Source organism: Triturus cristatus, chromosome 12, assembly GCF_964204655.1.
Source record: "Triturus cristatus chromosome 12, aTriCri1.1, whole genome shotgun sequence".
Lineage (NCBI taxonomy): Eukaryota > Metazoa > Chordata > Amphibia > Caudata > Salamandridae > Triturus > Triturus cristatus.
The window spans coordinates 109,079,985-109,152,073 of record NC_140595.1 but is presented as its reverse complement, the minus strand read 5'-3'; positions in this window follow the sequence as shown (position 1 = coordinate 109,152,073).

The following is a 72,089-nucleotide window of genomic DNA, read 5'->3' as shown; positions in this document are numbered from 1 at the left end:
ATTCACATGTTTGCTTTCCTCCCTCTGGAGAATTCAAATGGTACTTTACCTGTCGTACAATGTAGAGACAATCTGTAGGCATATGAAACCTTTAGACCTTTCCTATTAAGATCTCACTAAGGAAATCCATGACTCTCTTGGTTTCTAGCCCACCTACAATTCCTATCTCTGCCCAACGGGAAAGGGGAAACAGGACAATTGGTCTACTAAGACCAGAAGGTATTGTTCCTCTACAATGTGAATGTCCAACAATATCCACTGCAAATATCTCCCAATGTTTATTAAGCATATCTCTGCAAGCCATGGGAGGACTTCTAACCTTACATACCTTATCACTTCTCACATAATCAAGACAATCTCTAAGCTTTCAATCAGCATATCCACCCCTGGCCACTTATAACTCTGCCTTAGTTTTGTTCATACCCTGATGTCCTTCATGTCCAAGCCTTACAAACCTTTCCCTTAGAGCCACTGGCACAACCAATCTTGTTACCTTAAAAAAAAAGCCCAGCATCACAAGACGGCTCATGTCTCACATTCCAGTGCGCATACAGTTCCAGATCTTTGAGCAGCTCAGAACCCTATCCATTTTATATTGCATCGATCACCTGCTGAAGTTCAGGATTACTGCCAGCGACATTCAACCATTCTTTCTGTGAAATGGTTCTTTAAACCTTTACCTGTTCTTCCTCCACAGTATCTTCATCCTCTACCACCAAATTGAGTCTCGATAGACAATACACAAACCTTTGTGAGAACCAGGATCATAACAAATCTCAAAACAATATTCTTGCAACCCAATAATCCACCTGCTAATCCTCATGGAAAGAAAACCAAGACCCTTCTTACTGAGTGCCTCTGCTAAAGGTTTGTGGTCTGTCAAAATGTTAAAAGCTTATCCCCACGCGACATTTCTCAATTTTCCTGTAGCCCAATAGGCAATCAAAACCTCTAATTCAATCATGGAATAATTAGCTTCAGCCCCAAGCAAAGACTTGGAAATAAGAGTGATAACCTTAAATTCCCCTTCGCTATTCTCATTTTGTAGCAATACAGCACCCAGTCCCATTGCACTGGCATCTGTCATTATGAAGCAATGTTTAGAAGGAGCAAAGCACAGCAAGTTATTCGCACACTCCAGGCTTTTCTTTACATCCACAAATTCTTTCTGACCTTCCTCTCCCCATACAAATTCCTTTCTCTTTTTGAGTAGCTGTCTCATATGAATCATTTTAGTAGCTAAATTAGGAATAAATGTGGCATGAAATTTCACCATTCCCAGGAAAGAAACCAAATATTTTTTTCGGTGGACTGCATAAACTTAAGATGTTAGAAATCAACTCTTTTGCAGGAGCAATACCTTCACAAGTGATACAGTGACCCAAATACTCAATCGCATGGCTACCAAACTTGCAGTTACTGAGGCGCTGATTAAGAGTTCGGCCGTCCTTTGGACCGCCAAACCCATGGTGGCGCTCCCTAGACCACCAGACTGTCGGTCCATCCCCAGCGTTACGATTACTATGGTGGGACCACCATAGGTCTGCTGGAATCGCTGGGGATCATGGATTCGGCGGCGGTGGTGTGGAGGTGGGATGGCCTTATATGCTGGTGTTGCTGCTACAACACTGCCGAGCATATTAGGAGTTTCCTCACTGCCACAGTTTTCACGGCAGGGAGACCGCCTTAAAAATGTGGCTGTGAGAAAACAGAGGGGGTCCTACAGTGCCCCCTGTTTCCTCATGGCCATAGGCTGCCTGGAGGGGGTTACATGCGCCCTCCTGTGTGCATTTACCCCCTTTGCTGCACGTAATGGACTGCACAGTCCATGCCATGCAGGAACGGCCTTTAGTGCTCCCATTGCGGTGCTTTCTTAATTAACGCAGCCGTGGGACTGCCAAAGTCCTGCCTGGCAGACATGAGGAAGCTCGTAATCTGGCAGGCGATGTCAGTACGGCTTTGGCAGTGTGGGAGTGGGGTGCCGGCGTGGTGGGCCGCTTCCTCACCGCCAAAGTTGTAATTAGGCCCTATGTTGGAAGATTAACCCATTCTTCCTAAGCACATTAAAAACTTGTCTACCCCTCAAATCATGTAGCTGTCGAGTTTTGCCAAAGATTAAAATACCCTCTAGGAAAAATCATAATCTGAAATTCTGAAGCATCTTTTTCTTACCATTACTGAACACAGAGGAGACACTTGTATACCCCCAATCAGTTACAAATTGAGGCAAATAAGGTCCAATACCTCAAGATAGCATCCTCCTAACAAAAGAGAAAAGGCAATAACACCCAGGAGGAGAACCCTTGGACCAGTCTTTTGTAACGAAACTCTGTTCAACATGGATTCTCTTACCTGGCATACCAGAGATATTGAATTGAAGATCAGGGAATACAGCCACAGCTCATTGCTTAAGAAAAGAAAACTGTTATTAGGAGACGACTATTGTGATTCAACCAGAAAATATACTAATATAACATGGCTAATTATGACAACCGCAGTGAACTGTTTGAAACATACGTTTTACCTGAAACGAAAATGTAAGAATGGATACTAACCATTTTAAAAGGAATCAGTGTGTATAACCCTGTACATCTACTGTCCTATATTACTCAACACTAATGGGCTCATGGCACTAACTTACCTTTGTAATAAACACAACTGAATTTCAGTTGGACTCATCCCTCTAAAATAAGCTTTTCCAACCCACTATTTCAAGGCATGACACATATCACTGACAAACAGTGCATGGATAGGTCAGATTTACCCTTTGAAAACTGGCTTACTTACATACTAACGCAAGCCATGACGTACTACCAATTAAAAATGCTTGGACTAGATTATGTTGCTAACTTGGACCTGTGTTGCCAGCACCCATGCCAGTTTCTTGTTATTTCTCTTTACCTCTCTTCTTTCTTTTCTCTCTTTTTAATCACAATATCACTACACCGTTCTCGTGCCCATTTAGACATAAAACTCATGGCACAGTAACCATAGAAAACTATCTTCACCTTTGTCACATAGCACTTGATGGTGGCTATGAGTGATCTCTTGAATATTGAATCATAGACTTCTCATTAAATCTATAGCAGTCTTGAGAAAGCCCTGGTCCAGATGACCATGTAAGGGCGAAACACTTGTCGGCTGTTTAAAGTCTCAAATGGAACCCAGTAATATCTTGAACAAATAATGAAAACTCAAAAATAAAAGCACAATACAAAAATCATCACCTGAAATTCCGAAGCATTTTGTTTTTACTAACACTGAACACGGAGGAGGAGGCAATTATATACCCCCAATCGGTTACAAATTGAGGTAAATAAGGTCCAATACCTCAAGATAGCATCCTCCTAACAGAAGAGAAAAGGCAATAATATCCAGGAGGAGAGAACCCTTGGACCTATCTTTTGTAACAAAACACTGTAATTAGGCCCCATGTTAGAGGATTAACCCATTCTTCCTAATCACATCCAAAACTTGTCTCACCCTTAAATCATTTAGCTGTAGAGTTTGTTGGACAGGCCACATGAAGGGCTTGCTCCCTCCCCGCACGACAGGGCCCAAACCCCGGACTCCCAGGTGTTACCCCCAAGGGCAACCCGCACCCCGTCTCCCTACGGAACTCCTGCCCCCGGACATCCATGTATCATGGGGCCGAACCACTACCGGCTCCCCCGGCCGGATCAGCCGCCATCTTGGACACTGCGCCACGAGGCCGCGTGGCCTCAGCCCGACCCTAACCCTGGGCCTGGCCGGCCCGACATCCCGGCACCACCATCCACCCAGGAGGTGAACGGACCACTTGGCAGGTCAATGGGAGAAAGAAGCGTCGAGGGCTCTCCCCCGCCAGGTGCCGATCACCCTCCAGCTCCCCCAGGCGCTGGCTCCACCCCCTGCTGGGTGTCTGGACTCCCTCATCCCGGACCCCCCGACCTCCAAGTGCGAGGGTCCGGACATCAAAGGGCGCCAGACTTATAACTAGGGCAGCTCCAGAGCAGGAAGGCAGTTGTATCCTGGAGTCGAGAGACACCGAGAGAACTCATCCTTGACGGACTACTGGCGCTGCCGTAGCCCTGCCTTGTGAACTATCGTCCTGCCTGCTGGCACTGCCGCGGCCTTCTGCAACATCCATCCTCGTCGGGACCTGCTGGCGCTGCCGCGGACCGTTGTAACGACCACCTTCATCGGGACCTGCTGGCGCTGCCGCGGACCGTGTAACGACCATCTTCACCGGGACCTGCTGGCGCTGCCGCGGACCGTGTAACGACCATCTTCATCGGGACCTGCTGGCGCTGCCGCGGACCGTGTAACGACCATCTTCACCGGGACCTGCTGGCGCTGCCGCGGCCCGTCCAAGCTAGAACACCGAGCTCGAGGATTGTGAGCTATCCACCATACCATCTCAGCTACCAGACTGGTAACCAGACTGTCCCGCTACCCCCTTTCCCCAAACCAAGAGACTCGAATCGAGGGGACCCCGGAGTCCAGACCTCCTTGTACCATTTCATCGTACCTTAAGAAATCACCTATAAAGAACGCTAAATCTTATCCTTGTGTGGTGTATATCTGTGGGGGGGAAGTTATTCATCTGTACGATCGCTGGAGACGGCTCTCCCCGGAGACCTCTCCCCTTGTCCTCGGCCGACCCTCCCGGTCCGTCTAACATTGGTGGCCAGCGGCGCGATCCGAATCAACGCGTAATCGTACAGAGAGTAGCTCACCCCACGACAAAACCACGATGTCAACCAAAGAGAGCGGTTCCACCGAGAAATTCCAGATGGATAAATTGGAAGAGTATAGCCATCGCGAACTTAAACAATTCTGCATGGAACTAGGCATTGCTACCACCGGCCTGAGTACCAAAGACGATTTGAAGCACGCCCTTGAGTCGTGGGCGGAAACCGGGGTCACCGGATCCCCCGACCAAAACGGTGTAGCACCAGAGGGGAACACCACAGCTCCCGAGGAGCGAGGAACGGGCCTCTCGCAGGAAGAGATCCAAGAAAGAGAAAGAACCAGATTACATGAGTTGGAAATGGCACGACTCAAGATGGACGGTGAACTAAAGTTAGCCGAGCAAAAACTAAATCTAGAACACCTGCGGCTCCGAGAAGAACGGGAAGAAAAACAGAGGCAGAGAGAGCTCGAAGAAAAAAGACTAACATTCGAACACGAGCGCAAACTGGCGGAAATAGAACTTCGGAAACAGAATAAAGAACCGGGGGTGCCTGAGCGACCGCACACCCCGGGAGCAACCGAGAAGAAAGTCCACATCCCCAAGGATGTTGTCCGAGAGTATGTCCGAGAGGACGACATACAACAGTGGTTCAAAGCCTACGAGATCGCCATGACCTCCCACCGGATCGATCGGAGTGACTGGGGAGCCGGCCTATGGGGGAGGTTCGTCAACGAAGGCCGCGATGCCCTACTGCAGCTCCCAGATCATCAGATGTCATCCTATGACCACATGAAGGCTGCCCTCCTCACCCGATATGGGCTCACACCCGAAATGTACCGCCAGAGGTTCCGAGACTGCACCCGGATCCCGGGTACAACTTGGGTGGAATACGTCAACTATTTCAGCCGAGCCTTCGAGGGTTGGATCAAGGGAAGCCACGTAACGACCTACGAGCAACTCTTTAATCTTATGGTGTGGGAGCACCTGTCTAACAACTGCTTCGTCGAGCTCAGGCAGCACCTCCTCGACAGTAAATTGACTGACCCACGGCAACTCACCACCGAAGCTGACCGGTGGGAAAGCACCCGAGTGGGCCGGAGAGGGCCACACGAGCAAAACCGAAACAACCAAGGTCAGCACCGTCCCCGGGAGGAGGGGGAGGCCAGGGGCGAGGGAGAGACACCCTCCCGGCCACTCCCGCGGCCAGCACCCCGCCCCCGGCCGGCCGGGGCAACCCCCCGATGCGCCCGGGGTTCCGAGCCAACGTCACGTGTCACCGATGTCAGCGAGTCGGCCACTACGCCAATGACCCGAGCTGCCCGCAGAACCAAACGCCAAAGCCCCGCCAGGTAGCTGCCGCCGCCCTGGGGGGAGAACAAATCTCCGAGGAACAGGAAGAATATGAGCAAGCACAACAAGAGTGGGAACCGGCCGCCATGGTTCTAGCGTGCCTAGGGGGAAAAGACATGGTCCCGCGGGCTCCCCTACCCGCCAACACCCGGAAATATGGCCAGTGGGTGAACATTAATGGGCGCCGGGCCGAAGCCCTACGTGACACAGGGGCCAGTGTGACGGCCGTCCGCTGTCACCTGGTGAAACCAGAGCAGATCCTGCCGAACATTCTCTGCCCCGTCCGCTCAGCCGACAATTCCGAAAGTCTGTGTCGGATGGCCTGCGTCCCCTTCGAATGGGGAGGGGTCTCCGGCATGTTGAAGGTGACGGTCCGGGATGATGCCCCCGTGGACTGTCTCCTGGGGAATGACCTTGAGAGTTCCCCGTGGGCCGCCGTCGAAAGAAGAGAGCACCTGGGGATGCTGGGCCTCCCGGACTGGGCCTGCGTAACCACCCGGTCCATGGCCGCACGTGCCGTCCCCCGACCAGAAGAACCAGAATGGCCAGCACCTCCTCCCCCGGTCGCTCCAGTAGAGGACAACGACTATACCGACCCCCCAGAGCCAACGCCCGAAGGGGTCGCCCAGCCCCAGGACCTTCCCGGCCTGGCTCAGTGGCGTCAAGAAGGGGGGCCCACCCAGGAACAGTTCCGCCAGGAACAGAAGACCTGCCCCTCCCTCGAGGGACTCCGCCAGCAAGCCAGCGCCCAGAGCGCAGGGGACTCCTCCGGAACCCATTGGGTCTATTGGGATAACGACCTGCTATACAGTGAACAAAGAATCGCGGAGTTAGGGGCCAGTCGAGTGCTGGTGGTGCCCCTCCGTTTCAGAGACTTCCTACTAACTTTGGCCCACGATGTTCCCCTGGCTGGACACCTGGGCCAGGACAAAACCTACAGTCGCCTGGTGACCCACTTTTTCTGGCCGAAGATGCGGAACGACGTCCTCAACCACTGCCGGTCCTGCCCCACGTACCAGGCCAGCGGGAAGAGCGGCCGTAAGCTCAAAGCCCCTCTGCAACCCTTCCCAGTGGTCACCACCCCGTTCGAGAGGGTAGGAATAGACATTGTGGGGCCCCTGGACCCCCGCACAGCACAAGGACATCGGTTCATCCTGGTACTGGTGGACCACGCCACCCGCTACCCCGAGGCTGTGCCCCTGCGAACTGTAACAGCTCCGGTGGTCGGCCGGGCCCTAATGGGGATCTTCTCCCGGGTGGGCTTCCCCCGAGAAGTCGTCAGCGACCGAGGCACAAACTTTATCTCGAAATATATGAAGTCCCTCTGGCAACAGTGCGGGGTCACCTACCGGTTCACGACCCCCTATCACCCTCAAGGGAACGGACTAGTTGAGCGATTCAACCGCACACTCAAGGGAATGATTGGGGGATTGGAAGAGCCCCTCCGTCGCCAGTGGGATGTACTACTCCCGTGCCTCCTCTTCGCCTATCGAGAAGTTCCCCAGAAGTCCCTCGGCTTTAGCCCTTTCGAACTCCTGTACGGGCACCCTGTGCGAGGGCCCCTCAGCCTAGTCAAAGAAGGTTGAGAGATGGCCCCCCTAAAGACCCCTCCAGACGTCTTCAAGTACCTCCTGGCACTACGCAATCAGACCCGGCGCTTCAGGGAAATGGCAAAAGCGAACCTCGAGGCCAGTCAGGAGGACATGAAAAAATGGTACGATCAGAATGCCTCCTCTGTCGAATTCGAACCTGGTCAACAAGTGTGGGTGATGTCCCCCACCGAACCATGTGCCTTGCAAGATAAGTGGACGGGGCCCTTCAAAGTGGTCGAACGCAAGAGCCCCGTCACCTACCTCATCGACATGGAGTCCCCCCGGAACCCCCTCCGGGTCCTCCACACCAACAGACTCAAACCCCACTTTGTGCGCTCGGAACTCAGCCTCCTGATGGCTACAGACAGTGGGGCGGAAGAAGACTCCGAGCCCCTCCCTGATCTCCTGAAGACCCAGGAGAACGACGGTTCCGTGGACGGGGTCCGGCTCTCCGATACCCTCACCCCAGGGATCACCCCTTGGTGCTTGCACGACGTGGACACCGGGGACAGTCCCCCTATCCGACACCGGGCCTACCGCGTGCCAGATCGGGTACGGGCCTGCATCCAAGAGGAAGTATCCAAGATGCTCACGCTCGGGGTCATCGAGCCCTCGGACAGCCCCTGGGCCAGCCCGGTCGTGCTGGTCCCCAAAGCCGCTGCCCCCGGAACCACTCCTGAACTCCGATTCTGCGTCGACTATCGGGGCTTGAACGCTGTCACCCGGACCGACGCTCATCCTATCCCCCGAGCGGATGAATTGATCGACCGCCTGGGGGCCGCCCGCTACCTCAGCATCTTCGACCTGACAGCGGGCTACTGGCAGATCGGTCTCACACCCCGGGCCCAGGAACGGTCCGCCTTTTCTACCCCCGATGGCCACTACCACTTCAAGGTCATGCCCTTCGGCATGAAGAATGCCCCAGCTACTTTTCAACGTCTAGTGAACCAGGTCTTGGCGGGGCTCGAAGAGTTCAGCGCCGCCTACCTGGATGATATCGCTGTGTACAGCCGCCACTGGTCCGACCACCTCCACCACCTCCAAGAGGTCCTGCAGGCCCTCCAGCGGGCCGGCCTCACGATTAAGGCCGGCAAGTGCCAAATTGGTCAAGGGTCCGTGACCTACCTCGGACACCAGGTGGGAAGCGGTCTGGTGGCCCCTCTGCAACTCAAAATTGCTGCCATCCAGTCCTGGCAACCCCCCGTCACGCAGACCGAGGTCCGAGCCTTCTTGGGACTCACCGGCTACTACCGGCGGTTCGTGAGGGACTATGGCAGCATTGTGGGGCCCCTCACGGGTCTCACGTCCAAAAACCACCCGAAGAAGATTAACTGGACCCCCGACTGTCAAGCGGCCTTCGAGAAGCTGAAGGCCGCCCTGTGCACCGCCCCTGTGCTCCAGGCCCCCGATTACAGTCGGGAATTCATTGTACAAACGGACGCCTCCGACCACGGCATCGGGGCGGTTCTTTCCCAGCTGAACCCCGAGGGTCTTGACCAGCCGGTGGCCTTCATCAGCAGACGCCTCCTGGCCCGAGAACAGCGCTGGAGCACAATCGAGAGGGAGGCCTTCGCAGTGGTGTGGGCCCTCAAAAAGCTCCGGCCCTATCTCTTCGGTACCCACTTCTGGGTGCAAACCGATCATCGACCCCTGCAGTGGCTAATGCAGATGCGGGGGGAAAACCCAAAACTATTGCGCTGGTCCATCTCCCTGCAGGGAATGGACTTCACTGTGGAACATCGACCGGGCCAAGACCACGCCAACGCAGATGGCCTGTCACGCTTTCTCCGCCTCGACGAGGAGAGTCCCCAAGAGGATGGGTGACTCTCCCCGCCTTCAGCTGGGGGGGACGCATGTTGGACAGGCCACATGAAGGGCTTGCTCCCTCCCCGCACGACAGGGCCCAAACCCCGGACTCCCAGGTGTTACCCCCAAGGGCAACCCGCACCCCGTCTCCCTACGGAACTCCTGCCCCCGGACATCCATGTATCATGGGGCCGAACCACTACCGGCTCCCCCGGCCGGATCAGCCGCCATCTTGGACACTGCGCCACGAGGCCGCGTGGCCTCAGCCCGACCCTAACCCTGGGCCTGGCCGGCCCCGACATCCCGGCACCACCATCCACCCAGGAGGTGAACGGACCACTTGGCAGGTCAATGGGAGAAAGAAGCGTCGAGGGCTCTCCCCCGCCAGGTGCCGATCACCCTCCAGCTCCCCCAGGCGCTGGCTCCACCCCCTGCTGGGTGTCTGGACTCCCTCATCCCGGACCCCCCGACCTCCAAGTGCGAGGGTCCGGACATCAAAGGGCGCCAGACCTATAACTAGGGCAGCTCCAGAGCAGGAAGGCAGTTGTATCCTGGAGTCGAGAGACACCGAGAGAACTCATCCTTGACGGACTACTGGCGCTGCCGTAGCCCTGCCTTGTGAACTATCGTCCTGCCTGCTGGCGCTGCCGCGGCCTTCTGCAACATCCATCCTCGTCGGGACCTGCTGGCGCTGCCGCGGACCGTTGTAACGACCACCTTCATCGGGACCTGCTGGCGCTGCCGCGGACCGTGTAACGACCATCTTCACCGGGACCTGCTGGCGCTGCCGCGGACCGTGTAACGACCATCTTCACCGGGACCTGCTGGCGCTGCCGCGGACCGTGTAACGACCATCTTCACCGGGACCTGCTGGCGCTGCCGCGGCCCGTCCAAGCTAGAACACCGAGCTCGAGGATTGTGAGCTATCCACCATACCATCTCAGCTACCAGACTGGTAACCAGACTGTCCCGCTACCCCCTTTCCCCAAACCAAGAGACTCGAATCGAGGGGACCCCGGAGTCCAGACCTCCTTGTACCATTTCATCGTACCTTAAGAAATCACCTATAAAGAACGCTAAATCTTATCCTTGTGTGGTGTATATCTGTGGGGGGGAAGTTATTCATCTGTACGATCGCTGGAGACGGCTCTCCCCGGAGACCTCTCCCCTTGTCCTCGGCTGACCCTCCCGGTCCGTCTAACAAGTTTTGCCATAGATTAAAATTCCCTCTTGGAAAAACTTTACTTCTTTCATGCCTCCAAACAACGTATACATCATTCCCTGGAATACGGCCACCGCTGACACAAAACCGAATGGCATACATACAAAACTGTATGTACCAAAAGGGGTTGTGAACATGGTAAGGTTTTTTTGAATCAGGATGCTACCTTATTTGGTGTTATGCGGCCGTTAAGTCCAGTAAGTGGAGAAAGATTTGGATCCATGCAACATGGATACCATCTCCGTAATGTTCGGTAAAGACAAGTGATTAATTACCACACACTTAATCAGAGCTTTCAAGTCCACTCCCAATCTAATGCCTCCTGGTTGTTTACAAGCCATGACAATGGGAGCAACGAATCCAAGCTCTTCACAGTCTCAATGATGACCTCATTACACAACTTCTTCACCTCCATTTCAACAGATTCCCTCACAGAAATTAATATAGGCCTGACTTTGTATGCCACAGGTATGGAACCCTCTATTTCTTATTTGATTGACATAACCTACTAAACCCCCACCATCTTTTCATTAAACACTTCTGAAAATTCATCAATAAACTTTGCTTTATAATCAGTTTTTGCAAATTTCAAAACTCTATACTGCACTCATTTGTATTTCTTTGCTATAATCTTTCCGTAACCAATCAATTAATTCGAAGTTCTGCTTATCACCTGTGAGGGTAGACAGGCGCTGGAGGTAGCTGCTGCTGGGCCTGGTGAATTGAGCAGCCAGGTTTTAAGCCTGCTTCTGAACTCCTGCAGAGACTTGGAGGTCTGGAGGTGGTGTAGGAGGCCGTTCCAGGTCTTGGTGGCCAGGTGGGGGAAGGAGCAGCCACCACTCCTTTGACGGAAGCAGAGAGTGTGGGCAAGGGAGAGGGATGCAGAGCACAGATGTATGGTTGGTGGAAGTTCAGTCTATGGTTAAGGTAGGATGGTCTTTCATTGGGTTGGGACTTGTAGGCGTGGGTCAGCATTTTGAACTGGCACCTTTTGTGGATGGGGAGCCAGTGGAGTGTTCTGAGATGAGGGGTGGTGTCGCTTCGCCTCGGGAGATCGAGGACAAGCCTGGCTGCTGCGTTCTGGATGGTCTGATGTCTGTTCAACAGCTGAGAGGTGACCACAATGTAGAGGATGTTGCTGATGTCCAGGAGGTTGGTGACGAGGGCCTGAGTGATGGTGCTTCTGGTGTTGATGGGGAGCCACTTGAAGATTTTCGGGAGCATGCGGTGAGTGAGGAAGCAGGCTGCGAACGCTGCGTTTATCTGATTTTTTTTCATTGTGAGCTTGGTGTCAAGTATGATACCAAAGTCCGTAGCTTGTTCTGAGGGTGTGGCAAGGGGGCTGAGCACTTCTTGCCACCAGGAGTTGTCCCACAGGGGTGTGTTGCTTCCAAAGAGGAGTACATCTGTTTTGTCAGTGTAGAGTTAGAAGCAGTTGTTTTGCATTTAGTTGACGATGCTGGTCATGCACCTGTGGAAGTTGGCTTTGGTGTTCGTGGGGGTCTGTGGATAGGAAGACAATGAGATAAGTGTCATCTACATATGCTATGATGTTCATGTGGTCAGACCTCATTAGGCTGGCCAGAGGGGCCATGTATGTGTTGAACAGGGTTGGGCTCAGTGAGGACCCTTGGGGAACGCCGCAGATGATGTTCTTTAGGCCTAAGGTATAGGGTGTGAGGCGGTAGTTCTGTGTTCTTCCGGTGAGGAAAGATGCAATCTTTGTGAGGGCATCCCCTTGGATCCCCATCTGGTGGAGTCATTTTAAGAGGGTATAGTGGGACACAGTGTCAACGGCTGCTGAGAGGTTGAGAAGGATTAGGGCTGGGGTTTCTCCCTGGTATAGGAGAGACCTGATGTCGTCCAGGCTGCGAGCAGGGCGGTTTCTGTGTTATTTGAGTGGAACCCTAATTGGGTTGGGTCCAGAATATTGTTGTTCTCAAGGTAGTCTGTGAGTTGCTGGTTGATTGCCTTTTTTTAGAACTTTTGCAGAGCAAAGTCAGGGAGATGGGCCGGTAGTTCTTGAGTTTTTCGGGCTCCGCAAACGTTTTTGGGAGGAATGGCTTGACTTTCGCATGCTTCCATTCCACTGGGAAGAATGCAAAGGTGATAGATGGATTGAGGTGAGTTGCTTGATGATGGTGCTGTTCCCTAGGCTGAACATGTGGTGGGGTTAGGGGTCAGTGGATGCTACTGAGTGGATGGAGCTCATGATAGTGATCTGCGTGGTGAGATGGTCCCACGTTGTGATCCTTAAGTTTGAGTTGGTGAGGTCAAGGAGGCTGTGGATGCTGGTAATGGGTGGTTGGGGCTCGAAGTGTTGGTAGATGGTGGAGATTTGGCTGTAAATAAGTCTGCAAGGGTGTTGCAGAGCTCCTGAGAAAGGGTGACGGTGCTCTCCGATGGTAGGAGATGAGAGAACTCTTTAATGATGCTGAAGCGTTGGAGATGGTTTCAAAGCAGGTGGTCACAGAGCCCTTTTTCGCTTTGTCCAAGAGTCATTGGTATTTGTTGAAAGCCAGTTTGAAGTTGGCTCGGTCATTAGGCTACTTTCTGACAGAGAAGCATTAGGATCCAACAGAATTTCAAAATCCTTTTGATGTGGCCAGCTCAATAATCTCCCTTGACAGGAACATACACTTTTACATGAATTCTCCTGGCTTTAAATTAAATTTTAGCTTTGAAATACCCTCTTAATTCTATGATCAGTCCTCCATATCCACCAGGAATCACATCAGGAACTTTGAATTCTACTTTATCACACAACCCTTTACCAAACACTTCATTAGCTACAAAAGTTGGCCTTCTCCTGAATCAAAATGGGCTTCCATGCATAACCCATCAATGAAAATTAGATCTTTGGGATGTTTTTTCTTTTCAGTGGAGACTGACCAGATACAATCTGCTACAGCCTTGAAAAATTCAGAAGATACCTCATTTTTAGGTGGACAACACCATTTAGCAAAGTGTCCATTCTTCTTGCAAAGTTTACACTTAGCATTCAAATCGGGACTTTTTTTTTAATTAACATTCTCTGAATTCCCACGTCTATAACATAAACCTTTAAACTTAGATTGGGAGGTTTGAGCCACTTTCCCTTCACTATCATCCTCCTTGAGATCAACTTTACTAATGGCAGCGTTCCTGTTTTGATCTAATTTTCCCACACAGACCAAAGAATGCTCAACCTGTTTGGCAATAGTAATAACGTCATTTAATGTCAGGGCATCCTTTAACAAGAGTTTGTGTCTCACCCTACCTGATCGACACCTGAGCATTAACTGGTCCCTTGCACGCTCCTCTAAGGTGGTTTCAAATTTGCAAGAGGAAGTTAATTTACTAAGGCTAGTAACATACTCCTTTACGCTTTCTCCACACCTCTGCTCTCTTTTTCGAAGGAAGGAAGAAAAGCACCAAATCATTGAGGGTGGAACTATCCCTCCTTTCTTCATTCCTTCCTCTTGTAAGAAACCCAAAGAACCCAGGTTGGTAGTCTAGTCTACAACACTGATAATTAAGTGGTGCGGAGGAAAAAGAAAGCCACAACAAACATGTTGGCATCCGGAACCTGTAGCACCTGAAACAATAACCCCTGCACTGTGCCCACTCCAAATTGACATGCAAATCATCACGTGCATACATCAAATGAAATTGTCAACACGCGTTGTATCTTGTTACATTGTGGTCGATGTTAGCCGCAGTTTTATTTGCATGACATGTATGAAATAGCTCTTACAGTACAGTGGTCATACCGCTATGACCCTGGCCATAAATCATCACCACGTACTGTCATAAATTACTGTCATAAATCATTTCGCTCATCTTCCAGGTTCATAAATCATCCTCTGACAGGGGTCATAAGTTGTTCTGTTGGTTTTCACGCTGGTTGCGTGGGGGGGGGTTGCAGTCTCTCCCCGGAGTTAGATCCCCAAATCGCTACCTTGTTTGTCCATTTTGTGCCCTGCCATCTGGCGGGTCTGGCCTGCAAATAAAATGCGCACCCCCCCCCCCCCCTGCTCCAAGAAACAAAAGAAGTGAGCTGTGCTGGGGGTAGCGGAGCCCTTATAAGCCCCCCCCCCGTCCCTCCTGGTCAGCGTCTTGCCACTTTTGTCGCACATCTTCTTGTGGGGTGGGTGTGGGGGAGAGCCCAAACTGTTTTTAGGTCGAGGTCCGCCGGTCTGCCGAAGGCAGAACCGGAAGTCGGAGATTTAATGACTTGGAGAAGAGGGGCTTGAACCCGCCCCTCTTCTCCCCTGTTCTCCATTGGCTGGCCTCTTCAATGCTGGCCAGCCATTGGAGAAGAGGTCCCGTCACTCCGATCAGGCCCCGTCCTTTTCGGATCGGGGGGCGTGTTTTTTGCAGAAAGTCTAATTATCTCCTCCAGCCAATGGCAAGAGGAGATAACAGCAAAACACGCCCCCGAATCCGAAACCGCTGCTGCCTTTCTCCGAGGCATTTCTGCTTTGCCTCGGAGAAAGGCAGTGGTGTGCTTTTAACATTATTAACCTTTGACGATGGCCCTGCTGTCTACACAACGCGGGCAGCAGCCTGGACTCCGTTTCAATGGAAAGCAAGATAGGTGTATTTAAGCGGGCACTAGTGAGATCTTTAACAAATCCTGCAGCTGGAAAATGACGTGCTTGAGGCTTTGCCTTGAATTCCCAATCTAAGAAGCGTAGACACTACATGTGTATGTTTGCTCTCAAAAATGCCATATGCTCCAGAATGGAAAAGAAAAAAAACAAGTTCCTCCCACTCTGTGCTTGTGCAAAGCAGCCTTGCAAAGCCTGGCCAGAATTAAATATTCGGTCTTCGGTTTCACTTCCTGTGTAGATAATCCCCGACATCAAAGGCGCCTCCTCCTCCTCCGCGCAGGCCAGCATCCCTGCTCCAAAGGGACATTCGGTTAGCTACAGCTGACCGCCTTGTGGAAATGTATGAATGCACGTAGGCTGTATTAGTGCCGCACATAACGCGCTGTACAGGCAGGTACACAAACTTCAGAGCAGGCGGAATTGAGGATGATAAAACAGCATGCCTGAAGACTGTTGTTAATATTTTTTAACATTATTAACCTTTGACGATGGCCCTGCTGTCTACACAACGCGGGCAGCAGCCTGGACTCCGTTTCAATGGAAAGCAAGATAGGTGTATTTAAGCGGGCACTGGTGAGATCTTTAACAAATCCTGCAGCTGGCTGGTTAACGATCTCGTGCGCAGACAAAAAACACACAGCTTAGTAGGTGTGCCTGGGGATGCTGCAGCTGCAAAACTTCAGAGGGGGAATTAAAACAGAGGGCAGGAAAATAGGAGAGCAGAAAAAAAAGTTGTCCTGCTGGTGGCTGGGCTGTCAGGAGCGTGTGTGTTTCCATGGTGAGTGATTTATTGATGTTTATCAGGAATGAATAGATCAAAGGCTGACCAGATGACAGGCGATCAATCAGCCATCAAATCAAAGATGGCAATCCTCTAATAAAAAAGAAAATAAGGAGAATGAGTTCCTACCAGGTTTTTTCCCTCCTTCCTCCCTAGACACTAGGCGGAGGAGGTTTAACTTTTACGGCCCCCGAGATGAAGGCTAGACTGCCCCCACCTCCATTTGTACAGGATCAAAAGGTAGCCACTAAGTACCTTTCAACCTGACAAGCAAGCTCTACTCCGGGAACGCTTTTTTTTAGGTCGAGGACTACCGGTCTGCCGAAGGCAGAACCGGAAGTCGGAGATTTTATGTTTTCTAGAGTGGCTATTTAGCCCGCCTCTCTTTTTGCTTCTCCTCCATTGGCTGGCTTCCTAAACGGAGGCCAGCCATTGGAGGAGAGAGCCGTCCCTCCAAATAGGCTCCGTCTTTTTCAGATTCGGGGGCGTGTTCCTTGCTGTTCTTTCCACTTTTTAGCCACGCCCTTTTAGAACAGCAGGAACACGCCCACGAATCCGAAAAATTTCGAAGCTTCCATCCGCCATTTTTTGCCTGTCCTCTGGCCGTGAGGATCTTCTTGCTGTTGTGCGTCGAGGACCCGCACTCCGCACCGAGGCAGACAAAGAGGCCTGTGCTTGCGACATGCCAGCTGTTACTTCAACACATGTGAACAAAAAACACAACGCCTTAGGTTGGTGCAAGATGCAAAAACGTTAGGCTCATTTGAAGGCCAGGAAGGAAGGTACGGAGGAAGCGGAGGGGGCGGCAAGCGTTCCAAAAGGCACCTCTCCCGGGAGACAAAAAATGCTTATAAAGACACGTGGGTCTTGGGGAGTCAGGGCACAGGCGCGGCAGAAAAGGAAGCTTTTGTTAACAACACATCTTCTCTGTGCGAAGCTTCAACCCGTGCGTTTCGTTCTCTCTTCTCTAACAGTTCACCTTTTAGGTGTCTGCCCAGGACTGAGCAACGTTTATCTATTTTTAAAGATTCACACAGGGGGGGGTGGAGGAAGGCCAGGAAGGAAGGTGGGGAGGAGCGGAGGGGGCGGCAAGCGTTCCAAAAGGCACCTCTCGCGGGAGACAAAAAATGCTTATAAAGACACATGGGTCTTGGGGAGTCAAGGCACGGGCGCGGCAGAAAAGGAAGCTTTTGTTAACAACACATCTTCTCTGTGCGAAGCTTCAACCCGTGCGTTTCGTTCTCTCTTCTCTAACAGTTCACCTTTTAGGTGTCTGCCCAGGACTGAGCAACGTTTATCTATTTTTAAAGTGGGTCTTGGGGAGTCAGGGCACAGGCGCGGCAGAAAAGGAAGCTTTTGTTAACAACACATCTTCTCTGTGCGAAGCTTCAACCCGTGCGTTTCGTTCTCTCTTGTCTAACAGTTCACCTTTTAGGTGTCTGCCCAGTATTGAGCAACGTTTATCTATTTTTAAAGATTCACACAGGGGGGGGTGGAGGAAGGCCAGGAAGGAAGGTGGGGAGGAACGGAGGAAGCGGAGGGGGCGGCAAGCGTTCCAAAAGGCACCTCTCGCGGGAGACAAAAAATGCTTATAAAGACCCGTGGGTCTTGGGGAGTCAGGGCACGGACACAGGCGCGGCAGAAAAGGAAGCTTTTGTTAACAACACATCTTCTCTGTGCGAAGCTTCAACCCCTGTGTTTCGTTCTCTCTTCTCTAACAGTTCACCTTTTAGGTGTCTTTCTATCTCACTAACTCACTTTCGCTGTCTCTTTCACTACCTCTCTCTATCTCACTACATCACAGCACCACTCTGCTTACATCTCACTACCTCACAACATCCCTCTCCCTCACTACATCACTGTTTCACTACCTCACTCTCTCTCACTACATAACTCTCTCTACCTCACTACTCCACTCTATCTCACTACATCACTATCTCACAACTTCTCTCTCTCAAAACATCACTACCTCACTCTCTAGCTCACAACCTCACAACTTCACTCTCTCTCACTCACTACCTCAATCACTCTATCTCACTACCTCACTCTTTCTATCTCACTAAATCACTTTCACTCTCTTTCACTACCTCTCTCTCTATCTCACTACATCACAACATCACTCTATGCTTATATATCACTACCTCACAACATCCCTCTCCCTCACTACCTCACTCTTTCACTACCTCACTCTCTCTATCTCACTACCTCACTCTCTATCTCACTACCTCACTCTCTATCTACCTCACTCTCTCACTACCTCACTCTCTATTTCAATACCTCACTCTCTCTCTCTATCTCACTACCTCACTCTCTCTGCTAATGCAATAGGTATCAAATATGCAAAAAAAGCTAATGCCAATAGAAATGACAATGCCATTTATTTAGGGATACAAAACTGATAAAAAAATAATGAGCAATACCAATTGCTCTACCTATAATATTGCCGAGACCATTGCATTGTAAATGCTTGTTTTCAATTGCCATCTGTAAACCGAACAGGCTGAGCCGAGCCTTTTAGGGTCTTATAGGTCAGGTGCCAGGCCACTAACACAATAACCTTCGAATCCCTCTTGTTATGGTCCCCTCCCGCCCGGCCCCGTGGTATGAGGGCATCATACGTTCGCCAGCTCCATGTTCAAAGATTTACCCTACGAGCTTCTGCCATGGCCTGTTCTCCCTCGAGGAAACTCCAGTTGCCTCTTGGGACCTGAGCCGTCTGCCACAAAACAAACACACAAACAACAAAAACACACACTGGAGCCTAAGCTGAGCCACACACACAGCATACAGCGCTGGGCTGCTGGTTCTATATGGTGAAAGGAGGCAGCAACTACCTGTCGAGACTGAAAGTTACACGAATAAGTAGAAAACAGGGAGCGCGCCAATGGCAAAAGGATCATTTAAACGAAGCCGCATAAAATCCTTGCGCGTTACCGAGCAAGCTGTGGGGAGGACGGAGCTGGAGACTGACAGTCGGGTAATATATTCAGAACAAACTAAGGGAAACGTGTGGACCCCCTCCTGTGAAATGTTTCTTAATTTAAGGAACGTTTCCCCGCGTCCCGCCCCTGCCCCCCCCCCCACCCCGTCTCCTGGTACACGATGGCTTTACGGCCGGAACAGATGGCGCCTTTATTCACGACTCAATATTTAAAGCTCCTCTTAGCCCGTCTCCAAAGTCATTGCTAGTTTACGGCGGTTTGCTCGGAACACCCGCCCGTGCAACACATTTTACTTTTAAACACCTGACATTCCAGATCTGGGAGGCGTGTCCACGCCCCAGAGGCACATTGTACAACAAGCATTTACAATGCAATGGTCTCGGCATTGGTAAAGTTAGAGCTATTGGCATTGCTCATGACATTATTTATTTATTTATTATTATTTTTTTTTTTAAACCGTTCATTACAAAACTCAAAAAATATACAAAGATGGGCCTACAACCTTCCGGCCGGCCGCTAGTAAACAAAAGGAGCATATGATACACATTGTAGAGCGCGCGTTGCGGCTAAGGAAGATGCACAGGAGTTAGCAGCGTTGATAGCCACACCATCCGGACCCCACTGTACGGTTTCATTTTAAACTGAAATAACAACCAGAAAAAACAAAAACCACAAGGCAATCTACAATCAGAAATAGCAGCATGTGCTCCCCTGAGAGGGGGACCCTACCAATCCATAGGAGTATCAAGAAGGGGAAGAGATCAGGATGAGGGCTGGGTAAAACTCAATGCCCGGAACAGGGAAGATGGGTCGGCTACGGGGATGGGGCAGGCGACGGATAGGGCAATAACGGTGGAGTACAGATTCCCCCGCGGTAGGCGTTCCAGGGGCCCCAGACTTTCACCCATGTCCCAGGCTTACCTCTCGCAACATACACCACCTTTTCCCGAAACATGCACCAATCCATATGTTCCTTCCAGGCCGAGACAGTCGGGGACCTCTGAGATCCCCACAGTTGAGCAATATCACGCTTGGCCACCATATATCCCAGAGTCACCCACCGCGTCTGTGGCGCCGAGTAGTCGGTAGGTTCCCACACATTCAACAGGCATCTCCTCGCTTCGGGTAGCAGCACCACATTCGTAACCACACGCAGGACCTCATGCACACCACGCCAGAATCGCTCCACCTCCGGGCATTCCCACAATATATGCAGAAAGGTCCCCAAAGCGCCACACCCACGCTTACACAACCCGTCCACAGCATAGCTCATACGCAGAAGCCTCGGCCCCGTCATGTAGACTCTGTGGAGTATCTTGAGCTGGACGAAGCGAAGGCGGGCCGGTATGGCCACCTCTTTCGGGGAGGCCACCGCAAGGGTCCAGTCCTCGTCGTCCAGCTCCAGTCCATCGGCAACCCAAGCCTCACGAAGGGCAATCAGCAATCCCGTGCGGTCATTGATCAGTTTTTTGTAGATCAGTGAGATCGTGCTGTCCGGAACGTGTCCATCCAGCACTCTATCCTCAAGGGGGGAACACTCCGGGATGGATGCAACGTCCGGGAAGACGGAGCCCAGTGCATGACTGATCTGCAAATACCGAAAGTACTCCCTGCCATGCAAGTGGAACTCCGTCTGCAGCATCTCGAATGTTTTAAATCCTCCCCTCGTCCAGAGATCCCCCACCTTGCTAATGCCTATCATGTCCCACTTCTCGAAGCCCTTCGAGGTCCACAGGGAGCCCAACTGCTCGGACGCGTATAGTGGTGACGCCCGGGTCAGACGATCCTTCCACCCCATCGCCACATTAGCCGCGTGCCACACTCGCACCATGACACGCGTGGGGCCGGTCAGCCGAGCGTCGGGCGTGCTGGAGTAGAGCGCTCGATTATAGTCCCCACCCGGGAGTAGCATCTTATCCATTTCGAATGCCGGGTTTAAAGCGGGCCCATACAGGCCGTGATTAATCGCAGCCAGCTGGGAGGCCCAATAGTATCGTTTGATATCCGGGAGGGCAATCCCGCCGTCATACCATGGGAGCGTCAGCTTCGCCAGGGCGATACGCGGCCTCCCGTCCCAGAACAGGCGGCGCTGCAAACTCTCCACCTCACGGAAGTAGCGCGCTGGGACGGGGTCCATAGTATTCTGCAAAGCGTAGAGGAAGCGCGGCAGAGACATCATCTTAAACAATGCCGCCCGGCCGAGCGGCGAGAGCGGCAAGCGCCGCCAGCGCGTGACATCTTCCTTCAGGCGCTGGAGGGGGGGAAGCAAGTTCCGATCATACCGGGCCTCCGGGTCCAGAGTAATGAAGACACCCAGGTACCGAAATCCCTGCGGGGCGATCTGGATCGGACAGCCCCGCGGGAGAATGGGCGCCTCCCCAGAGAGAACATACACGCACGATTTAGCCCAGTTGATGACAAGGCCGGAGTTACGACCAAATGAATGCAAAACATCAACCAGTACTATAAGTGAGTTACGTGGGGAAGCTAGGTACAAGAGGATGTCATCAGCGTATAGGGATACGCGGTCCTCATGCTCGGGGGTCCAACGGAGACCACGGATGGAAGGCTCCCACCGCAGCCACTCCGCCAGGGGCTCCAAGGCAAGCGCAAAAAGGAGCGGCGATAAGGGGCAGCCCTGCCGCGTGCCCCGGCCCAGCTCGAACGGAGCCGATACTCTACCGTTCACCACCACCTGTGCCAATGGGCCCGAATACAGCAATTTGACCCAACTGATGAACCCTGCGCCAAAGCCAAACTTCGCAAGCATCGCCCAGATGTATGGCCATTCAAGCGTATCAAACGTCATGGTGGCGTCCAGGGATGCCAAAATGGCCGGCTCCCGTATGTACTAAACACATGCAAGCACCCCATGCAAACGCCGCAAGTTAAGAGCTGTGTTACGATGGGGAATAAAGCCGGACTGATCCTGGTGAACCAGTTCGCCCACCACGCCGACCAGCCGATTGGCCAGGACCTTGGCGAGAATTTTAGGCTCCGCGTTCAGTAGCGAAATGGGCCGATAGGATGTAACCCGGTCCCGAGGTCTCCCCTCCTTGTGGATAACCACGATTGTAGCCAGACGCTGGTCCAGCGGGAGGGAGCCCACCGAATGGGCCTCCAGGAACATCGATCGGAGATGTGGTGCCAGCGTATCCGGTCTCAATTTGTACAACTCGATGGGGAGACCATTAGGACCCATGGCCTTGCCGGAAGCGACCGAACGTATGGCGAGGGCAATTTCGTCGGAGGTTGGAGCGGCGTCCAACGACACTCTGTCCTCCTCCGAAAGGGAAGGCAGCGCGATATCCCTGAGCAGGGTACGGGAATCCTCTTCAGAGCAGGAAGACACCGGGGAATACACCCCACGGAAATAGTCCGCGAAGCAGGAGACAATTTCTTCCGGCTCAGTAACACACACACCGTCTGTTTTCTCAATCAGCGGGACTACACGACTCGCTCTCTCCTTTTTGTCCAGCCACGCAATCAATTTACCAGCCTTATCACCCACATCATACAATCTCCCCTGTTGCTCTCTACTGAGGCCCCTGGCTGCCTCCGTGACGAGGGCCCTATAGGCCGCTTGCTTGAGTTGGAGGACATGCAATACGGCATCCGTCACCCCGCTTTCTAGATTACCCTCCAACTCGGCTATCTCAGCTTCCACCCGGGTCACCTCCTCCTCCTCCCGCTCGCGCCTCCGGGTGTGGGAAATGAGGGACAGGGCCTCTCCTCGTAGTACTGTCTTGAATGCCTCCCACAGTGAGACAGCCGAAGGCACGGACCCCACATTCTCGTCAAAGTAGCGCTGGAGGGATTTAATCAATTCAGCGCGAATAGTGGGGTCGCGCAAGTACCAGGGATTGATCGGGACCACCCTACCCTCACCCCTCGGAAAAAGGTCCAGGTGTAACAGGAGCGGGGAATGGTCCGAGATACCCTGTGCCAAATGGCGCACCTCTCCCACCCTCCCAACATAGGCCGCCGGGACCAGGACATAATCTAGTCGTGAGAGACTACCATGGGCCCCCGAATGGAAGGTATACTGTAACTGCGTGGGATGTTTTAAACGCCAGCAATCCACCAATCCCAAAGTGTCCAATAGACCAGAGAGCCACGCTTGGGCCCGGGGGAGGTCCCTAGGGGGGTGACGATCCACAGTCCCGGAAACCACCGCATTGAAATCCCCCCCCACCACCAGAATCCCCCCCGGAAGGCCAAGGAGGAGGCGCCCCAGGTCCGCAAAGGTAGTCGACTGCAGCCCCGGTGGGACGTATACTGACACAAAAACCACCACTTTGCCCTCCATCCTTCCCACCAAGACCGCGTAACGTCCCCTATCGTCATGGAGCACCTCATCAATCTCCAGCGGAAGCGAGTTCTTAACCATGATGCCCACACCCCTTGAGCCAGACGTAAAGCCCGAATGGGCCACTAGGCGATAGCCACGCCGATTCATGGCGCAGAAGGAGTTGCCAATGAGGTGTGTCTCCTGCAGAAAAACTACATCGGGCGAGATTCGCTTCAAGAACTGCAGGACCACCCCACGTTTAATCCTGTCCCCCAGTCCATTCACGTTCCAGGACAAAAGAGTTAGTTCCCTACCCCCCATCATAGACAAGAGCCACCATTCGTCCCCCCGAGAGCACTATAGAGCTAGCACAATGATACCTTTGCCTTGTGGTGAAAACGAACAACACCCCCCCATCCCTACCCATCCACCCCAACAAAACTCCCCCCTCCCTGCACCCCTGCATGAGCCCGAACAGCCCCCCCAACGTGCAGTGTGCCTGTCGCCCCATATATATAATAAAAACTAGCTAAGCCCCCTAGAGGAGGAGGGAGAACCCCCAAGAGACCCCACACAACCTCCATAGGAGGGGAAATTATACAGACAGATGCTTAATCGAGAGTGGCAACATTTTTGTCCAGAGTGAAGCCCAACATCACCCCCTCAGTCCCGATCCAGTGTGCCGTCTCCCCCCGCCGCCCCCCCCCCCCGCCCCCCAGATCACGATCCCCAGACAGAGTGTCCAGCCAGTCTCCGGCCGCTACGGGGCGATCAAAAAAGTGCGTGCGACCCTCTACCTCCACTCGCAGCTTGGCTGGGAAGAGCATTGCGTATTTAAGGTTCAAGTCCCGAAGACGGCGCTTGATGCCTTGGAAGCTCAGTCTCTGCTTCTGGACCGCTGGGGTGAAATCCGGATAAAAGTTCACCTCCATGTTGTCAAGCTTAACCGGCCCCAACAGTCTGGAGGCTTGCAGGATAGCGTCTCTGTCCCGAAAGTTGAAAATCCGGGCAATGAGGGGCCGCGGAGGGGCTCCGACCTTCGGCCTTCCCCCGGGAACCCTGTGGGCCCGCTCCACCGCGAAGAATTTACTCAGCCCCCGTGGCTGGAGATGGGTAGCGATCAGGTCCTCCACAAATAGGTCCGCCGCCGCTTCCTCCCGTCCCTCGGGTACTCCGATGATGCGGATGTTGTTTCTCCGGGCCCGACTCTCGGAGTCCTCCAGGCGCCGATCCATAAGCGCGCTCGCCTGACTAAGCCGGCGCACCTCTGTTTGTAGCGCCGCCACATCAGTAGTAAGGCCCGATGCGGTGTGGGCCAAAGAATCAACTCGGTCGTTGGTCTTGGAGAGATCGGCCCTCACCAGGCCAACATCCACGAGGACCGAGTCGATCTTCTGTGCCAGTGTGTCGAACCGCTGGCCTACCGAGGCCTTCATCTCGGCAATGGCGCCCATGACATCCCGCAGAGTCAGATCCGTGGGCAGGTCCGGGGCATCAGGAGGGTCCTCAGGGGATTTGTGCGGTCCGCCGGGAGATCCCTTCTGGAGGGTATAGCGGTCCATACTGTTGGCCTGATGGGTGGTGCCACACCGGGTCGGCTTGGTCTTTGCCCGGTCTCCATCTTGTTTGGTGGCCATGGCCACTAGTCTCCCGGTCGCACCAGTCACGTCGTGAAGGGCCGGCAATCAGGGCCACAAGCTCCGGGGGGGGCCACCCCCGATCGGCGGGGTGGGTCACAGCCGGCGGGCAGGCCAAGTCTCCCAGCGAGACCACACCAACACAAAGAGCCCCGCGACCCAACCCTGCAGTGATTGCAAGGGGGTGCGAAAGCGAAAGCGCGGGGTGCGCGACTCGCCAGGCCCGGCCCGCCGCTGTTGTTCACTTTGTCACTGGGTCACCCCTCAGCGCAAATCCGGGGTCTGGCGAGGAGAAGGCCGCAGACTTCAATCGGTGCTCACTCCGGTGTCCGAGGTCCGATTTGACAACGGGAAACGGGTGCCACCTCAGCTCAGGCTCACCAACACATTCCCCTCATCCGAGACAGGATAAATTCAGGATAGTCGTGGGAGGTTGCGGAGGTCCTTGGGAGCCTCGCACCTACGCGGCCATCTTGGTTGCGCGCTAGGCTCCTCCTCCCATGACATTATTTTTGTTCATGTTTTTGTTTTTAAAACATTCAAAGAAACGGCATTGTCATGAGCAATGCCAATAGCTCTAACTTTAACAATGCGGAGACCGTTGCATTGTAAATGCTTGTTTTCCGGGTCCCTGGCGGTTGTTATGGCCTCGGCCTGTGAGGCCCCCTTCAGGGAAAGCCTCTGCGAAAGTACTTCCAGTGGAGCTGTGACTGACAGACGAATGAATATCAACCGTTTCCTCCATTAGTCCTCAGCGCCAGATCCTGCAGTCAAGGCCTCACAGTAGGTTAGCAACAGATCCGGTGGCCCAGAAGAACAGAATGCGCGAGCCGCTGCACGCGCTCCGTCGCGCATGCACAGCAAACAACCCTACGGTCCATAAGGAGAGTAAGTGATCGGGTGAACTGCGGCCTGTGCCTTCTCCTTGTGCCTTGGCAGCTGAGGTTACTCATGCTGCAGCGTAGGTGCAGCATGAACATACTGTTCCTCGTGCAATGAGGCTGGAAACGGTCACTGGGGAAATTTTACATAGTACACATCTTCCAAACACAAAGGGAAAATGAATGAAAAAGCAAAACTCTGAAATCTGAGCAGAAATAACAAGGCCCTGGAGTCTTAGAGGAAAGTAGATGTTGTTGCAAAAGTAGCACGAGGCACAAATGTGTGACTTGTGGTTGGTTGTGTGATAGCATGTGGGCTCCAGTTCTGGAATCAAATGTCTAGCAACGGTTGGAGAGTGGATTCTGGTACTGGCGGATGTGTGGGATCTTTGTATGTATATGAATAAAATAATTTTACAGAATCTCTTTTAACGATGGGATAGCAGAGATTAAGGGCCAGATGTACAAAGTTTTTTGCGGTCGCAAAAGGGAAATCAGCACGTTAGTGACTTCAAAATAGGTCTGTGCAATGTAAAATCCCTATTTTGCGAGTCAGTAACCTATCACCGACTCGCAAAATAGGGTTTGAGACTCGCTATTAGGAAGAGGCGTGCCAAGGGCGTCCCTTCCTATTAGTGAGTCGTACTTCAATGTTCGATTGCAGTTTACCACCTATTTAAAAAATGTGATGAGCCTATCGCAAATGAAAAGGGGTCCTCAGGGGACCGCTTCCCCTTTGTGACTGGCAGTGCAAATATTTTTTAAGAGCAGGCAGTGGTCCCATGGACCACTGCCTACTCTTAAACAAGCATTAAAAATGCAATAGGTCACGCATTTGCGTGACTTTAAGCTATTGGCATTGTAAATGACAATTCCTTTTATTTATCTGTTTTGCTAATTAATACATAAATAAAAGGCATTGTCATTTACAATGCCAATAGCTCAAACTCTTGTGATTACAAGACCTATTTCCTTGCAAAGAAGCGTCCGCCACTGTCCCGGTCTTCTTGGAAAGTGAAAGCGTGCATGGTGTGCTGAATATTGCAGGAAAGCATGTCGTGCCTGCAGTAGGAGAAACTCATTTGAAAACCAGCATTAGATTGTGCTGTGCAGGGTGAGTCATGAGCACGCACCAGGATCCGTGCGTGAAAACCAGCCATGTGGGAAACCAGCATTAGAGTGTGCTGTGCAGCGTCAGACACGAGCGTGCACCAGAACCCATGCATTAAAAACAGCCCTATGGAAAACCAGCATTAGAATGTGCTGTGCCATGTAATACACAAGAGTGTACCAGGGTCCTTGTATGAAAATTATCAGTAGTGGATGCTGTACAGCGTATGGCATGAGCGTGCACCAGGATCCGTGCGCGAAATCCAGGCGTGTGGGAAATGAGCAGTAGAGTGTGCTGTGCAGCATGAAGCATGAGCATACACCAGGATCCGTGTGCTAACCAGCCGTGTGGGGGAACCAGCATTCGAGAGTACTGTGCAGCACGAGACACAAGCATTCACCAGGACACATGCATTAAAACCAGCCATGTGGAAAACAAGCATTAGTGTGTGCTGTGCAATGTGAGACATTAGTGTACACCAGGATCCGTGTGCGAAAGCCAGCCGTGTGGGAAACCAGCATTAGAATGTGCTGTGAAGCATGAGACACGAGCATGCACCAGGATCCATGTATGAAAACCAGCATTAAAATGTGTGCAGTGCCGTGCGAGACACGAGCATGCACCAGGATAAGTGCATGTAAAATATCCCTGTGGAAAACCAGCATTCGAGTGTACAATACAGCGTGAGACGCGAGCGTGCACCAGAATGTGTGCATGAAAACCAGACATGTGGAAGAGCAGCATTAGAGTGCTGTGCAGCATGCAACATGAGCGTGCACCAGAATCCCTGTACGAAAACCTGACACATAGGAAGCCAGCACCAGAATGTGTGCCGTGAGCCACCAACGTGCACCAGGATCCCTGTACGCTTAACCCCTTCAGTGCCCGCCCCTTTCCCCGCCCTGTGCCGGCCGTTGCATTAGCGGGCGGGGTCTATGACGAGCTGGACTCGTCATGGGCACAGCGCAACCGCGGCCCATGACGAGTCCAGCTCGTCATGGGCACTGAAGGGGTTAAAGGCAATAAGGGAACTAGTGCCAGACTGTGTTCTGTGCAGCCTGAGACAAAAGCGCGCACCAGTATTGCGTACGAAAACCAGCCATGTGAGAAACGAACATTAGAATGTGCGCGACCAGCGTGCACCAAGAGCCATGTATGGCCAGCATTTGCAATGCAATAGGCATCACATTTACGAGAGTTTAAACTATTGACATCGTAAATGACAATGCCTTTTATTTATCTGTTTTGCTAATTAACACATAAATTAAAGGGATTGTCATTTACAATGCCAATAGCTTAAACTCTTGTAAATGCGAGGCCATTTCAAAGAAGCGGCCGCCAATCTCCTGGGCGACTTGAAAAGTGAAAGCATGCAGTAGGAGAAACTCATAAAAAAAAATTGCGCTTGCAGACTAAAAAAGACGTACTGTGTAACAACCGGGGTAAAAGGGCCAGTCCTCATGGGAAGTTACAAATGAAGACAAGGCGGTACTAAGGAGCGACTAACAAGCCTATTAATGAATCAAAAACCAGCATTTATGAAGGACAATGACACAAGCCAATGACAAATATGGGTGGAGAGTGGGCAGGGCTTCTATTCCGTACCCCAGGTTCGACCTAAAAATGAAACAGAAACATTTAATTTTTCTTTTTTAAATGGTTCCATTTTCCTTTAAGGAAAACGGTCTGCATTAAAAATTAAAACTACTTTATTTAAAAAGCAGTAACGCGGTCATATGGGGGAGGCACCCCCGAAATTTTTGCAATGGGGCCCATGGTGGAATATGACTAGGGTGTAGCTGAATTAGCAGAGGCACTGGTAGGGTTATAGCTTTTACCCTTGTTGCATGGTCTGAGTGCATACTATACCTTGATTAACCTGAAGAAGACCCTAGACCTTTTTATGATAAAATAGTGGTCGAAACATGTGGGTGATGGAAAGATCTCAGGTCAGGTGCTTAATTGCAATTCACCAGTTGACCGACATCCTTTTAGCATTTTTAAACATACCAGAGGTACTCACCAAATAAAGAAATATTTTGAGTATTTCTCTAGATATATTTTAAACACCCTTTATCTTGCACACAATAAACAGGACCAAGTGTTTTTTCCTGATCATAGATGAATAAGAACTCCCAGGGGCAGACTAGCTTCCTTTGGTTGAGTACGCCAAGGTGGCAATTTATCCAACCCCGGTGTGAGAAGAAAAATGTTCTGATGACCCACATTCTGGCAAACCCCCCAAAGAGCCCAGGTTTATGTTGACTTGTATAGCCTCCAGTGACCTTTTTAGTGTTGTGTAGCTACAGGAGGACACACTTAAGGTTGGACCTCCTTTACTCTCCCTATAGGTATATATAAAGATTTTCCCTAACCTCTATTTCTGCTACAGAGGCAGAGTGGTTAAGATCTAAGGTATGTTCAGTATATACCCTCATAATATCTGCGTCTGTAATGAGTAGAGAAATAATTTGTACGTCTTCTTGCTTTATGCTGCTTTGTTTCCTGTTTGTAATGTGTTCAATAGTGTTTGTGTTGCTTTCTGTGTAAAAGAATTAGTATTGTGAACTTTTTCTTTTTTTCATGTATTTGTATGGGGTGGTGGGTTCTTGATACTCGCAAAGAATACTGTTGATTAAATCCCGGTGTAATTTAAGGGACAACTTAATTTTGTAAGCTGTTATCTGATAGAGACTTCTAGCCGCAGATACCTTACCTCATAATTTCCCAGGTGTCAGACTGGATCTGGATCTGAAAGATTTTTCGTGAGCAGTGCCCCTGTGCGCTGGTAGGTGTCATTGTTCGGCTCTGCGTGCGTCATCCATGCCGAAAGAGATGTCCGTGGCACCTATATAGGCACCGCCCAGGTGCACTGGCATCAGTTCTTTTCTTTCTGAGCCAGCCTGCGCTGATTCATAGAAGAGCTACCCCTTCAGTCACTGTTTGACTGGAGTTTTTCGACTTTTTGTTCAATGTTTTAAGGTTTTTTCTTCCTGGTGTGGCAGGGATGTTCTCCAGGAAAGCCGGCTTGAAGTCCTGCAGAGCCTGTCATCGCCCGATGTGGGCGATGGACCCGTATCTTGAAAGTTTGTAGTGTCTCGAGTGCAACCACGACCTGAAGTTGTGCTCCAATTGTCCCGCCTTGAATTCTAAACTTTGTCGGAGCAGTTCTTCAAGTTCATGGCAGCTCTTCGTGTGCTAGTGCTACTCTCCAGATCCCCAGTGAGGGAAGCTCCCGGGAGCAGTTGTGGAGTCTGAGACCCTGGTCCCACTCTAAATCCTCAGGACATTCAGTACCGTCTCGGCACAAGAAAAAGTCAAAGAGGTCTTTGACTTTTCCTCGACCGTCAGCCGACGAGGGAGCATAGACATTCAAGGCCTAGCTCTGCGGTAGAGCCTGTACCTGGGCCGACTCCGCGGTTCCTCAATTTTACGGGAGGCGGAGTGACCCCCGCCCAACTGAAGGATTTTTATGAGGCCATGTGCCTCATATTTGAACAGCCCTACCCCTCCGGCATGCATTTCGCCCCCCTGGGGTCGGAAAGGGTCCCATCTGGTTCCACGCCGGCGGCTCCAGCCCTGACTCCATTTGGGCACCAAGGACCTGTTCCTGGATCTGGACTAGCACTGATCATACCATCACGACCTTCCCCAACGCTGGTCACGATGCTACCGCTCCCGGCACTAGCGCAATCCCCATTGTGATCCCCGAATCCAATACGGTGCCGCAGGGTCATCGCCTGATGCCGTATCTGGCCCCAACAGGAGCTTTGCCTCCTAGATCAGAGCCTGAGCCCTATTCTCTTGGGTTAGGACTCCGGGATGAGTGGGAAGGGGTCGCTGGACTCTGAGGAATACCAATCATATGAAGAAAACCCTAACATGGACCGGTGTAAAGAACTGGGTGAGGCCAGCAGACTGGATACTTCTCAAGATACTGGTATGCTTTCTTCCCCTACCCTGGTTATTGAGGAGGGAGCTTCTTATGCAATGATTGTGCGGAGGAGGCCTGAGGTCCTAGACCTTGAGGTATTCAAGATATTACGATATGATTAGCGCAGTATAGGCTGATTCCGCGACATGTGCTAGCCTTCATAGTCTTACAGCAGAGGCTGGACCTTGACCTGCTCACGTTGGAAGAGCGTACACTCCGGCTGTGTTGGAACCGATGCCAGAGGAGGGCGGCGATAACTCGCCCCTATGCCCCGGAGATTCCTTTGGGGATGTGTACGGCGTTCCCGCATGGAGGCGATTGGTCTGGGCTGGCTGTTTGGGAGGAGTTGGGGGTGCAGATGGTGGGTGACTTATTCCGGGAGGGGGTGCTGCTGCCGTTCCAAGAGTTGCAGGACTCCTATGGGCTCCCTCGTGGGGACTTCTTGCTTCACGCGGCCCTGGTAGCGAGCCTTCAGCGGCACTGGAATACGGGGCTCTCGGAGCCGCCGGTCGCCGCCGGTTGCCAATATGTAGTGATGGCAGCGGGGACGTCCAAGGCCATTACTTGCCTATACCGCAGGCTGGCGATGGAAGGCTTGCCGCCTCTTGCCACCTTGAGGGGCAAGTGGGAGTTGGACCTTGAGAAACCGATCCCCGAGACTACCTGGTCCACGCTGGTGCGGCGGGCCTGGAAGGGAACGCGCAATGCCCGATTCCAGTTGGTGCAATTTTTCACGTTGCACCGGGCGTATTTGACACCGGTGAAAATATTGCAATTTTTTTGGGGGGCGCACTCGCAGTGCCCGCGGTGCGGGAGAGAGGGCGCTGATTTTCGTCACATGTTTTGGTCCTGCGTCCAGCTGGGTGATTATTGGGCAGAGGTCATGGATTGCCTTAATCAGGTGACGGACCGAGCTATTGACCCGGACCTGGGGGCCTGTTTGCTGCTTTGGTTCCCACACACCCGCCGGACGAAGGTCACTAGCAAGTTTTACGACTTAGGATTGATAATGGCCAAGAGGGAACTGACTATGCACTGGAAGTCCAGGACGGGGCCTAGCTTCTTGCGATGGAGGGCGGCCTTTGTGCGTTGGGCGGGGGCTGAGGGTGCGCTCCGGTTGCAATTAGCTCTTCGGCGTGATGACGAAAAGGCGTTGGCGACGGCCCGGGCGTGGGAGGCGCTGGTGGTGGAACTTCAGGGGCTGATGGCTGACAATGGGGTAGAGGGGGACACATCTGGCGGGCAGGAGGAGGTGGTGAATGGGGAGTAGAAGGGGAGTAGTAGTGATCGCTGGCAACGAGGCTGTGGCTAAGTGTAAGGGAAAGACATGGATTCCTAGTGGAGGGCGAGTACCCATGTCTGATTTATGGCAGGGAAGGGGCACATCGGGAGCGAGGTGAAAGACAGGAGGCACACTGACATGGGGTGGGGAGGGAGGGGGGAGGGCCGGTATGGGCCGGAAGCTCATTCTCCCGGTTGTTGGCTGGTAACTTTATGTGTACTAAACATTCTTTGGCCGTGAAGGAAGCGGGTTTGTACTGTGTTGTTGCTATGAAAACAATAAAAAATGTTTCAACAAAAAAAAAAATGATTAGCGCAGTATACCTAATGACAGTTCACCACGTTATGGCGAGTTAAACTGCTCGAGATCCCCGATTATGTTTAGTACGACAAAAAGGGCCGAGAAACCGAACTGTCTCCATCTTGGATTACGGCTCTCTCTCTCGCTTAAGAGTCACGTGGTCTTTTCCGCACACCCTCTGCTTTCCCCTTCCCTTGCATTTAATTAGGAGACAGGCTGAGTTGCTGAGAAGCAAGGTCACATCTGCTAAAAGGGAGTATCAGGCAAATTCCTCTAGGCCTGCCTGGGACGAAAAGGGAGTTACCCTTTCGACCTTCTCTGTAAAGATAGTAACCCTTTGTATGTGTAACCGAAACTAGAAATGGGCATGAGCTCATTAGGGGCGCCAGGACTAACTGGTACTTTTCCACATATATGGTTTTGTCTGCTGTACTGATAATGTATAAAAGTGTGTTACTGTCAAGGAGCCAGCAGTCTTCCTCGGCGCACCTGATGGGTGAGGATCGACGAGGCTCCTCTATATAGAGTTCTGTGATTGCAAATAAACGCTTGAACCTTCCACGTTGCCAACTGCTCCTTCTTACCTAGAATTTCGGGTCAATGGTAAGTGTGGCCCTTGGAATGATTAATTTGGACACTTCAGTTGGCGACCACGAAGGGACCCCGTGAAAGGGTCTTTTTCCCCCCCCCGTATTCGGGTGGTGGGGTTGGGGGCGTCCTGACCGGTTGGCGGGAGAGGAGCCTGAGGATTTCTCCTACCCTGCACGACTTTTCGGTACGTCCCCTGCTGCTAGTTACCCTTCACCGGCGTCCTACGGGCTTAACCCAGGAACTGGATCGATTTGGTCTTGAGGAGTTGGCAGCGGAGAACGAACATTCGTATCTGGGTGCACCCGGTGAGTATTGATTTGATTTTGACGCACGCGTTATAAACGGTGCAGTATTGGTTAAGGCACGCGTTGAAGACGGTGTGCAATTTGATTGATTTGAGAGCATTCGTTGAGAACGATGCGTTTTGATTTTGAACACGGATTGCATTTGTCTGAAGCTCGCGCTGGACAGCGGGGCATTGATTTGAGGACACGCACCGGAGGGTCTTGTTTGACTAAGGTTAGCATTGCCGTGGTTTGACTTGAAGTACGTACAGGTTGCATTTGATTTGAGTAAAGACGGCGCGCCGAAGGATTACAAATGGATTGCACGTGGAAAGACCCGCGACCTAGACTGGGTAGCCACAGGGCATACTCCTGACGGGGCAAGTCCTCGTTGGGGGCTGGTCTTAGTGGTGAGCCAGGAGGGTGGCCGGAATCCCGCGTGTAGTTTGGTGTTTTGGACTGTGAACCAGAGTCGACGGGCTTGGTTCTTTGATACTGATTGTACGTTGTGCATGATTTGTGTTGATTATTGTTCGTGTATACATGTCTGAAAACTAACCAAAATGTCCTGTTTTAGTAAATTGAATTGTTTTGGCTGCTGCTGTCGAACAAGTGACTCCAGACTAGCGGAGAGCCAACCCGCCCCGCCGGAGGGCAGTCCTAGCCATTTTATGTATGTCAAACATGGGATCTCTCCGTTGTTGTTTTGCACTCTGTGGCATAAGTATACCAAGGGCAATGAGGAGTTACGCTGGCCCAAAACAGGCTCATTTGATGAAAAGAAAATTGCGTTCCTACAAGAACAGCTGTTCTCTAGGCGAAGTAGGCAGGCCATGTTTGACGCCCTCGTTGCATGGCAGAAGGAGGCCAAACAACGGCGAATAAGGGAAGAGAAAGTAGCCAGAGGTAAGGCAGGACAGAATGTTACTCAGAAAGCTATGGCCTATGACCGAGACAGAGTAGAAAAGGGATTGGATTGCATGAATCGTGAGTTCCGACTGAAGGTGGATAAGAGCTATGTGACCCGCCCGAATGCAGAAGATGAGATAGAGGATTTACTGGACACCAGGCCACCACCCCCTTATGTGCCACAGAGGATATATCCGGAGGTATCAGGGGCCTCGGCCCTGGCTCCGGATATGTCCCAGGGGGCCTCGGCTTCGGCCCCCCCGGCCACCACTGCCCCTCCCTCCCAGCCAAACCTCTCTCGGTTGCCGACATCTGTGTCTGAAGTTATGGCCATATTGCCTAATTTATTGACGGCAGCTGCAGCCGGGAACCCTCAGCTGTCGCAGGGGTCAATGCCTTCCCCTTCTGTTCTGCCCTCCTCCTCCGCCAGCTCTACGCCGGTGACAGCTGCAACTACTCCGCTACGTCCAGCCAGCTTCACTGAGGGTAGGAAGTTGTTCGGCCTTGGGAACGGAAGAAAGGGAAACTATAGCTACACAAGCATCCCAGTGGATGCGGCATCCCATTTATACGCTTGCCGATATCTGGAGTACTATGAGAGACTATGAACCGGTGATGCAACAGCATGCCCTGGAGCATATGGCCAACCGTCTTATTTCTGTGTGGGAACAGGTACATCAGGAAGGGAAGGCTCCGGCCATACTATATGATATTCTTGATCAGGTCCATAAATCTCAGTTGGCACCGGAAGAGGTGTATGGGAAGGTACAGACCTTGGTCTCTTATAGGGCTCGTTTGCAGTCTACCACTCCCGCCGGATTCTCCCAGTTCCCCATGCGGGAAGTGCACCCTATCTATCATCCAGAAGTTGCCGCAGTAGTAGATGCCCACGGCGTCATTACCCGTCCTGGGGTAGACGCCCGGTTCCAGGAACAATGGGTCTATACCCCCTGGAAGCGGAGTGAGGTACTATCCCTAAAAAGCCAGTTGCCAGATCCTAGAAAGAACCCCACCGCATATTACAAGGAACTGACAGAGGCCGCCTCGTCAGCGGTAATGACGTTGGCAGATATTGAATTATTCTTTGCTTTATTAGTACCGGTGGACATTTGGCGCCAGGTACATGACCAGGACCATGTTATGGAATTCGGTGGGACATGGGATCAATTGAGAACCTGGGACAGAGATCGTAAACCAGGGAACAAACCCCGACCTGAGATACTGGCCTTGTCTGAGAGAATAATAACTTATATGCACTCATTGATCCCACCCAGGAAGGTAGATTGGGACAAGCTGACGGCCTGTAAACAAAAGAAGGACGAGAGTGTCTCTGATTTTTTCACGAGGTTTGAGGGAGTGTTCATTGACTTCAGCGGACAGGACTTGGCAACGGAAGGGGGTGTACGTTTATTTGTTAATAGATTTGTAACAAATTTGCTACCCGAAGTATCGGCTCGGTTGCAGGCAGCCGAGAGCACCTGGACGACCACCACGCCCTCCACGATACTGAGCATGGCTCAGTATTATGAGCATCGGGAGAATGAGAGCAAGGATAAGACAGAAAGAAAGTCAAAAGAATTGAAAACGCGAGTATTACTACAGCAAGTGGAGAGGGGTAGAGGAAGAGGACGAGGGTTGCAGAATTTCGCTCCAAGAGGGGCGGGACAGACGCAAACGGCTGGGCGAACAGATTTGGGCATAAATCAATGTGCTTTCTGTAAAGAGGAGGGGCATTGGAGAGCGCAGTGTCCGTTGCTATATGAACAGAATACGGCTTCAAGGGGTCGCGGACGGGGAAGGATGAGTGGGCACCGTGGTGGATACACAAGACAGGAACAGGCAGCCCGAGGTGAGAACAGTCAGAATTATTTCGACCAAAACCAGACTAAGCAGTACTACAATAATGGACGTGTAACGGACGAAGACGCCGGGTATACTCCAGCATAGGACAGCCAAGGGCAGAGTAAGGGGCATGTGTCAATCCCGATAGATCAAGCTGGACCTTATGTCCATGCGCGATTGTTGGATGCATCGGGCAAATTTTTGGTTGACACAGGGGCTATGAACAGTTCTGTTTCACGTGCCCGGGGGCCGCTCTGTCTGGCCAGACCAATGTGTCCGTAGGGTTCTCTGGAACTCCGGTGGTGAGCCCCATTTCGAAACCACTTTCCCTTAGTGTGGGACCGGTTACAATAGAATCGCCTTTCCTCCTCACCTCCCAGTGTGGGGAAAATCTCCTGGGTATGGATATATTGAAACGATTGCATGCCCACATCTATTGCTCACCTGATCGAGTTTATCTAACCATTCGGAATACCTCTATCCCCTCCGTTCAATGTTTTTCGAAAACGGACTCACTACCTCCTGAGCTTGCACAACTCCCGAAGGAGCTTTGGGCCCTGGGGGACACTGACGTAGGATTCCTACAAATTCCCCCGGTGTCCATCACCCTGAAACAGAATGCCAAATTGCCAAGGATCCCGCAGTATAAAATAGCCCCTGCAGGGGAACGCGCCTTACTGGCCATTATTTCTGACTTGATTAGAACAGGGGTGGTGGAGGAAACGGCCTCTAATGTTTGTAACAGTCCCATTCTTCCGATTCTTAAACGAGCCCCCGTACCCCAATGTCCTGATTATGCTGATACTTACCGATTTGTGATTGATTTACGAGAAATTAACAAGATTGTGGTACCCCAATATCCGGTGGTACCTGACATTAATTCCATTTTGACTATGATTCCTCCCACTGCCACATTTTTCTCGGTGATTGATTTGAAGAATGCCTTCTTTAGCATTCCCATACATCCAGATAGCAGACATTTGTTCGGTTTCTCATTGGGGGGCCGCAGCTTTAGATTCTGTCGCGCCCCCCAGGGGTATACCGAAAGCCCTAGTATCTACAGCCAAGCCCTAAAAAGAGTATTGGATTCTTTACAATTGCCGCCAGGTAATGTCCTATTGCAGTATGTTGACGACCTCCTTGTGGCCTCTGATACAGAACAGGGTTGCCGCGATGCCACGGTTACCCTGTTACGGCACTTGGCCACTCATGGTAACAAGGTGTCGCTCTCTAAATTTCAATATTGTCGACCGGAGGTGACCTATCTCAGTCATCTCCTGTCGAAGAAGGGTAGACGGTTGACTTCTGAGCGCATCGCAACCATAACTAACATGCCTGTTCCTCGCACGCAACGTGATGTCCGCGCTTTGCTTGGTATAACCTCCTACTGTCGCCAATGGATTGCTAACTATTCTCTCTTGACTAAACCTTTCTTGTATCTAACTACGAAGGATGTGCATGAAACCTTACCTTGGACTGAGGAATGCCAGACTGCTTTTTCTGCTCTGAAAACTGCTCTTTGCTCTGCTCCTGTGCTTGGCACCCCTGACTACCGGAAGCCTTTTGTGCTCTATGTGCATGAGGTGGACGGTTGCTCTCTTTCAGTGTTGACACAGGACTTTGGTGGTAAGCAAAGGCCTTGTGCATATTTCTCGGCGGTTTTGGATAATGTCGCCAGAGCACTTCCCAGTTGTCTGAGGGCTGCAGCGGCAGTGGCCATAGCTATCAGACAATCGGAAGGGCTAGTCCTGAATACGGATCTGACAGTGATGGTGCCTCATGCTGTGGACGTATTATTAAACAGGACACAGATGCAGCACTTAACGAGTGCGCGTCTTACAGGGTACGAATTGACCCTGTTTGCACCTCATATAACGATCAAACGATGTGTTAACTTGAACCCTGCCACACTGTTGCCCCTCCCTTCAGGGGATGGTGGACAAGACATACATGATTGTATTTTTCGAACTGAAGAAGAGACAAAGGGCCGGATAGATTTAATTGACACCCCACTTTCTGATGCCCAAGGAGAATTGTATGTTGATGGGTCCTGCTTTAGATTACCGGATGGTACGACAGCTGCGGCTTATGCGATCACTACCCTGCAAACGGTAGTCGAGGCAGCCAAGATACCGTACCGGTCGGCCCAGGCGGCCGAATTGGTTGCATTATTCAGGGCCTGCGAGTTGGGAAAAGGCTTGAAGCTAAATGTCTACACCGATAGCCAATATGCGTTCGGCGTAGCACATAGCTTCGGGAGGTTATGGGCGGAAAGAGGATTCTTGACATCTCATGGCGAAAAGATAAAGAATGGGCCATTAGTTGACCGATTGCTAGCTGCATTAACGTTGCCTAAAACCCTGGCCATAGTGAAATGTAGCGCATACAAGATTGTAGTAGATGATGTGGGGAGGGGAAATTCCTTTGCGGATAGGATCGCCAAGGAAACAGCCCAGTCTGACACCACTTCCATGTTTGTAGTGACAAAAATGATAGAGGCAGGGGTTTTTAACAACACCATAGACAGCGTGAAAGAGCTACAAAAGGAGGTGACCCCGGAAGAATTGACATATTGGCAAGAACAGGTGGGGAGGCTTGATGAGAATGGATGTTGGACTGATTTGTCAGAGAAGTGTAGATGGTTACTGCCAAACGCATTTGTGAATGCAGTAGTAGCTATGGCACACGGACCTTCACATGTAGGGGTCCAGGGCATCTGTGCCACATTGGATCCTGTCTGGTACAATGTTAATATTCATAAGACAGCTAGGAACCTGGTTCAGCACTGCATGATCTGTCTCCAGCATAATCCTGGGGTTAGCATTCCCGTCTTGGCGGGTAGTTTTGCGCCGCCCACCCTGCCTTTTGAAGTACTCCAAATGGATTACATACAGCTAGAAAGAGTTAACAATTTGAAATACGTGCTGGTGGTAATCTGTACTTTTAGTAAATGGGTGGAGGCGTATCCCACAAAGGAGAATACTGCCCTGGCAACCGCGAAAGCTCTGGTAAAGGAGTTTTTCCCTCGATATGGGTTGCCACGGGTGATTTGGAGTGACAACGGGACGCATTTCAATGCTGACTTAGTTAAGCATGTATGCAAGGGTCTGTCCATTCAGCAGAAGTTCCACGCAGCCCGACATCCTCAATCAGCAGGCCTAGTTGAGAAATATAATGGGATTCTGAAATTGAAACTGGCTAAACTTCAGGACACGACAGGATTAAAATGGCCTGATCTTCTGCCCCTGGCCCTGTTGTCCGTAAGAACCACTCCACATTCCCGGAGCGGTGTCTCCCCTTATGAGGTAATCTTTGGCAGACCTGCCAATGTGTGGGGAGTACCTCGGCCCAAATCCTTCAGGGACATAGACCATCCTATGCTGACTGATTATTTGTATGCTTTGACTAAAGATCTCCATTCCATTCATCAACAGATATCTGCCGTACTGCAGCCCCTGCCGGAGGGACCCGGACACAACGTGGAGCCTGGACAGTGGGTCTTGGTTCGGAACTATCAACGAAAATCGAGCCTGGATCCGCGCTGGTCCCGACCATACCAGGTGCTCCTGGCAACGCGAACAGCGGTAAAAGTTGAGGGTAAGCAGCGCTGGATCCATATCTCCCATCTTAAGCGAGTTCCTCTCCCATTGCCAAGGGAGCAGCTTGACCAGGAGGAAGGCCTGCCAAACCAGGGCGAGCCCAGCACTAGGAAACGACCTTCCCTGGACACCCGCAGAGAAGTTGACGGGCGAGGGGAGAGTGCTGTGAGCCTGCAAGACCCTTTTTGCGACCACTCAATTGCTCCAAGTGAGGCGCCTGGTCAGGAACCCAGCTCCCCGTCTGATCCCAGTGTGCCTGTTTTGTTTGTGAATCCTGACACCCCTGGTCGGGATCGATATCACCTGCGGCCCCGGAAATAGGGAATCCTAGGTCTAGCCTTGGCAAGTGAAGTTGGAAGCCTCTGCAAAGACCTAAGGATTGATAGAACACTGAACTGAACTCGTTGAGAGCATGGAACTTTCGGAAAAGCTCTGTTCAGAACGAAAGTAGAGACATTGATTGGATTGGTGGGGGCCCAGGTGGAGTTTGTTTTCAACAAGGGTTGTGTCAAGTGCGACCCCAACGCGAGAAGTTTTTCTGTTTTCCTTTTTCTGAACAATAGGAGTCTGCCTGTGAGGCTCTATACGGACACAGGAAAGAAGCACCCTCCGGCAGGTCGGACTGCTCGTAGTTTTTGTATCCCGAGATTATATTGGACTTTTAGTGAGGAAAATGTACCCTTTTGCTCGTTTTGTCCCTGAAGAAGGGCGGCCCATAGTACCCCGTGCCATTCCCCCACATTTGCCAATGTTCTCATGGAGTTTGCGTGTCAAAATTGTTTTCATTTCTATATTGATTGTATCCTTTGTACTAGGCTTAGGTCTGTTTATATATCGCCATCCTGTGCACACCTTGATAGTGTCTACCCCTGCCCCTAAGGAACATAATTTCCAGACTTTTGCCCCCCATAAGGAGAGACACCGACAGACATATGTACATAATGCTTTTATTGAGATGCTACACCAGACTCATAGTTCCACGAATGTTACTGATTGTTGGGTCTGTGGCCTTCCCCCGTCAGTGATGCATAAGCAGGATTTGTTCATATCAATGCCCCTGTCTTATTTAGGTAGTTGCGAAGCCTGGTTTAAAATGTTATCCATGTTATATGAGCATTACGCTATAGATGAACGTCGATTCTCAGAGAAGGATTACGCTTTGATTTTAGCCTATATAGAGACACACCAAGGGTTTACTCCTAATGCTGAGGGGACGGATGGTACCCTTGATCCTACCGCCTGTATGAACGTATACACTGATCATGAGAATGATACCTGGTTGAGGGATGAAGTGTTGGATTTTATGACCTTTAATTTTACTGAGTATTTCAAGTATTTTCAGGAGCGAAATGTCTCAGATGAGAAGATAATTCCGGTCCCGGTATTGAATACATCCTCCTCTTTCTGTGTGCAGGGTACCGGACATCTATCCGTAGGTTATAGTAGATGTAATTACACTTATAAACTACAGACTTTCAGTAGTCCCCCAACACTCACCCCTCCCAATGTTTATTTCGTGTGCGGTGAAAATGCATACACCTGGCTACCCAGGGGGTGGGCGGGCCGATGTTACTTATCTTTTCTTTACCCACCGGTCTACATAGCTCCTTCCGATTATCACAAATCTCATTCCTTAAATCGACGGAGCCTAAAAGCTGATGTCGCCAGTAATGATGCCACTGACCAGACTGACACTCCAGCCCAACACTTCGTTGATATCATAAAAGGGGCGTTGCCCATATGGGGACCCATCCTCAACAGTAAAGAGGTTAGGAGGCTATCTAGAGTAGTGGAAGGGGTGGTAAATACTACTGCAGGAATATTAACTAATATTACAGTGGAGCTCCAGGCGACCCGGCTTGTGACCCTCCAAAATCGTCTTGTTTTAGATGTTATCCTAGCTGATCGCGGAGGAGCTTGTAGAGTCATCGGCAGCTCCTGTTGCGTATATATACCTGACTCCGCACCTTCTGTCCATTTAGCCATTCAGAAATTACATCGGCTAGCTTCAGAGATTCACACCGAGACTGGTACTTGGTCCTTGTCTGGGTGGTTCTGGAATTTGGTGACCACCTGGGGATGGAAGTTATTTATGATTCTTTTGGGAATAGTGGGGCTCATTTTCACATGCTGTCTTTGTCTACAGTGCGGGCCTGCTTGCTGTGCATACTGTGCCGCTCAGGTTCGCCGATCCATCCCTAGGCCTGAGCCCGTTCAAACTAGAATAGATACCCAGCGGGCTCAGAAGGAGACGCATGACTTAATGCAGATTGATGAGGGTATTTTCGAAGACTAACCCCGTTATTAGCTATGCTGCGCTAAAAGGGCCGTTCTGAGGTATTCAAGATATTACGATATGATTAGCGCAGTATACCTAATGACAGTTCACCACGTTATGGCGAGTTAAACTGCTCGAGATCCCCGATTATGTTTAGTACGACAAAAAGGGCCGAGAAACCGAACTGTCTCCATCTTGGATTACGGCTCTCTCTCTCGCTTAAGAGTCACGTGGTCTTTTCCGCACACCCTCTGCTTTCCCCTTCCCTTGCATTTAATTAGGAGACAGGCTGAGTTGCTGAGAAGCAAGGTCACATCTGCTAAAAGGGAGTATCAGGCAAATTCCTCTAGGCCTGGGACGAAAAGGGAGTTACCCTTTCGACCTTCTCTGTAAAGATAGTAACCCTTTGTCTGTGTAACCGAAACTAGAAATGGGCATGAGCTCATTAGGGGCGCCAGGACTAACTGGTATTTTTCCACATATATGGTTTTGTATGCTGTACTGATAATGTATAAAAGTGTGTTACTGTCAAGGAGCCAGCAGTCTTCCTCGGCGCACCTGATGGGTGAGGATCGATGAGGCTCCTCTATATAGAGTTCTGTGATTGCAAATAAACGTTTGAACCTTCCACGTTGCCAACTGCTCCTTCTTACCTAGAATTTCGGGTCAATGGTAAGTGTGGCCCTTGGAATGATTAATTTGGACACTTCAACCTTCAGTTGCCCTCAGTGCAGTCAAGACCAATGTCTTTAAAGAGTTGCTGCAACCGGGAGTCTTTCCCTCAGAACCGCTACTCCTGTTCAATGACACCCTCACTGACGTCCGTTTGGGGTCTGGCCCAAACTCAACACAGGAGCTCTTCTGAATAGGAGGATTACCCGCTGCCACCGCCCCACTCCAGGGGACCCAAACCTACTCACCTCTAACCCAGAGAACTTGGTCGTTCAAGCCTCGACATCCCAAGTCGCATTCCCTACCGCTCCCCCTGGTAGGGAATCCAAGAGGCTGGACTCTTAGAGAAAGTAGATGATTTCTCTTGTCAGCTTGGCATTGCAGTCCATGAACACTGCATGCCTTTTGGACTGTTGTTCTAACTCCCTGTGGGACACGGTTGCGCAGGTGGTGCCAATTTTCCTGGAGGCTGTACTGTCTCAGGCTGTTGCCGATGTCAAATATGCAGCGAAGTTTACTATTTGTTGTAGACTTGACACAACCGACTCACTGGGCAGGGCGGTTTTGTCCACGGTGACCTGGAGGTGCCACGCCTGGTTGAGGACAACTGGCTTTTTCGGGGAATGTCCAATCCTCTCTTATGGACATACCCTTTGTTGGCACTTGTCTCTTCGGAGACAAGGCAGATTTGGAGCTGGAGCGCTTCAAGGCTATGGTCAAAGTCATTGGGCCTTTCTATGGCCCCATGTCACCCTCAATCTGCCTTTCGATCCTTTTGTGGCTAAGCAAAGGCCTTCCAGCTGTGCCAATTCCATCCCAGACACCAAGCCGTGCATGCTCCCCAGCCTCTACGTGGCCGATGGTGTAGTAATCACAGATCTCGTGGATCAGGCAGCCAGTGGTCTGGTCAGTCCACTACCTGCTGGCAGCTGCAGCCTCCAAACACTCTTTATTTGCCCCATTACCAGCATGGGCATCCAATTGGCTGCAGGATTCGCCCTCACCTGCTCCACTGGCAGTCCCTAACATTAGACAGGTGGATTTTACTAATCGTCTGAAGGTGCTGCTCCCTCCCCTTCATGACAACCCCTCCCTCCATGCCACCATCTCATGATCGGCTGATGGAATATCAACTATCCCTTCTCCACAAGGAAGTCATGGCTCTCTTGGCTAAGGGGGCTATAGAGAGGGGGCCAGTGCCAAAAGTGGGCTGTGGTTGCTATTCCTGCTATTTTCTGGTCCCCAAAAAGAACAGAGGCCTTTGTTCTATTCTTGATCTGTGGGTCCTCAACTACTTCCTCCAAAAGGAGAAATTCAAAATGCTCATGTTGGCTCATGTCCTGTCTACCCTGGACTCCGGAGACTGGATGGTAGTGTTGGACTTGCAGGACGCCTGTTTCCACATTCCAGTCCTGCCTGCCCACTGGTGTTACCTGCGGTTTCATGGTGTTCCAAGAGCACTTTCAGTTCACCGTGCTTCCTTTTGGTCTTACCAGCGCCTCTCGGATGTTAACCAAGGTGATGGCGGTAATTGCAGCTCATCTGCGTAGATCAGTGGTGCCAGTCTTCCCCTATCTCGACGACTAGCTGTTAAAGACAGGCTGGCCCCAGGCTGTTGTCTCCCACCTCCAGACTACGGCAAACCTCCTGCACTCGCTGGGGTTCACTATCAACATGCCCCAGTCACATTTGACTCCCTCTGACGCTCCTGGTCATTGGAGCTGTTCTGGACACAGTGCAGTATCAGGCTTCTTCTACCGAGCGGTGAGTCCAGGATATTTAGGCTATTATACTGATGTTTCAACATCTATCCTAGATTTTGGTGAGGCAGATCCTGAGGCTGTTGTGACTCATGGCCTCCTGCATCCTGCTAGTAACTCATGCCAGATGGCATATGAAGGCTTTGCAGTGGGACCTGAAGTTTCAAAGGGCACAGCATTATGAGAACCTCCTTTCCAACGTGGTCCAGATCTCGAAGGGAACTCCAAAAGATCTGCAGTGGTGGCTAACAAACCGTGATTGGGTAAGAGGCAGACCCCTCTCCCTTCCCCAACCAGATCTCACAGAAGTGACAGATACATCAGTCCTGGGATGAGGCGGCCATCTAGGAGAGGTGGAGATCAGAGCACTCTGGTCTCTGGCGAAATCTGGACTCCACATCAACCTACTGAAGCTCCATGCGATTTGACTGGCTTTGAAAGACTTTCTGCCCTCCATCAAGGGAAGGCTAGTGGAGGTTTTCACAGACAACACCACCTGCGATGTGGTACTACAACAAACAGGGTGGGTGGGGTCGTGGACCTTTCGTCAGGATGCTCGGCGTCTCTCGACATAGCTTGAACAGCAGAGCATATCCCTGGTGGTTTAACATCTGGTGGGCTGTCTGAACGCCAGAGCGGACAAACTCAGCTGTCGATGCCCAGCAGATCATGAATGGCATCTTCAACTGAAGATGGTGCAAGGTCTCTTTCAACGGTGAGGAGAGCCTTGGTTAGATTTGCTCGCCTCCGCCGAGAACGTGCAATGTCATCAGTTTCGTGCGTGGGCGTTTCCAAGGATGCTCTTGCTTGGACACGCTTTTCATATTGAGTGGAGCCCAGGCCTCATATACGCCTTTACGCCCATACCTTTCCTGCCCAGAGTTCTCAAGAAGATCAAAAATGACCGGGACCAAGCCATCCTTGTGGCTCCGGATTTGGCATGGAGAGTCTGGTATCCTGAGCTCCTGAGTATGGCCATCGATCCTCCGATCAGGCTGCCTCTTCAGGAAGAGCACAGCATCTGGGGAGGGTCCTCCACTGAACCTGTCCAGTCTCCGTCTTCTTGCATAGAGATTGAGAGGGTGCCAGTTGGCAGCCTTCGACCTTCCTCCCGACATCTGTAACGTCATCTTGGCGGCCAGGTGTCCCTCCCCCAAGACGGTATACACCTGCCGTTGGAAAAAACCTGTGGCATGGTGTGCAAAAAAAAAAGACATTGATGCCCTTTCTGAAGTTTATCTCTTCATTGTTTTCCTTGCCCAGCAGGGCTCTGCTCTGGGCAATCTTAAGGGCTGTCTATCTACTCTTCCTGCCTTTCTGCAGCTGCCTGACCAACCCTCTCTGTTCAAATCACCTATTGTACATAGGTTTCTTAAAATGTCTTGTTCCTCTCTTCCCTCCTTCACCATTTATCAATGCTCAGTGATACCTTAATCTGGTTTTAACTTTCTTGATGTGTGCTCCTTTTGAGCCTCGCCATAATTGCCCCATCAGGCTTCTGATGATCAAAACAGCCTTCCTTGTGCCTATTACATCTGCCCGTAGAGTAAATGAGCTACAGGTCTTGTCATCTACACAGCCTTACTTATCAGTCTACCCTGACAAACTGGTGCTTCACACAAGGGCCTTCTTTCTACTGCCACGCATAGCCTAAGAAGCAACCTCCAGAAGGTTAGTAAACTCATTAAACCAGAGCTAAAGCTGTGACCACTGCATTAGCTCGTGGGGTTTGGGCCTGCAGGACTTCTCTGTCTGAAATTGGTGTGCACACCCACCGCCGGGGATGGTATTGCTTGAGTATCTATTCTAAGGTAAGGAATCTGCAGGTAGAAGTCTCTATCAGATGAACAAGTTAGTTACCTTCAATAGTGCCTTATCTGATAGAGACTATATCTAGCTGCAGACTCCTTACCGACCTACCCATCCTACCCGCTTTGCGAACGGATTTCTAGGGACAGGGCGAATACCTTTCAGTGCCCTAGTTTTCACACCCGTGGTCACTGTTTTTCATGGCTCCGTGCTTCTCGCATGGAAAGTCGCGACAAGAAACTGATACCAGCGCACCTGGGTGGCACCTGTATAGGTGCTGTGGACTTCACTTCTGGCACAGACTACGCATGCGGAGCCAAACGACACCACCTACTAACACACAGGGGTACTCCTCACAAAATACCTACCGGAACCAGTCTGACACCTGAGATATTCTAGGGTAAGGAAGCTGCAGCTAGATATAGTCTCTACCAGATAAGGATTTACCGAAAGTAAGTAACATGTTTGTTATATAATAAAACATTGACAAATTAATGGGTTTATTTTTATTACCTTTGAAATTTGTTGGTGATTCTTTGCGTTCCTTCTGGTTGCTATTTCAAAAAAAAAAAGTCTTTGAAAATCTGTTGGTTTATTTTTAGTGATCTGTAATTCAAATAAATTTTAATTATTTGATATATACTGAAAATATGAATGAACTTTTAATGATTTTTTTATGCTGAAAAGGGGAATGTTTAGTCTCTATCAGATGAACAAGCACTTTTTGATCAAATAGAGGGACATATGGTCGGAAGATTGAGGATACAGTGATGCTGTGTGGAAAACAGCAAGGTCTGGAGTTAACACACACTCAAGAGCTGAATTTATGTTAAAGAAACCTTTAGAGCAGCCAAAGAAAGACAGTGAGTGTAGATGTGTTACTACATACAACGAGCATCACAATACAGTTAGACATTCCCAATTAAAACACTGGCATACTCTCCAACAAGATTCAATAGTTGGACTAGAGATCGCGCAATAAGACAGACCACACCAAATTTTGACTTAGCAAAAAAGGTCACTTTATTAGGACAGGTAACTAAGAACCACTTAATGAGACAATGTAACTATTATCAAATTGCTTCCCAAACATTTTTGCCACAAACAATTCCAAAAATACCCCAACCAAAATTTACCATAAATTACCCCATGTACTGCCCCAATGGCATCATTTCCTTTTTAACCATTTTGGTTTACCTGTCCAGCTTTTCTTCCACCCTCCCCCGCCCCAGAGGGAAGGATAAGCCCGCTCCAGACTATCCAAACCCTCAAAAAACCGCATGAAAGAAACACACATGAAATGAAACAAACTGTCACCTGTCCTAAACGTGACTTAAGATCAAAAAATTCATTAATATATATATATATATTTGTTTTTTGTTTTTTAATATTTTTTTTTTTTTTTTTATTTACTTATTTTTTTATTTATTTTTTTTTTTTTACAGAAAAAAGAGGGTGGGAGGGAGGGTCACAAAAAACGACCGTCTCTCCGCCTCAGCGCTCGTTTCCCGCCTAAACGCTTTTCCAACGGTGAAAACCTAAGCCCCGCCCCCTACCTAACTCGTGATTCGCTGCGTGGTCTGTACCATCGCGCGAACCTTCCCAGGGGGACACCCGGCTCGCGCCGCGGTCCCCCCGGGTCCCATTAGCCCTCCATTACTGATAGAAAGCCACAGTCTATCAGGGCTACCTTAGTAAGGAACCAGATTAGCACTGAAGGCAGTTGGGTGAGAGCTAGGAAAGGCTTTAAGAAATGCAGCAAATGCAAAGCCTGCTCCCATGGGATGAACATCACAGAATTTAGAACTAAGATTTGAAAACAAATAAAGATTTGAATATCAATGGACTGTAAATCTGATTACTTAGTGTATATATACTCGGATGCCCCTGCCCCAAAAGCTATATAGGCAAAACTAGGTTCATAGCGCACTTTGTAGCATATACGGGTGGTAAAGAATGAAGATGGCACATACCCAGCAGCAAGACATTTCATGGAATTTCATAGAAGCAATCCTTACTCCCTGACTTACAGTGTGCTGGACTAGGTAGAGAAATCTGCATGTGGAGGGGACGGAGAGAAATCACTTAAGCAACTAGATTGTAGATACAACCTGTAAATAGGGACCGAGAAACCCAATTGGTTTGAACACCGATGAAGAAATGTACACATCTTTATGACAATAACTATACAGTCTTAGCCTCAGTATTTAAATTCTGAATTTTAATGATGCACGTTATTAGAATTTTCTTTTGCAAGTTTGTAATTAGGGCTCCCGGTTTTCCGTATTTACGGATTTATACATGTAAATACAGACGGAAATCGATATTTCCTTTGTCTGTATTTATATTTATAAACGGTAAAATACGAGTAAATGTTGCCGCGCTGCCGTGCAGTTTCTTTGCCACGCCCCCTGCTTCCAGGAAATGCCCTCCAGTCCCTTCCGATCTTCCAATAAGGGTCTTTTTGGTGCCCTAGTGTGGGCCTATGGGCTCAGGATATTGCAGTGAAGACCGGCCTCTTTAGCCAATCCTGGTCTGATGTGAGCATCACTGTGTGGGCGTGGTTGCCTAGCGCCGAAGTCTGCAGATCCCGCTGCTGAGCCGCTTCCTCACCTCCGCAAGCTGCTCGCAGAGTACGTTCTCAGTATCTCCCTTCTACGGAGAAATATCGTTTTTGGGGGGGGGGGGGCATATTTATATCGCGCAAACTGACCCGGTATTGGTGCCCACGCTCCGTAAAAATGGAGAGTCGGAATAGGTCGGCAGGCTTCGAGGGAGTACACAGGCTGTTAGTGTACGTATATGGCAGTGATTGAATTCTCTGACCTACAGGATAGTTGGATCCTGTGCTGAGGGATAAATAAATGTTGTGTTGTGGAAAGGTAAGCCTCACTCAGTCTAGATACCGGCGGCTCCCTTTTCTGATGCCCTCTGAAGTATCTGTGGCTTATTGGTCGCTTTTTATGCCACAGCTCGCCTCTCTTGTAATCAATATTGATTGTAGTATTTTTATATTCACCTACAGGCATGAATCCGGCACTGCAAATTGCTGTGACTGGGATCTATGTGGAATGCAAAAGAGCCGAGACATTCATTATTTATTTAAATTGTTTCTAATATTCTGAGCTCGATCCATTATTGCTCAACGGGGCAGGACTTGAGTAGGACTTTAATTGTGTACGTTTCTGCAAAAATGTCCAAATTTTGACATAGCTATTATCATATAGAGAATTTGAGTCACAGGAGATGTAATGTTGTCTTAGATTTAATATGGATATTTCATGTACATAATTATTTAGTATTTTTCGTGCTTTGATTCTATATCTTATTTGAGTTTCTTTGTTATATTTTTAAGTGTGACTCGTCATTCCGATAAACAATTGAGACAATTTGTACTTGGCCCACTGGGGCATTCCTCAGCAACAATTACAGTTACCGAGAACAGATTAAATGTATTAGCAAACTATGCACAAGATGTATGAACTGGAACATTCCAACATGGCTGCCATAGATTTATAGAAGTATCTGTCCATCTTCAGTGTCGAAGTGACGGTGTAAATATAGGGTGACCAGACATCCAAGACTTCCCCGGAATCGCCGTATCTCAAAAGCGAAAGGGCCCTAGAATAGAATAGAGTGTGGTTTGGGCCATGCGTAGAGGGCCCTTTCGCTTTTGAGATATGGCGTTCCCGGGACTGCAAAGTTAATGAAATTCTTGAGGACACGAGTGAGGTGATTCCAATTGGATTTTTAAGATATGAGAATTCACTATGAGCAAGCGACATGAATTTAAAACAAGCATTTACAATGCAATGGTCTCGGCATTGTTAAAGTTAGAGCTATTGGCATTGCTCATGACATTATTTTTGTTTATGTTTTTGTTTTTAAAACATTTAAAGAAACAGCATATCCCTTGATACTGAGACGATGGGAAGAGCCTGCAACTATGTCATTTGTTTCTTTACTGTCAAAATTTAGTGGGAACCGTGTCAGCATAGGAAGCCTGCTGCTGCCTCTGGTTGAAATACACGGCTGCTGTGTAAGGAGCAAGTGTGTACAGCAATACACTTATCAAATCACCTCTTGCTGGGACATCATCAAATGTGCAGTCTAACCCCGCCCTCAGCTTCGGTACAACGCATAATGTTTGCTCCCCTTCCCCACCGCTACTCCCCCTGAAAAATACTCTGAGTTTCCAGTCCAACCACAGGTATGCCAATCCCCTCCATAAAGCCTGAGTTTTAACATTAATAGGGATCTCTCCTGCGGCTTGTGTCTGAGGCCCTTCTTTTAAAGACAGTGGACTATGGATCTCCTGTCGGTCTAAGGGCCCTCATATTAACAGTAATTTGATTGGGGCGTGCAGTCAGTTTGGGGCTATCCGTTTCACTGGCAATGGACTCCTGGTGGGTTGCCGGGCTGGGCCTATGAGTTTTAACGACTGTGAAGTTCTGACCTGCTGTGTGTCTGGACCCCCATTTTAATGACAGTTGGATTTTGCCCAAACGCACTAGTATGGGGATTTCATGGTTAATGGTGAGGGGCATTTGCCCGCGTTTGGGGTTATTACAGACAATTCCATTGTCTAAAACAGACGGGATAGTTTCATAGAAGTTGTGCAGAACATAGCCATATTCCAATACAGCCCTTCCCAGATACAGCCTGTTTCTAAGTGGCAGTGGCGAGGGAAGGAACATTTAAGAATGGCAGTGTGTTCAGCAGGATAGGAAGGCCCCCGCCACGTTTGTCTGGCTCAGCACCACCCAAAACAGTAAAAGTAAAGTCTACAGAGGTGTTCTGCAACAGAACACGAGTGCAGGCAAGCCGAGGCCTCCTCACATGCATGTGGAACACCTCTCAGCAGAGGCGCAACTAGAGCCAAATTTTGGGGGGGGCTGAATCTTTTAAACCATAGGCAGAGTGGAGCTGCAGGGGCTCTTAGAAGGGGTGAAACAACAGCGAGGCCTCATTAACATACAAATGGTCTTTTAAAGACCTGTGAAGTGCTCGGGTGCGGCTGTGTGTGCGCCGCGAGGCTGTCTCATCCCGGGCTGCCACACACGACGGGAGGTTGGCGGGGGGGCTGAAGCCCTGTGAGTCCAATGGGTGTTGCGCGCCTGCCTCTCAGAATGTTCCCCTCAGAGCACTCGTCATTAGAGAAGGAAAGGAGGGGCTGCGCCTGCCTTATGCACCCCGCTCTCGTTAAGTAAACACCATTGTCTTCCGTTGACATAAAGTTTCTGTCCTTCCTCTCTCTGAAACGATGTGTTTAACAACAAGTTCTCTCGTCATCTACCTCTATGGTCACCTGAACTCCCCTTCCACGTAAGAACCTGAATTATTTTTTAACGTAGGACAAGAGCTCAAAAACATGTTACGTTTGCCCATGCAGTATACTCTGAAAAGGGCATAAGCGTATTTGCAGTCTAGCACCATCTAAGTATTCTAAACAAGCATAAAGCATACACCTGGGACACACATGTCAGCCTCTTTAAAATGTGTTCCTCCGTTTTCATGTTAATGGATTTAAAACTACTTTACCTCTGCATTATCAATTTACTATCATTACCCTCTTCTAGAGGCTTCAAAGTATTCTTTAACTAACCGTCTACAGATATTAATCTCATTAGGGAACAACGTTAAAGCATGAAACAGAAGCAGGCGTGGGGGTCCGTCCGACTGGCTGCTGCCAACATGCCCGCGGACTTCTCTCGCCGACATAAGATGAGAAACACGAGATGAGGCGCTACAGCGACGGAGAAACAAGCTCCGAGCTCATGCGTAGAGCACACGGACGTGACATCACTCTTTACACCAACAAACATATACACGGAGAATCAGCTACTGCAAATGCACCAGGCGTGTTAAACTGAAGTAGGAGCACCTGAAGGTAGGCTTATGGTTCCTCCGCACTTTGTCTGCGAGTCACCCCACAATGGCACGGCCCGTAGTGTTAACAAGCACACCACTGCCTTTCTCCGAGGCGAAGCAGAAATGCCTCGGAGAAAGGCAGCGGCGTTTTTCGGATTCGGGAGCGTGTTTTCCTTTACTCTCCTCTTGCCATCGGCTGGAGGAGATAATTAGACTTCTTGAAAAAAACACACCCCCGAATCCGAAAAGGACGGGGCCTAATCGGAATGATGGACCTCTTCTCCAATGGCTGGCCAGCATTCAAGAGGCCAGCCAAAGGAGAAGAGGGGCGGGTTCAAGCCCCTCTTCTCCAAGTCATTAAATCTCGGATCGAGACTGCGCAAGCGCAGCCTTCAAGCCGAGACCGAAAAAGGACTAAGGAGGGACTTACATGACCACAATGCATGGTGAGAGATCAGCATGCATTGGGAATGATGTTCATTGGTTGTTTCCTTGAAGATGTAAAATACGTCAGTGGCTTTAAATATTATTTGAACTGCCGTTTGACCCCATGATTAAGGTGATGACATCGAAACGTGTCGGGAAGGCACACCTATGCTCGTGTCCCGGATGAATAAAGAAAATGTATTTGCAGTGGAGTGCGTTTCGTTATCTCTCTGTGGGTATTGGAGAGAACTGGTGTGTTTAAGGACGGCGTAGCCCAACGTTTGTCAGAGACTGCACCACCTCGATAATAAATGGCATCACGCCGCTCAGAGAATAGTGAGTGGTTTGGGCCATCGCAGATTTACTGCGTAGAGGGCCCTTTCGCTTTTGAGATACGGCGATCCCGGGACTGCAAAGTCAATGAAATTCTTGAGGACACGAGTGAGGTTATTCCACTTGGACTTTTAAGATATGAGAATTCACTATGTGCAAGCAACATTAATTAAAACAAAGGACTAAGGAGGGACTTACATGACCACAATGCATGGCGAGACACCAGCATGCATTGGGAATGATGTTCATTGGTTGTTTCCTTGGAGATGTAAAATACGTCAGTCGCTTTGAATATTATTTGAACTGCCATTTGACCCCATGATTAAGGTGATGACACCTAAACGCGTCGGGAAGGCGCACCTATGCTCGTGTCCCGGATGAATAAAGAAAATGTATTTGCAGTGGAGTGCGTTTCGTTATCTCTCTGTGGGTATTGGAGAGAACTGGTATATATATATAATATGATATACATTTGTATATAAGAATCCCTGAGACCTAATAGGACAGTTAGTCCTATTTCTATGTCTGTGCCCCTCACGGTTTTTCATTCTAAAAATCTGGTCACCCTATGTAAATAGGAAGTTCTTTTTGTGTGCAGGTGCTGTGCATGCTTCGGTCTGCTGTGCTGAATAAATAACGCAACACTAGGTAGAGTGCCGCTCTGTGATTTCATGTTTGCAGAAGTACTTTGGATTTATGCATGCACGGGCACCCAATGAGCACCCCTGACGATTAGGCTGCACGCCATCCGTATGCACTTACTGGAGGATATATATATACTGCGCATGACCTACTGGGGGTCCCTGCATGTTTAAAAAATCTAATTGGAGCCATCTGTGCGGTGCTGGAGTTTGGCCATGATGAAGAGGCTTGTCCTCGAAACGCGTCTGCGATGAACTCACCTGAATTGGAGATGCTGACTTTCCCTTAATAAAGAACCTGTTGGTAAACTGCTGCGAGTGTGCCCTTTGAATGCTTTCGGGCAATTGGAGAACAATAAAATTCCCACGGCAGCCCTGCCATGAACGGACGCACCGTCTCTCAAGCGTGGAGGGACTGCGCAGCATGCTGTAACCTTGCCAGAAACGCTGCGATCAGTGCAGCAGTTTGGGAGATACTAAAGTCATCGTGCCAATTGGGGGCCTACAAAGGTAAACAAGACTCTTTCACGAACAGAACCGTATGGAGCTCACTTTGAGCAACAATGTTCCCCCGATTGGGACTCAAGATCCCAGCATGTATCATACTAATGAACGCACTACGCATAACCTACTGGGGGTCCCTGCATGTTTAAATAATCTAATTGGAGCCATCTGTGCTGTGCTGGAGTTTTCCCATGATGAAGAGGCTTGTCCTCGAAACGCGTCGGCGATGAACTCACCTGACTTGGAGATGCTGACTTTCCCTTAATAAAGAACCTGTTGGTAAACTGCTGCGAGTGCGCCCTTTGAATGCTTTTGTGCGATTGTAGAACAATAAAATTCCCACGGCTGCCCTGCCGTGAAAGGACGCACCGTCTCACAAGCGTGGAGGGACTGCGCGGCATGCTGGAACCTTGCCAGAAACGCTGCGATCAGTGCAACAGTTTGGGCGATACTAAAGTCATCGTGCCAATTGGGGGCCTACAAGGGTAAACAAGACTCTTTCACGAACAGCACCGTATGGAGCTCACTGTGAGCAACAATGTTCCTCCGATTGGGACTCAAGATCCCAGCATGCATCATACTAATGAACACACTGTGCATGACCTACTGGGGGTACCTGCATGTTTAAATAATCTAATTGGAGCCATCTGTGCGGTGCTGAGGTTTGGCCATGATGAAGAGGCTTGTCCTCGAAACGCGTCTGCGATGAACTCACCTGAATTGGAGATGCTGACTTTCCCTTAATAAAGAACCTGTTGGTAAACTGCTGCGAGTGTGCCCTTTGAATGCTTTCGGGCGATTGTAGAACAAAAAAATTCCCGCGGCTGCCCTGCCGTGAACGGACGCATCGTCTCTCAAGCGTGGAGGGACTGCGCGCCATGCTGGAACCTTGCCAGAAACGCCGTGATCAGTGCAACAGTTTGGGCGATACTAAAGTCATCTTGCCAATTGGGGGCCTACAAAGGTAAACAAGACTCTTTCACGAACAGCACCGCATGGAGCTCACTGTGAACAACAATGTTCCTCTGATTGGGACTCAAGATCCCAGCATGCATCATACTGATGAACGCACTGCGCATGACCTGCGCATGACCAGCGGTGCTGGAGTTTGACCATGATGAAGAGGCTTGTTCTCGAAACGCGTCGGCGATGAACTCACCTGAATTGGAGATGCTGACTTTCCCTTAATAAAGAATCTGTTGGTAAACTGCTGCGAGTGCACCCTTTGAATGCTTTCGGGCGATTGTAGAACTATATATATATATATATATATATGCTTTTTTTAACCTAACGCAGTCGTATAAAATCACCTTAGTTCAAAGGGAACCATGAAATATTGAAATCAGTTCATAGTTCCCTGTGAAATATGGATTTCATCATCATAATGACAGCCTTAAAAAAGCCACACAACTAAGCTTTACCACTTTCAGGGCTACTGGGAATAATGTGGTACCTAAATTATGTGGGACATTCTCCAGCAGTATTTAACCCATTTGAGCTAGGAACAATATTTTGTTGTGAAATCTGAGTCTGCCAACTGTGCAAATTATGTATTTTTTCTTTGTTTATTTTTTTGTTCTCATATCACCAAAATGACTGCAATCTCGGGGGACATTGTGGGGCCGGCCTCACACCTGATGCACAAGCAGTGGCCCAGCCACACCAAGCTGGGCAAGAGTACTCATCTTGCTTTGGTGCAATCATAGGACTGTTCAGCTTTCAGATTCCGGCAAACCACTCCACCTCAGAAAGTCTGCCCAAATGGAATCTGCACTACCTAGGACACACCCCAAGTCCATCCTACAAGTTCAGTTCAGGACCTTATGCCAGTACTTCAGGGGAGGGAGCTGTCAGATCTAACCAATGTTTACATAGCTCTCTTCTAGCAAGGAGCACTAAATAAGAGTAGTCCCTCTGTGCCCTACCCAGGAGTCTCAGTGAGACTGTACCTTTTCCCAACAACACCAACACAAGACTAAGCTTGATTCAGACACCCAGAAAATCAGCTGTAATATTAGTCACACTGTTCCAGAACCCGCTAATTGAGGGACAGGTGGCAAACATATGTTCATCGTTTGCTTCGGTATGGCCACATTTTTTGCATTTTGGAATCGGAGACTGTACAAATCTTGCTATCCTTTGGTCCAATATAGCCTTTTAATAATAAAAAAGTGATTATTTTTTAAATTAGCTGGGTGGACTGTGGAATGCAACAATTTCAAAGATGTTTGCCACAAATGTGGAAGCCCAGATACCAGGATTGTCCCCTCCCGGACCCCAGACAGTGCCCCCAAGATTTAATGCTTCGCTTCCAAGAGCTTCCAGTACCATATGGAAACCTCCTTGCTAATATGCCACACATCTTCCAGGAGTGATTACATTTCCCAGGCACCACCAATCTCCTGATGAGCGCTCGCGTACCAAGAGGAGAGTTGCACAAATTTGAATCTAAAGAGCCCCCAGTCTTCGCATTTCCCATGGTAAAAGCCCTTGCACTGTAAAGAGACCCCCCCAGATTGTTATCCCGGCCTTACTCAAGGGAAAACTCAACCCATACAACAAGCACTCTGGGGTGCCTGGGAAATCCCCAAATGGGGAGAAATCAGAGTAGTAGCGGATACCCAGGATCTTCCTAAATCTGTACCAAAGGCTAAGTTCAGCCCTTAAAACTTTCAGACAAACTTTCTTAAAAAACTTTGGGGCCCCAAACTTGTATAGAAAACCCATTGTCCCTGTCCTCATGGTCCATTTCTGATAGAATCCCTCCACAAGTTGAGCTGCCCAGTGTCCCAAGAAGCATCCTACAGTTCTTAAATTGAAAAGCCATACAATAAAGATTTAAGGGCCCGATTACGAGTTCGGTGGTCCATTGAACTGCAAAACCTGTGGTGGCAGTCCACCGGGTGTATTACGACTACAGTGGTGGGACCGCTGCTACCGCCAGAATCATTGGTTCCGTGGTGGTGGCACAGCATTCAGAGACCATAATATTCTGGTCGTGCAGCTACGGCACCACCAAGCATATAATGAGTTTTCTCACAGCTACAGTTTTCATGGCAGTGAGCCCGCCATGAAAACTGTGGTGGTGAGGAAACTAAGGGGGCCCTACAGGGCCCCCTAGTGCCTCAGGCCCATGGGGATGCATGCAGGGTGGCACATGGTGTGCCTACTGTCTTCATGCATGCCCAGTTCCTGCACAGCATCCAAAGCACCGCCCGCCAGACCCGGAGAAAACTCCTAATCTGGCGGGCAGTGTCAGTATGGCTTTGGCGGTGTGCCAGCCGGTCGCTGGCATGGTTGCCCACTGCCACACTGCTAAAGTCCTAATTAGGCCCTTAGTCTGGTAGTGCCAGTACCCCTTTCTTCAGTCTCCTCCTCCATATTTTCCTAGATAGTCTGGCTCCGCCAGTAGCCCAGATAAAAAAATGTATTTTCCCCAGTATTTTTTCTATGTCTTTTTTAGAAAACGTGAGTAGTATACAATTAAAAAGATAGGTCAACTTAGGGAAGATTGACATTTTAATCAGGTTCACCCGGCCATAAATAGCCAGTGGCAAGTTTTTCTACCTAAGCAGGAGCAGATTGATCTCCTTTGCCACTCGCCCTAAATTATGAGCCGGGAGCACCCCCTGTGAGTGAACTATTGAAATGCTCAAATATTTAAGCTCAGTCACCTCCTTCTCCCAGTTGGTAATATTCCAGGACATAATCTCCAATTTAGGGCCCAATTTTGATGTTGGACAGACTTTGGTAGTGGGACCGACCGACCTCCTGTCGGCGGTCCCAACCCAGCAATTAGGAAGCGACCAAGCACTGTTCGGGCAAACTCCTATTCTTTACAGTGGGAGCATGCATTCCCACCAGAATGCATGCTCTCATTGTAAAGAGAAGAGATGCAGTTCATCCCTGCACTCCGTGGCTGGCACCCCAGGGTGGCTACCACGGGATGCAGAGATCAACAGGGGGGCTCCATAGGTGACCCCTCAGCCTCCAACCGGAGGCCGTGCACCCATGGGGGCCCTGCTGGGGGACCCCAAAGTCGACTTCCGACAGCCTTTCTGTGTCGGAAAGGCCAGCACAGAAAGGCTATTGGAATCTGACATTGTAATCCCTCAGGCGGAAAGGGCTGCCCTTGGGATTACTGGTGGCTTTCTGAATGGCAGACAAACTCCCAAACCCATTGAAAGCCATTTGGAAATCCAGAGCGGATTCCTTTCTGACCGACTCCATCCAAATGGGTCAGTCGGAAATGAATCCAAACAGCTGGGTCGGAGCCATTTACAATGGCATCCTGATCAGCCATTTAGTGGCATTCATGGAATTGCCTGATAATGCCCCAAACTCCTCCAATACTTTTTCTACCCTCTGGATGGTCTGACGAGGGTCAGATGTTTAAATTATGAGATTGTCGGCATACAGAGCTATCTTGTACCTAAATTGCTGCACGGAAAAGGGAATTACCTGAGGATCTCTTTGAGCAGCTGAGCAAACGGTTCGATATCAATATCAAACAGAAGAGAGGAGAGAGGACACCTCTGCCTCGTACCCCGGGTAATACCAAAACTCCCCGTCAAAGCTCCATTAAATAAAATTTGAGCTCATGAGTTTCATTATATTCTCTGGAGGGTCAAGATTCAACATGAACTGAAGCTAAATACTGCCAAGCCCTCCCATTGATATTTCCAGCAACCTCGGTCGAAGGCGTTGGCAGCATCTATTGTGTTGACGCCCAGCAGGAAGGAACGAGCAGTGGCAAGATCGATGCAACAGATTAGTTGCGGGGTAAGTTCATGGATCTAGCGTTTAGGGACAAACCTCTTTTGGTCAGGGTGGATTAACTGGAGAACTAATTTGTCCAGCCCGCCATCCAGAATGCTGCCAAAAACCTTGTAATTGGAATTTAAGACAGAAATCTGGAAATACCAGTCCGCTTTTTTGGGATCTTTCGCAGGTTTCAATATAGGCACTAACGTAGCTTTCTTTCACAACTGCAGGATCTGGGCATTCTCTAAATAAATGGAATTAAACAATTTCCCCCAAACTGGCACTAGCTCCTCCTTCAGTGTCTTATATGGCTCTTAGGGGATGGCATCTGACCCTGCCGCCTTCTCGTTCTTGGCCCAATTCAAATGCTCCCAAATGTCACCCTCCATGATCTGTGCTTCAAGGGAATCCTTCCCCTCCTCCATGAGCCCCGGGAGATCCCTGTCCCGCAGCCATCCCCTGAGTGTATCCAGGTCCGGACTACTCGCCTCAGTGTATCGTGCTCAAAAAAGGGAGATCAGGTGCACCTGCATCTCCTCTGCATGTTTAGAGATGTTGCTGCAGATCGGAGCATATAAATTCTCCCTACTTCCACGGACAGAGTAAATCCACAGTCGCACGCACATACACTCTTCATACGCTAGGGCCCATTACACTAACATGCATTCTATTACTCTATCCACACTGAATATAGAAGAGAAACCTAAACCAATCTGCATCTAAAGCGAGGTCAATGCGACCTTAAAGAAATTGTCCTGAGTCATGATTTAAAACATAGGAAATACATTTGAAACTCAATAAATGACAAAGGAAATAACCACCCGACACTGGAATTCAAACAAAGGTCATCTTTTATCTAAATTAGTTCAAAGAAAGTCAATCAATAGCAAATTCCCATAGTTACCTATTCTAGCTAAGTGTCATTTGGGTCAGGACAGGTCTCTCAGTAAAAGTCTCCCGAGTCGCCGTCCTCTCGATCAGCATCGATCCTCACGAGCATAGGTTCAGGAAGAAGTGGCCTTAGACCCTCTCTAGTCTAACATTATTTATAATAAAACTTACAAAATAAAAGTAACAAACAAACTCTAAACGTCCGCTGAGCCGCTGAGCAGAGCGAGCAGGAAAGGATGTTGTCTGGCAACATTTAGAAAACCTCCGCTCAGAAAAATCACAAAAATAAAAACACGGAAGAAGGAAACTCAAACTAGGGAAACGATACATTCATGAATGCTCTTCCTTGGAACCATAGCGAAGCCACCGCAAATTATCAAAGTTCATTGTGGCATTATTCTTCTCCAAGGGCAACTGGCAGCAAGCCCGGAGCTGCTGTCCTCACGGAAACTTTTAATTCAGACAGAGGCTGTGGTCAGGTGACTTCCAACCATGTTCAGCAAGGCCTCTCGTCACATTTCAATCACTCGAGTGCAGGCTGTAAATAGCGGCCATCTTGGTTTAGGCCAAAACGGACCATCTTAATTAAAAGAAACACAAAACAACGTTACCACATCGTAATGATTATACAGTGTTAATCCCCACTAATACCCTTATGTGTATGTAATTACCTAGCCGTCTGCAACACAAAGAAGCATTAGAGCACGTTATTTCAAAGCGCAAACACGAAACAAATAGCACTTTTGCGACACTCATTTAATTAATTTGCCCACCAATTTAGTTCACGTATTAATAAAGCAACATATATGCATTCCCGTGTGTAATTTCTCTCATTAGTAATGTTGATTAGTCAAGACTTCTAACAAAGTTAGTAATTAATGATTATAAATCAGTAATTTTAATCATGACATATAACATAAACTGGAGTTTAAATCTCAATAAATTTTCAATAGAAAACTCTGCTCCAGCAATCCCCCCTTTGGTGATATATATCACCACAAAAACCAACCCAAAAAAAAAAAAAATGTAGTCCCATTTTTAGGAGAAATTGAAAATGTCTTTTATGTCACATTATTAAACACCAGATTCTCTCTCATCATCCCTCTTCGACTCCAAGTAAACACTCTCCCTCAATTCTTCTAATTCTATTTCTTGTGGATCTCTCTTTTACCTCTTTTGTTTCTTTGCAGAATTTCCTCTAATTATTCTCTTTTTCCCTCCCCTGTTTTTACAACACAAACACCCTAATCTAAGCATCAATAAAGCAACAATTACACATGTCAAAGGAAATAATATCTTACCAATAATGGTACTACCTATCTTAGCAATAAAACTCTTAACAGCTAGTAGCTTATTAGCCATTTTAGTCCAAATACTTTCAGCTTCCAGTGGTACTAATTCTTCATGCAAATCAGTAATATTTTTGATATAGACCTTTAGATCTCTACTTTCGACAGGAATGTAAGTGCAACAATGTTGAACCTTCAGCATTCCACAAACTCCACCCTCCTTGGCCAATAAAATATCAAGGGCAAGTCGATTTTGCATAGACATGGCACGTACGGCAATCATCTCCGTATTTACCAAAAGAAACCCTCCAGCGGTACTTGTCGATAAGCGATCCACCACTGTTGACAGTTTCCGAATTCCATATGAATTTAAAGAAATTCCCACTGCTGGAATTAAAGCTCCAAAAATATCACCTACAATCTCTGACCAAGTTTCTCTTTTAAAACGTGTTAGTAGATTAATGTGTTCTACATCTTCTATCTTATCTATATGAAAAATCTTTGGAAAGACCAGGCCAACATAACACGTGCCATACCAATGGTCAGGCAACCTGTAATAAGCCCTGTTCCCACAAATATAATACACTCCCGGGCAAACTGGATCTTCTCCACCTTTAAAACCCCATCCTGTTGCAATAAAGTATGTATCATGACACTCACTAGTCCCAACAAAATGATTATCATATTGGGATTTCTTTCTGGTAATGCATAGTTTACCCTTCTGTGGTGCATCTAAAGCCAAAGTTGGACTAGCCCCATTCCTCAACTCCTTTCCCATCTCAATATCCCATATTGTCTCACTCACTTCATATTTCCCTGCCTTTTCATGCATGCTCACTCTCCTTTCCTCTACCATGTCTAGGAAAGCCTTTTCTTCTTCTTTCAAACTGCAAGTTAAATTGTTTCTAAAAATGTAATCTAATGTTAATTCTTCTGTTTCAATAAAAATCTCACCAAAAATGTTAGCTTCTTTAGCTGGATTCAGCTTCGCATCCATAGGTAATTGCCCAAAAATATTATCTTTGTTAGACATCTCATAATCTATTTTCCCTAACAAATAAAAAACACTACTTAGCACACTACATGAAATCCCATACGTAGCTGGTAAATGGTGATAAGTAACACCCTCTGAAACGGATGCAGGTAATTGCATACAAACGTAGCAATCCCTAACTTCCATCGTCTTTACGTATTCGTACAACAACTTTGAAAAAACATTGCTAGAAAAATCATTAATTGACCTATCTTTATGTATGTAAATGTTACTACTTCTAGTTGGAACTACTTTTTGTGAATTCTTCTCGTGGAGAGGTGTGGCTCACTGGTTAGAGGCGGCAGACCCGTAAGCAGAGGACGGCCCGGGACCAGGGTTCGATTCCCGACGCGGCAGTGTCGTGGACCAGGGTCAGCGGGCTCGATAATTCTCGCCTCGGTGCCTACTCCAGTCAGGGACCACACTCGGCAACTCTGGGCATTAGCTTGCCTCATCTTCACAACGGCCCTCCCAGACCGCCGGGGATGCTTGGTCGCACCTTAGAGATACCCATTAGGGACCATCTCTCAGGGTGAGCCAGGACGGGTTCCCCAGTGGTCGAAGCGCGGAGATACTCCTCCGGGAGTCGATTCTAGCGCTATATAAACCCACAATTAAATTAAATTAAATTATGTTAGTCACATTTTCAGCATGTATTCCAAAAGTATCTATTGTAACCCTAAAAGTAACTAATAAAGCTAATACACCCCATAACAGCATTAATAATCCCGTACAGCAGCAGCACATTCTACATCATCTTTTCAAGAAGGCACATCTACTTTGATTATTTTCTGTGTTAGCCATTTTACTACTTTGGCAGTGTCTTTTGACTTAGCCTCTTCTACTCCACTTCTGAAATTTAGATCTCTATATTATCTCAAACAGCTAATTTCAGACTTTCTTCTTTTCACTTTTCTCCAATTTGGATTTTCATCACTTTTCACTTCTTCTTCTGCAACATCAAATTGTATCAGATCTTCAACAACATCCTGAGCATCTGACTCTTCTCCAATGTCACTCAAGATAACTTTCAGGATTCCAACAGTTTTCTCCTCAACCACTTCTCGTACGGTCCCCTCTGGATTTCCTTGACTCTCTGCCTCTTCACCTTCAGACAGTGCCACGTACGTCCATTCCGGTGACCTATACTTCTGGTTAGGTTTTCTGATTCTCTTAATCTCTTCCGGTTCTTTTGAGACTTTTTGTCTTTCACCTTTTGCTTGATTCTGACTCGACACCTCGTTCACCTGTTCAGCTTTCGATGAACTTGAACTTGCACTTGCTCGTGTCAGTCTGTACCTCAGCCTGTTTATCCTGTTAGGCCAAAGATCTCCCCTTACACTCCTCTTCGGTCTCACTTCTTTATTATTTCTTTCTCCGATCCAAGTTCTCTTTCTCAGAACTCGACCCTCTGATTTCTCATTCTCACTCTCATCTGATTCTGTTTCATTTGCCTCTTGTCCATGAACAATTCTCTTTTGCTCCACAGTCTTTTCCACCACCGATTGAGATTTCCCTAATTCTGTCCCTCCTCGGGTCTCCGACACGCAATCTTCTTGCTGTCTACTTGTCCCTTCACCTAGCTTATCAGGAATGTTCCCTACACCTCCTCGGGGGTCTTCCGCAATCTGTCCCTCTCTATCTTCTACTGACCCTGCTTCTTCAGGTGTAATCTCAAGTGGATTTTCAACCTCCTCATCTAATTCAGGTGTAGTCACTGTGGAATTGCTCTTCTCTCTTCTTTCTTCTCCACTATTTGTTGGAACATCAGGCACTCTTACAGAATCTGATCTCTCCTCTGAGACTCTCAATGTTTCTCTTGAAGCCTCTCTTGGAAAGAAAAAAGAATCACCTGACTCTCTTTCTCCTTCCCCCCTTTCAGGATTCTTTTTTCTTCTCACTGGTTCAGTTTCTGCATCATCACTGGAATCTGACTCTTCAAAATACTCTTTACCAGTCCCATCTTTTGGATTTGGAACTCTCAGAGTATGACTCGCATGAACCCAGTTCTTCACACCAGCACACTTCACTGCAGTTGTCGTAGTCAGAATGACTTGTCTTGGCCTTCCCCACCTTGGAACCAAGCAATTTCTTCTTCTGTGCACCTTAATCCTCACCCAGTCCCCTGGACTCAGATCATGGGCTTGCTTCTTCTCAAGTGTGGTAGCGTCTCCTCCAACCTGGTGAAACACAGAATGAACTGCGTCAGCCAGGCCTTTACAGTAATCCAAAATCATGTCATCAGTTATTGTCATCAACTTGTTGACAGGCACGAATGCATGTCTCATTGCACGTCCCATCAATATTTCATGTGGACTCAACCCTGTGGTTCTATCTGGAGTAGACCTAATAGTCATAAGCACTAGAGGCAAGACATCAGGCCATTTCATTCCAGTGGCTAAACACATCTTACCAATTCGGTTTTTGATTGTGCCGTTCATCTGTTCAACAACACCAGAAGCCTCTGGTCTGTATGCACAATGTAGCTTCTGCTGTATGCTCAATGCTTCACAAATTAAACCCATGAGCTCATTGTAGAAGTGTCCACCTCTGTCTGACTCAATTGTCACTGGGAACCCGTACCTAGGAATAAACTCTCTTAACAGTAACTTTGCAACTGTTATTCCATCATTCCTCCTAGTCGGATAAGCCTCCACCCATCTTGAGAACAAACAGACTACCACTAGAACATACCTCAATCTGTTCACTTGGGGCATTTCAATGAAATCTATTTGCATTCTGGTAAAAGGACCTCCTTCTCTGCCTATTGTTCCTAGGCTCACCACTGTCTTTTTTCCAGTATTGAACTGCTGACAAATCAAACATCTCTGACAGATGCTCTCTGCAATTAGCCTGAACTTTGCATTGTACCTGGTTTGTTTGAAGGACCTAATCATCGCGTCCCTCCCCAGATGTCCCTGACCATGATACATTCTTGCCATTGTTGACAACATGCTATTCGGCATGACTGGTCTTCCATCTCTATAGATCCAAACATGATCTGTCTCCCTTGGGGCACAACCTGCCTTGATCCAATCTCTCATTTCCTCATCTCCTGCTTCATCCTGCAACTGTTTCACTTCATCCCACGTTTCTAGGACGTTAGTAAACATCACAGAACAAAAAGACATCTCCCTTTCTCGTCCCCGATTAATCGAATTATTGTTCTTTGCACAATACTGTGCTATGTCATTGGCAAAACGATTACCTAGAGTAACAAATTCATCTCCTTGTCCATGAGCTGCACACTCCACAACTGCTAGCTCTTTAGGCAGCTGTATCGCCTCAAGCAACTTTCCAATCACTTCAGCATTCTTTATTGGAGTCCCACTCGACGTCAAGAAACCTCTCTGAAGCCAAAGTTGGCCAAAATCATGAACGACTCCAAATCCATACTGACTATCAGTCATCACAGTCACTCTCAGATTTTTCCCAATCTTGCAAGCCTTCGTCAATGCCACCAATTCAGCCACTTGAGCAGATCTTACTCCTTTCAAAGATGAAGCTTCCATAACTTCTGAAACCTTGCACACCACATATGCTGCACTCAGCACACCATCATCAGTTCTCAAACATGATCCATCCACAAACAGCACATGATCACTCTCAGGCAATGGCAAATCTCTTATGTCTGGTCTTGGTTTTGTGCAGTAGTCAAGCACATCCAAACAATCATGATCAACATCATCTCCCACATTCACATTGTCAGCATCTGGCAACAGTGTTGCTGGATTCACATTCACACATCTCTCAAGAGTCACATTTGATGCTCCCAGAATGATTTTCTCATATTTAGTCAACCGACTATGTGACATGTACTGAGTCCTGCTTCTTGTCAAAAGAATAGCAACATCATGAGGTACGAACACCCGTACAGGATATCCCATTATTATACCCTCACTCTGTTCCAAGCTTCTGCATGTAGCAGCTACTGCTTTCAGGCAACCTGGCAAACCCACAGCTACGGGATCAAGTGTTGATGAGAAGTACGCAATTGGCCTTCTCAGTTGTCCATGTTTCTGAATTAACACTGAAAGTGCACATCCATTTCTCCCACTGCAGTACAACTCAAACTCTTTCTCATAGTCTGGCATTCCCAAAGCAGGAGCTTCACACATTCTGCTCTTCAACTCTTCAAATGCTGCCATTTGTTCTGCATCCAATTCCAATGGGTCTTTCACTTCACTTTTGGTCAATTTAATCAGTGGCTCTGCTATCAGGGAGAAATTACTTATCCACTGACGACAATAACCCACCATCCCCAGAAACATCCTCACTTCCCTCTGGGTCATTGGGGCTCTCATTCCTCTGATAATTTTGATCCTGTCATCGGTCACCTTTCTCAGACCTTTTTCAATATTGTGTCCAAGATAATGCACCTCTTTCTTGCAAAATTGCAATTTGGCTGGAGATACCTTTAACCCTCCATCTGCCAGATGATTCAGTAAAGCTATGGTATCTACTTCACAAGCTTCACGTGTCTTCGATGCCACAAGTAGGTCATCGATGTACTGCACTAGTACTGAGCTTTCAGGCATAATCAAACCCTCCAATGATTTCTTCAATAACTGATTGAATATCGAAGGACTCTCTGTATACCCCTGTGGGATACGACACCATGCCAAAATACGCTGTCCAAACCGAAATGCAAAAATCGGCTGGCTGTCATGATGCAATGGAATTGAAAAGAAAGCATGACACAAATCAATTACCGTGTACCATTCAGCATCATGAGGAATCTGATACAAAATCACTGACGGATTTGGCACAATGGGACAACATGCCACCACAATTTTGTTAACCTTTCTCAAATCTTGTACAATCCTGAACTTTCCATTAGGTTTCTTTAGCCCCATTATCGGTGAATTACACGGGCTACTCAGTAACTCCCTCAAAACACCCTGTTGAATCAACTTGTCAATTATAGGGGTTATTCCCTCAATTATCTCTGGTGTCAATCTGTACTGAGGAATATTAGGATAAACAATCCCCTCTTTTACTGAAATCTTCACTGGATCTACATTATTCATCAATCCCACATCTTCTCCAGTAAAATCCCAAACCGCTGTTTTTACTGTGTGTCTCAACTCCTGAGGCAAGTCATCTGGATTAAACACAGCATATGTACCAACAATCTCACTCTCTCTATTGTCTAGAGTCATCCTGTACAAAACATCCTCATCTGGTGTGTCAAAAGCTATTCCATCCGGAGTACAAAAAATAGTATAATTCATTTTACACAATAGGTCCCTACCTAACAAGTTCACTGGACTAGTGTCACAGACTACAAACCTGTGCATGTCTGAAAATTTCCCTATTCTTACCCTTACTGGTTCGGTAAAACGAGTCTTAATCTGTGTATTGGCTACACCAACCACTTGGATTGCTTTGTCCGAGAGAGGAAGATTTCTAATATCTGCTGACCTGACAGTTGATCTCGTCGCTCCTGTGTCTACCAAAAAAGTAACACTCTCCCCATTTATTTTTCCATCTACAAATGGTCCTGCCTGGTCTATTTCTAGAGTTGCACCAAGTATGCACTCTTCCTCCTCTCTTCGGCACCGTCAATAGTCCCCTTCAGACTCACTCCCCTCATTCTTTAACCAGTACTGCTGTACCAGGTTAGAACGTCTCGGTTTGTTTACCTGCTCATCATTGTAGAATCCTGAGTCCTGGTTATAATTTTGGGACCCTCTATTCTGCGGCTAGGGCGGTTTTGGCTCTTGGCTCTGCTGTCTGACAACCTTCTGCTGTTGTTGCTGATGATTACACCACTCATTCTGCACCTGTTGATTCAAGGGTTTATTCTCATTACTCACTAATGGTGGATTGGTACACTCGGATCTCCAATGCCCCAATTGTCCACAGTTGTGACAAGGGACCTTTTTATTTGCTTCTTCTAGATTCCCCTTCCCTTTCCCTGCATATCTGGGTCTATTTCCTGGATTATTCGCTTGTTCCACCATCTGTGCTTCTTGTCTTTCAGCAACCTTCACCTGTGCCCACATTGCTTTCTCTTTCAGCTTTCTCTGTTTTGCCTCAATCTCATCACTGGAGTACTTTGCATGTCTCAAGATTTCATCAATCTTTTTACTCTGCCAATCAACTGTATGCTCACATATTCTTTCACTAATTTTAGGTCTCAAGCCATATACAAATCTGTATACAAAATGACTCAAATCCTTATCACCCAGGTGTTCATCTCCACTAAACTGTTTAAAAGCCAGTATCAGCCTTTCGTAAAAAGCATGAACTGATTCTTTTGCCTCTTGATGTGTTCGATCTATCTTAACCCAGTCTGTCTCTTTCGGGTGCACCTTATTTTTCAGGAATACAATTACCTGATCATATTTCTTCATCACCTCTGGATCTGGTGCTCCTGTTTTCGGATCTCTTGGATACTCCTTAGCAGGCCAATCTACCACTATTTTACACTCTGCCCACAAGTCTGCTGGAAAAATTATATCAAACAGACTATTCAGGTCAATCCACAGCACCTTTGACAATTTCACAAACCTGTCTACCTGCCTATACCACTCGACGGGCTTTTCTCTCAGTCGAGGGAAATCATTCGTAAATGACAAAATATCCTGTCTAGTCCATCGGACATGTACATATCCTCCTCCAGGAATCTCTCTCATAGGATAAGCATCCACTGTTTTATCTTTTTCTCTCATGGGAAAAGCTGAGTAAGTCCTGTCCACTGAATCTTCCCTTTTCTTGTACCATCTATCCTTCCATTTTTCCACATCACCCCATTTTCGCAATAAGGCAATAATTTCCTTAATCTGCCCTGTTCTACCAACACCATTTAGATTCTCAATGTCCTTGTCAGTGAAATCCACCCTATAAGGCTTCTGCAAAGCTTTTACCTTATCCATGTCAACTCCTTGTTCACTCGCTATTGCTCTTAACTTGTCATGTGTACTCTTAGCTCTCCAAGTGATACTCTTGCACATAAATAACAACTCTCCATCATGATGGTTTTTCAATATTTCTGTAGGAATTGTTCCTGCAATAAGCTCCTCCAATTCTATACGCAACCTGGCTACATCAATTGCCTGTGAATCTTTATCCTTCTTTTGAAGAACTTTCAACCAATCATTCAAATCTTCAGCTGTTATTTCAGTAGACTTTTTCACTGCACCCACTTGTTCTGCCATCCTCTGTGGTTCCAAAATCGTTCCTCCTAAACAACCAGTATTCAATCCTGAATTAGGCTGTACATCTGATCCTCCACTACATGTGTCATGTCTCAGCTGTCTCAAATTATTTTCTCCTGTTCTCATTCTTGATTCCTCCAAAGTGCAAGAACCAACCAAACCATTTCCAACATATGGAACTGTCAAACCATTTTCACCCATTCTTTGTTTATCAAAAATAGGCACAACCGGACCTATGGTTACAGGCACTGTAACAGCTTCTAGATTTTTCGTCAGCTCTCTAATTTTCTCAGTCAGCTCAGATGTTGTTCTGGCTAATTCTCTTGTTTTCTCATCACTGATTCGATTCTCTCTCTCTCGCTCTCTCTCTCTCTCCCTTTCCATGAAAGAGCTACCACTTTTCAGATCAGGTGTCACAACCTCAGTTTTAACAATTCGTAAAGTATCTCTTATTGGAGTAGCAACTGGCGTGCTCTCTTCTGGTTCTGGTCTATATGGAGGTGGTCTCTTGTAAATCATGTCATCCAAGACCTCATCCTCATAATCATTAGCCCCATACCTTCTCACTTCTGCATCAGGCACCCTTTCTGTACCCTTCCTCTCTTCCTTCTCGTCAACTGTCCTTATAGGATACAATCCCTCTGACATACTAGCATCTCGCCATCTCCTCATTCGATCATGATGAGTCTCATGATCATATTTCCTCCCGAACATATACCTATAATCGCCTCCACTCCTCTGCTTTTCTCGCTCATGCACCTCATCTTCCCATTCCACCAACGCCTCGAATTGTGTCGGCCTTGGTCTAGGCTCTAGAAACATCATTTTTTCCCTTAAATTTCTTAACACGGCCAAATTAAATGAACCATGTTCCGGGAACGCTAAAACACCATCTTCCTTAGTGTACTTAGCCCAGTTATCTAACCATATACAGGTATGATACCCATATTTCGCAACCATGAAGGATGCAGGAGTTCTTGTCGGAGGTAGCAATTCACCTTCTCTAGTTATTATGTTTTTATCCTTGTCAAACCACCTTTTAATTTTACTGAACAAGGATTTCTTCTCCTTTTCCTCCGGTTGATAATACATTTTCGCGTTTACTACAACCCTCTAGTCCTTTCCGCAACTGTACGATCTTTCGTCCAATAACAGCGCGACTCACACCAACGCACCAATCCTGGAGCGTCTACGTCACCCTGTACTCCTTCCAATCCCTGCGCGGCTCACACCAACGCACCAATCCTAGCGCGAGCACTGTTCCAATCCACTACCCAATCACAGCGCGGTCTGTATGACATCAGTAGTCGCTGCAGTCACTTCTGCTTTGTCTCCTGTCACTCGTCTACCCCTCCTTTACAAAGCCTTCTCAGTAGACTTCGTTTCAGATTCTACAAAATCTATTAGTTACAACATATAAACATCTCCATTGTCTGCTTCGCTAACCACAGAATAGTACAGAAAACTCTCTTCTCACAAGAATCCCGCTTCTCTTTAGAACAGCACTTGCCTCCGCTCTACCACGGAATTATTACTTTCGTTGACACAGTAGCACATCCCTCTACTCTGCCCTTCTAACATGCATCCATTAACTGTTTCCTCTAGGACTGCTCCAAAGAGTCTCACAATCAACTAAATGCTCATACATTCACGCACTTTCACACCAGAAAATGTAGCACATGCACACAGAATCCTGCCTTTCCCGAGAACAGCGAACAGTCTGTACCACTACAGAATTATAACACGCGTTAACCAAGCAGCGCTTACCTCTGCCCAGTCCTTCAGACAAGCTCAGAGAATACCTATTACTTCTCCAGCGATAAGCTTTAACGGCAAACCTTACGGATCCCTGGGACTTAAGACCAGAGTTTCACAGATAACCTTCGCTACCATACATACTCCTTTTATACTGAAAATATGTCCCTAATAGTAACACACGACGATGTCACTGATTCCGAACCCAGACAATGTGACGCGCAACTTCAATTGTTACACGTTTTTCCCCGCATACGTACAGGGCCAACAATCCCGTTTTTCCCGAGAGCAGCACTCACTTCCCTCTGCCCTACTACGGAACCGTCACCAGCTCCCCACATTCCAGAAGCCGTACACACTACATAAAACTCAATACGACAACCTCAACATATAGTATTAGTACATATACCAACATCAATCAATAAATCAATAAATCGAAAGCCTATGTACAAGCAATTCTATCAGATCAAGACAATAATCTCAACCATCATACTGCTACCAGGAAACTGCTGCAGATCGGAGCATATAAATTCTCCCTACTTCCACGAACAGAGTAAATCCACAGTCGCACGCACATACACTCTTCATACGCTAGGGCCCATTACACTAACATACATTCTATTACTCTATCCACACTGAATATAGAAGAGAAACCTAAACCAATCTGCATCTAAAGCGAGGTCAATGTGACCTTAAAGAAATTGTCCTGAGTCATGATTTAAAACATAGGAAATACATTTGAAACTCAATAAATGACAAAGGAAATAACCACCCGACACTGGAATTCAAACAAAGGTCATCTTTTATCTAAATTAGTTCAAAGAAAGTCAATCAATAGCAAATTCTCATAGTTACCTATTCTAGCTAAGTGTCATTTGGGTCAGGACAGGTCTCTCAGTAAAAGTCTCCCGAGTCGCCGTCCTCTCGATCAGCATCGATCCTCACGAGCATAGGTTCAGGAAGAAGTGGCCTTAGACCCTCTCTAGTCTAACATTATTTATAATAAAACTTACAAAATAAAAGTAACAAACAAACTCTAAACGTCCGCTGAGCAGCTGAGCAGAGCGAGCAGGAAAGGATGTTGTCTGGCAACATTTAGAAAACCTCCGCTCAGAAAAATCACAAAAATAAAAACACGGATTATATGTCTAGTGTGTTCGTCTGGACTTCGCACATGTCACTTTATAAATTAGTTCTGTAATATCAACTGAGAAGACGTCCACTGTATTTAAATGCTTCATACTGTTTTTATTATATCAAAATCTTTTGATTACTA